Raw genomic sequence first — 72,089 nt, 5'->3', positions numbered from 1 at the left:
AAATTATGAAATATGAAAATTGAAAGGTTGAAATGCGAAATAAATGAAAGTTTTGGGTTGCTAGGGACATATATGTAATTTGGCCAAGCTTGGGTTTATTAAAAATATGTGAATTTTGAGTATTTGTGAAATAGGGACAAAATTGTTAAAAGTATAAAAGTTTAGGGGCTAAAGTGCAAATAGGCCTAAATGTATGTTTTGGAATAAATTGAATGAGTGGTTGATTAAAGAAGTTAATTTTGAATAAATTTAGATCAAGAAACGAGGAATTGGGAATTAGATTAGAGGAAAGGCGAGATTATCGACTAATTGACTCATTTCGTCATTTTTATACTCGAGGTGAGTTCGTATGTGGTAATTTCATTATAAAAGTATGTTAAAAGCTTTGATAATGCATAAACTGTGATGATGAGATTATGGATTATGTTTGAATTATGAAGACGACTATACGAATGCATTCGATGATAGAAACAGAAAGTGTGAAGTCTCGATTGAGCTTTAGAAATAGATTTGGATGCTAGTGTCTTGTTATTAGAGGATAAGTTGATTTGGCTTCAAGCCATGATATTAGCACTTTGGGTGCGAGTTATACAAATTTGGCTTCAAGCCATGCATATCGGATGATTTGGCTTTGGGCTATGATAATTGTTCTTCGGATAAGTTACCTTGATTTAGCTACGGGCCATGGTATAGGTACTTATCGTATAAGACTATTGAGTATCAAATTTCTATTCTAAATGGTTCAACGAGTAAACAAATGATGTGGTTGAGAAAGAGGTTAGTACGAGGCGATATAGGTATGTACAGAATCTATTCAAGTATTAGATAGAGAGAGTTCAATGAGATGGTATTTAATCATGTTTCAGACATGAGAAAGGTTTGTAGTTAATGTGAAATTGGTTGATTTACATTTATTTGATGAATTAAGTTATTTACATATGAGCTTACTAAGGTATGAAGCTTACTTCTTGTTATTTTTCTATGTTTTATAGTGAATCAAGGCTAGCTCGAATCCAGAAGTCGTGTGGAACATCATCGCACTATCAGACATCTATTTGGTACTTTTAAGTTGTATATATATGGTATATGGCATGTATAGGGTAGATGCAATATTTTGGTTGTGATTATAGCCATTTGAGTTGGCTTATGAATATCTATGTTTGGTTTGTATATAGCCAAGGAAGTTGACATATTTTGGTTGATTGGGTTGCATTGATATTTGTGCAAATGGCTTATATTATGAAGTGATGAATGAAATTATGTTGCTTGTAAATGATAGGTATTATGGATATCAAGTAGTAGAGTTTTGAGTGTTGATTTGTTAGTGAATTCAGGTAAATAATGCATATTTGATGGTGACCACATTGACGAATTATGATGATGAGTTTTCGGTATGAATTTTGAATGGCCTAATTTGGTATTTGGATACTTGGATTGTTGATATTGAGAAAGCATGTTTTGATCTTGAATTGGTTGCTTGAAATGCCCAATTATGCTATTATTATGTGCCATGTGAGCTGTGTAGGTGGATGATAATTTGGGGTGGCAAAATGGCTTAGTAAATAGCCTATTTTTGTCCATACGGGCAGAGACACGGGCGTGTGTCTCAGCAGTGAGTGACACACGGTCATGCTGCACGGCCATGTGTCCTCTGGTGTTGTTATTAAAATGAAGTCAGTATGCTCCACATGGTCTCACACACGGGCATGTGACTGGCCGTGTGGTACAAGTCAGTATACCCTTTAATTGGCACACGGCCTAGAACATGGGCGTGTGACTTGGCTGTGTTGCATAAGTCAATATACCCAAGTGTTTTGGCACGGCCTAGTACACGGCCTGGCACACAGGTGTGTGTGGCCTCTTCGAAGAGCAGACAGGCTGAACACACAGGCGTGTAGTTAACTATGTGACCCAAGTCAGTATGTATGCCCTATTTTCACATGGCCTGAGACACGGGCGTGTCTGGAGCTGTGTGAGGTACACGGCCTGTTTACACGGGCATGTGACCCTTATATTGTTGAAATTTTACTAAATTTCCAAAACTTTCATATGATATCGGTTTAGTACCGAACCACTTCTAAAGCATGTTTAAGGCATCGTAGGCCCTTATAAGGGATAATGTGATTGTGTTGAATGATTTATGAGAATGAATGATATGCTATACATTGTGAATTGATCGGTAATACCTCGTAACCCTATTTTGGTGATGGATACGGGTTGGGGTGTTAAATTTTATTGGTATCAGAGCTGCAGGTTAGTAGATTTTATGACTAACGTAGCGTGTGTGAGAGTCTAGCTATACATGCCATATATACTCTGTAATAGTGTGATGATTCTTGACAGGCTAAATTGTGTTTTTGTATAGTAATTGATCCCAAAAGAGCTATAGCCGATGATGTAGAGAGTAATGCGCCCACTCCCGCTTAAGGGGCATCGCCATTAGATTCTAGGCCTGTAACAAACAGCCACGAGGGAGAGGCTAAACAAGCCTTTTTCCAAATGATGAATGAGTGGTTCATGGTGTTCGTTCAAATGAATCTGGCTGCTCAATAACCTCTACCCCCACCTATTCCTCAATAAATCCCTGTTGTTCCTCAAGCTATAGACTCGATATAGTTGAACAAGCAGCCAGCAGATAAGATTTGTAAACATGGGGCTGAAGAATTTTGAGCTACTGTTGATGATGGTGCTGAGAGAGCTGAGTTCTAGCTCAAAAATACGATTCGAGTATTTGATGAATTGTCTTATCCTCCTGATGAATGTATCAAATGTGTTGTATCTTTGCTAAGAGGCACCGCTTATCAATGGTGGAACACGTTGATATCTGTGGTTGCGAGAGAACGGGTTACCTGGGAATTCTTTCAGACGGAATTTCGAAAGAAATATATAAGTTAGCGATTCCTTGATCAAAAGCATAATGAGTTTCTAGAGTTAAAACAAGATAGAATGACTGTTACTGAGTATGAAAGAGAATTCATACGATTAAGCAAGTATGCTCGAGAGTATGGTCTACTGAAGAAAGAATGTACAAAGCAGTTTGTTGATGGGCTGATCGGAGATATAAAACTTCTAGTCGAAATTCTAGAGTTGAAAAATTTTTTCGTTCTGGTTGAAAGGGCTTGTAAAGCCAACAATCTTAGTAAAGGAAAGAGAAAAGTAGATTCAAAAGCTAGGGATTTGAGAAAAAGATCGATGAGTAAGCCATATCAATCTTTCTTAAAGAAATTCAAAGATTCTAGTGCTCTCCAAATTGATTCAAACGAATATTTGAACAGAGACCGTAGAAAACAAAACTCAAGCCACATCAGTAGCAAGTGTTGGCAGTGTGAGAGACTACAAACCCTTGTGTCAGCAGTGTGGGAGGCGACATTATGGTGAATGCTAGAATAAAAATAATAAAGCTTGTTATAAATGTGGTTCACTAGATCACTTAATTCGAAATTGTCCTGAGCTAGATGAGAAGGATAAAGTTCAGAATATGAGACCAAGTAACATGTCGAACAGAGGTAGACCACCTAGAGTTGCCGAAAACGTAAATGGTAGTAGAGGGGTGACAAAGGATTTAGTTATGAGGTCTGAGGCCAGAGCATCTACTAGAGCCTATACTATTCGCGCTCGTGAAGAAGCGTCATCTTCAGATGTTATCACCGGTACTTTCACTTTCTATGATACTAATGTGATTGCATTGGTAGATCCAGGACGAACTCATTCTTATATATGCATGAATTTAGTATCTAGTAAGACTTTGCCTGTAGAGTCTACTGAATTTGTGATTAGAGTATTGAACCTCTTAGGCAAATGTGTTTTGGTTGACAAAGTCTACAAGAATTGTCTGTTAATGCATCAGGATTTCTATTTTCCAGCTAATCTGATGTTGTTTCCATTCGATGAATTTGATGTGATTTTGGATATGAATTGGCTAACGATGCATAATGCTATAGTGAATTGTAGATGAAAGATGATTGAATTGAAATGTCCTAATAATGAGACTATTAGAATTGAATCTGATAATCTGAATAGTTTACCAGTTGTAATCTCTTCTATGTTAGCTCAGAGATTTGTAAGAAAGGGGTATGAAGCTTATCTTACTTATGTACTTGATACAAAATTGATAGAAAGAAATTTGAATTAATACCAATTGTATGCTAGTGTCTAGATGTATTTCCTGAAGAATTACTGAGTTTATCACTTATCAGAGAGGTTGAGTTTGGTATTGAATTAGTACATGAACAACACCGATATCGATAGCTCCGTACAAAATGGCTCCGACAGAGTTAAAAGAATTGAAAGCTCAATTACTAGAATTGACAGATTGAGGTTTTGCTAGACCGAGTTTCTCTCCTTAGGGTGCACCGGTATTATTTGTGAAAAAGAAAGATGGCACGATAAGAGTGTGTATAGACTATCGACAGCTCAACAAAGTGACAATCAAGAATAAATACCCTTTGCCACAAATAGATGATATGTTTGATCAGTTAAAAGGGGTAACAGTGTCTTAAAAAGTTGATTTGAGATCGGGTTATTACCAATTGCAAGTTAAAGACTCAGATGTGCCAAAGGCTGCATTTAGAACAAGGTACGGACACTACAAATTTCTTGTTACGCCTTTCGGACTAACAAATGCACCTACTGTTTTTATGGATTTGATGAACCAGATTTTCAGGCCGTACTTAGACAGATTTGTAGTTTTTTTTATTGATGATATTTTGATTTACTCTCGTGATGAATCTGAGCATGCTGAGCATTTAAGAATCATGTTACAAACTTTGAGAGATATGTAGTTGTTTGTAAAGTTCAACAAATGTGAGTTTTGGCTACGAGAGGTTAGTTTTCCAGGACATATAGTTTCAATCGCGGGTATTAGAGTTGACCCGAGCAAAATTCCTGCGATTATAGATTGGAAGCCTTAAGATATGTATCCGAAGTCTGTAGTTTTCTGGGACTAGCTGACTATTATAGATGATTTGTGAAAGACTTCTCGATGATTGCGACTTCGATGACAAGATTGCTTCAAAAAAATGTTAAATTTGAGTGGTCAGAAAAGTGTTAGCAGAGCTTCGAACTGTTGAAAGCATTATTTATAAAGGCACCAGTGTGAGTTCAACCTGAGTTAGGTAAAGAATTTGTAGTTTTTAGTGATGCATCGTTAAATGGCCTGGGTTGTGTTTTGTTGCAGAAAGGTGAAGTTGTAGCTTATGCCTCGAGACAATTGAAGCCATACAAAAAGATTTATCCAACGCATGATCTAGAGTTAGCCGCGATAGTGTTCGCATTAAAAATTTAGCATTATTTGTTTGGTGAGAAATGCCATATTTATACCGACAACAAAAGCTTGAAATATCTGATGACTCAGAAGGATTTGAATTTGCGACAGTGGAGATGGTTAGAATTGTTAAAAGACTATGAATTAATGATTGACTATGATCTGGGGAAGCGAACGTAGTTGTTGATGCTTTGAGTCGAAAGTCTTTATTTGTTTTACGTGCTTTGAACACACAGTTAGCTTTGTCTGATGACAGTTCGATAGTAGCCGAGTTGAAAGTGAGACTGTTATTTCTACAGCAGATTGTTAAGGCTCAAAAATTTGATAATGAATTGCAAGCAAAACGAGCTCAGTGTAAGTCGACTTCTGATTCAGAGTTTCAAATAGTGCCTGATCTATTTGATGTTTCGTGATAGAATATGCATACTAAGAAATTCTGGGCTCATTCCAAAGATTCTAAATGAAGTACATAGTAGTTGTTTATGAGTACATCCGGGAAGTACAAAAATGTATAACAATTTGAAACAACATTATTGGTGGCATGGCATGAAACGAGATATCTTAGAATTTGTTTCAAAATGTATGATTTGTCAGTAAGTCAAAGCTGAACATCAGGTACCATTGGGTTTGTTACATCCTATTTGATTCTCGAGTGGAGGTGGGACAGAGTACCAATGGAATTTGTATCTGGTTTGCCTTTATTTCTAAAAAAGAAAGATGCGATCTGGGTTGTTATTGACAGATTGACAAAGTCAACTCATTTCATTCTGGTATGTACAGATTTCTTATATCTCAAAAATAGTTCGATTGCATGGAGTAACACTATCTATTATTTCAGATAGAGATCCGAGATTCACTTCGTGATTTTGGAAGAAATTGCTAGAAGCTTTAGGTACAAAGCTACATTTTAGCACTACGTTTCACCCACAATAGATGGTCAATCTGAATGAGTTATTCAGATACTTGAGGATATGTTGCTTTGTTGCATTCTTGAGTTTGAAGGTAGCTGGGAGAAATATCTACCACTGATTGTGTAACGCCCCAAAAATTTAGGTATTTACCTTTGTTGTTGTATTGCATAAATGTATGCTTGCCTGAGTGGTTGAGTTTCCTGAGGAGTGTTGGAGAGGTCCTGAGTTCAAGCTTTGGCTTATGCGAAATTTTGATTTTTTCTTGTGTAAACCTTATCTCCTGTTAGTGGGATTCTTAAATAAATATGGGAAAGATGAGTCATAGAAACCGTGCTGGTTCAGGGGATAGAGGCGAGCGGCTTCTACTCAGAGACCTGGGTTCTAATCCTGTTGCAGACAAAGGGTATTCATTTTGCTGTTTTGCTGTGTTAGTGATTGTATGACAGTAGGACTCTGGAGTTGGTGGGCGGTTGGAGTATTTGTGGGGGAGTGGAGTGTATAGCTAGACCTTAGGAGGAGATTATGGGGGTTTTGATGAGAGGATTACGGGGAGTTGAGGTAAGAGAGGGAAGAGTGCTGAATTTGGAATCTAGGCACTCAAGGGGAATCGGTTTGTGTAGGGGAGAAATCGTCTTGGGGTAAGTTTTGAGACTATTCAGTTTTAGTTTTGTTCCTCTCCGTTCTTTTCTCTTATCATTACTTTTCTTTGTGTCTCGAATTATTAAGGTCATTTTAGCATATTTCTTTAGCCGATTCTTTCTTGGGGTTCTCTGAGGCATTACCTTTTACCTATTCTAGTTTTTGTCCATCTACCACTACTTTTTCACAACCCTTTTCCCTCTTTTATTCTTGTAGCTGAATACTTCTCTTTTTCTCTGTAACCCATTAGGTTTTGGTTGCCGAACCTCTCCTTTCTCTTTTCCCCAATCGGTTTGGTAGTGATCAATTGCTCCTCTCCCTCTCTATGCCGATTCTATTCTACTTTTTGTCGATTTAGGTGGAGGGTAGTGGTGTTTTTGTCACTTGTATCAAAGGGGCGCTTTTGGATTTTCTTTTACGTGTTGACCAACTAGTCTTCCCTTTGAATTGGTTCTGTATTTTCAGAGATTTGAGTGAGCAATATTATTTGGCAACTTAAATGGTTTTGCTTGAAGGCTTCTAACATTTTTCACTCGGTGTCGCAAGCAGGTGTGTAATCACACTATAATGTTGTTAATCGGCAAAAGGCAGAATGCAGGTTCATACGCATTACACGAGCGTGCGCTTGCTCGTATGGTGAATCGAATGCATAAACAGACACGTGTGACAGTAGAGGCCACTATGAGCGATCTCATGGGTTTAGGCTGTTTTGGGCTGCGTAGGGCCAAAATGGGCTGGTGGGCCCATGGGCTCATGGGCCCATGGGCTCATGGGCCTCACACGAGCAAATCGCACAGATGTATGGATATTATCAGGTCGGCTGTGTTATTTAGACGACCAAGGCCATTGTTAGGCTTATTGGGCCACACGAGCATGTGGGCCCACATGGGCCGTATTAGGGGTTTAGGCCCATTTTCGCTGTTTAACTGTTAAGGTTGCACGGGTCACCTGAGATGACTGTGGACCTACTGTCAGGTCGGTAAGTATACCTAGACCCTGATCTATGAAATGACTGTTATGCCCCTATGAGTTAAATGATGGATATACCCCTATATGTTGTGTGATTGTTGAGCATGTCATCTTTATTGTATGAACATTTATATTATGTTGCATTGCATGGGGTGGGATACATGATATTGGAGGAAGTGTACTGAAAGGCTATAAGCCTATACTGGCAGCTCGACTGCAAATACTGTTAGTGCCAAGACCGGTGCTATATTCTAGAGTGTAGGGATAGGTGGGTCGATTTTATCCCTACATGGAGTGTAGAGCTGGACGGAGTAGAGTGTAGAGGATGGTTGGGTAGGATCTCTGTATACATCTTTGGTACTGTACTAAATTGGGCTAAGGCCCACACTGATATTGCTACTGATAAGGGATTAGGCCTAGGCTGATCAACACTGTATGTTTGACTGCTTGGTAATTAGGGATTACACACTGAGTTTTCATAAACTCACCTTTTCTGCTTATCTGTGTAGTTAACCCGTAGGCGAGTTGGTACTACGAGGGACTCGAAGATGGCCACACTACTGTTAATGTTTTTTGTTTTGATTGTAGTAAAAGTAATTTTATTTGGGTAAATTTTATGTAATAAGGCCATTTTAATTTTTATTTTGCTATTCAGGGATTTACTAAAATTGACTTATATTTGTTAGTAGTAGGATCCAGGTTTCAAAAGGTAAATGATTTTCAACTATCATCACATGTAACTTGTTTTAAAAGCTTTCACGATGAACAATGTTTTAAAGTATAATAACGACTTAGTATAAGACATATTTTGCTAAACGAACCGATAATTTAGCAATAAAATAAGTAAACTTTTCATAAAGATCACAAGCAAGGTTTTAATACAAACAAACTTTTCTGATAGAACTATGTTTTTTAAAACTCACTCCATGTGACATCACAGATGCTGCCATAATGTCTAGGCTGGGTTTGGAGTGTTACATTTAGTGGTATCAGAGCTAGGTTACAAAACTCGGCTATAGATTTGGATTTTTCTAAAAATGTTAGTTTTCAAAAGAACTGTTTCAAATAGTAGAAAAGAATTTTTGAAGTGATACTTCTGAATGTGTGGTCTATCGTGTCTCCAGCGCCGATCTTGTAAGTTCTCTAAAACTGCTGTTTGATTTAATTGCAAAACTTGAGATTACTGTAGATAATAGACTGAACTAAAATCTTTGTTAGGGTAACCTAAATTGTAGAAAGACTACAATCTGTGAAAACAAAACAACTCTGAATTATTAATGCTATTTTTCATAAAACATCCCTTAATAAACACTTGAACTGTAAAACTAATGCATAAAACTGTTAATATAGATAATACGCAACTCGATTATGAGCACCAGATGTACTTGTGGAAGGGGTACTAGAGGCTGCGGTAGAGGCCGTGGAAGTGCTCGGGCTGGATCTTCAGCATTGGGTCATATGCCTAATGTTGAGGGAAGAGAGGCACCAACTTCACCTGTGACTGAGACTGGGTCACATGATCGGGCAGCTGGGATGATGTACTGCCCCAAGCTATGCTGTAAATTTTGGAAAGGGTCACTGGGCCCAATACTGGTACTGTGGGTCGTGGGTCGATAACGGAATGACTCAGGTCTAATGGGGCTGAGATCTTTAGGGGTATCGCTGGAGTTGCTCGTATTGTGGCTGAATATTGGATAGAGGCTACGGAGAGGATCATGGATGACCTCGACTGCACCGCCGAGCAGAAACTAAAAGGTGCAGTATCATTGCTACGAGATGAAGCCTATCAGTGGTTGCTTACTGTGAAAGAGGGTACTCAGTCGGACCGGTTGACTTGGGAGTTCTTCAAGAATGCCTTCCAAGGGAAATATATAGGTACTAGTTATGTGGATGCCCGGAGAAGGGAGTTTTTGAATCTGACTCAAGGGGATAAGTCCGTAGCTGAATATGAGTATGAGTTTTTCCGACTTAGCCGCTACGCACGTGGGATAGTGGTAAAAAAATATAAGCGCTGTGTTCATTTTGAGGATGGCCTCAGAGATAATTTGCAGGTTCTAATAGCTCCACAGAGAGAGCGATATTTTGCTGTACTAGTAGAAAAAGCGAAGATCACTGAGGATGTGAAGTGTGCTGAGCGCCAGAACTATGAGAAGGATAAAGGAAGGAACATGAGGGTTTGGAAGCCCTTAGGTTCAGCTATGAGGCTTAAGAAGAAGGCCAGATTTCATGGGCCAGTTAGAGTTGGGGCTCCTGTTGCTGCTATTGGACCACAGCCTTGTGTTGATTGTGGAAAACGCCATCAGGACGAGTGCTGGAAGAGGTTAGGGGCATGTTTGAGGTGCGGATCTATCGAGCACCGTATCAAAGATTATCCATGGAGGCCTGATCAGATGCAAGCTATTGGTATGGGTACTGTTCAGCCGCAGAGGGGTTTTCAGCAGCCACCGAGAGGCCATGGTCAGACCAGAGGTGGAAATGGTATGGGCTGTGGTCGTGGAGCACCGGGTAGAGGTGCTGGTCATACTGAGGTAAGGCAGCCGGCACTGGTTTATACTGTACATCACTGAGAGGACGAAGATGCCCCAGATGTTATTACGGGTACGTTCTTTATTCATCATGTACCTTACACTGCATTGATTGATGTTGGGTCTACGCACTCTTATATAGCATGCACCATGTCTAAGACTTTGGGTGTGATGTGTGAAAACACTGCGAGTGAGGTTACTATGTTAATTCCATTACGACAGTCTGTGGGAGTGAATACACTATTTAAGGAGGTACCTTTGGAAGTTCAAGGAAGAATTGTTTTGGCAGATTTAATGAAACTCTCTTTTGGGGACTTTGACTTGATACTGGGCATGGATTGGCTGGTTAAGCACCTGGCAAATTTGGATTGTGCTACTAAGCGGGTATTACTAAAAACTATAAAGGGCGACGAGGTAGTTGTGATTGGAGAGCGTCAGAATTATCTCTCAAATTCTACCCTTAGAGCGGAGAAGCTGGTTCATAAGGGTTGTGAGGCGTATCTAGCCTACGTCAATGCTTTTGGTTCTGAAGTTTTAATTGTTAAAGATATCAGAATAGTTAAGGATTTTTTGGATGTTTTTCCTGATAAGCTACCGGGGTTACCTCCTCATCGTGAAGTTGAGTTTAGTATAAAACTCTTGCCTGACATAGCTCCGGTGTCTATCACTCCTTATAGAATGGCACCGAAGGAGCTTATGGATCTTAAGGATCAGATTTAAGAGTTACTGGATCGAGGGTTCACCTGCCCTAGTGTGTCTCTGTGGGGAGCACCAGTTTTGTTTGTGAAGAAGAAGGACGAAACCATGTGAATGTGCATCGACTATTGGAAACTGAACAAATTGACTATTAAGAATAACTACCCCTTACCGAGGATTGACGATATAATTTGTGACAGCCCTAATTTGACCCTAGTCAAAAAGTGGTTTCGGGACCACAAAACCGAGTCACAAAATTATTTAAATGCTCTTTTCTATGTTTATTATATGTGAAGTTTCATGTGTGAAAGTATCGTGTCTTAATTTTGTCATTCGAATGTGGAATTGTTAAAAAGGACTTATGTGAGAAACTTGAAAATGTGATAGGTTAATTTGTAGTGGCCAAATATTGTATGGTTTAAAATATGGGGACTTGCATGTCAAATACCCCTTCCTTAAGTTAGTGGGCGGCAAGGTTAGTGGATGATTGACATTTTATGTCTTTTATATTAATTAATTAAATGTTTAATGGATTAATAATATGAAATATGAATTTTTATTAAAAGAAAAGGGTGATAAAAACAAAGGTGGTTCATCTTTTTCTTCTTCCATTGCCATACCTAAATAAAGAAAAGAAGAAATTGAAGTTAAGGCATTCGGTCACCTTTAAGTTGATTAAGGTATGTTTAATGCTCTTTTATTGAAAATCTTTGTATATTTGGAGTGGTCATCAAGTATAGAAGCTAGCTCATGGCAAAATTTTTTGTAAATTGATGAAGACGACATTCGGTCATGGATGTTTGTATTTCTTTGATGTTGTTTTTGATGCTTTTGTGTATTGAGGGTTGATAATAGATGAGTTGAGCTTGGTAAAATTGAATAATTGTGGCTTAATTGTTTAATGGCAACTGGCTATTATGGTGAAATGCAAAGTTAATATTTAGTTGCTAGTATTTATATGTGTGTTAGCTGAATTTGGACTTGAATAATGATTTGAACAAATGTTGAGTATTAAAATGTTAGAAAAAGAATATTTTTCATTTGAGTGATTTGAGAAAAGTATGTTTGAATGTCTAAAGGTTTGACTTTATGCATTAATGATATGATTTTGAATAATGTAAGCTTAATGGAATGTGAGTTATGTTTATGCATAGGTGAAATTGTATATCCGGCCAACCTAGGTTTCTATGATATTGAAAATGGAAATTAATCATGTTAAGTGACAAATGGTTGTTGACTAAGGTTTAATATGTATCTTACATATGCATGTTTGGATGATGATTGTTAGGTGGGAAATAAGTATAGTTATGAGGTATAAATATATTAAGATGAATGAATTATGCGTTTGGTCTTAAGGGTGTGTACAAAGGAAATGTTAAATTGTTTGTATTTTAAGGCCGAATGTGTTTAAGGTTAAAGGATGAGTTAATTAATTGTATTTGGGATGAATAGACATAAAAAAAATGCCGAATGTAATATTTGGTCAAGGAATGGTTCAAATTGATAAAAATAGAAAGGTCAAAGTTGACCTATAATGTATATGTCTTTTGTTTACTATGATCTCTATGTGTGAAAGTTGAATATATATATTATATTTTTGAAGTAATGATTGAATAGTCGAATAATGACTAGTTTAAAATTGTTGAATTTAAGCTCAAGAGCATAGAGGGGCAAATTTGGATAAGGGGAAAGCTAAAGTAGTTGAATAGCCGACCCGTAGTTGTTCGAAAATACTCGAGGTAAGTTTTAAGTATTTAAACATAAGTTATTTGTGAATGAATCATGATATGTCACGATAATTTAGCCATACCTTCAGTATATATACGTATATATACATGCATAAAACCGAATGGTATGCATGAAGGTGAAATAAGGAAATTGTTATGATCATATTGTTGTAAGTTATATTCATGAGATGGAAAATATGTAATGGTAAATTAAGAAGCAATAGTGTGATAGTTATTAAGTGATTATATGTGAATGAAGTCTAAGTGGACTAATGTGATTAACTTGTGTGAAATAAATATATACAAGAAGTGCATATGTTATGATTTTGTGAAATTTATATTTGAATTATTATTCGAGCCTATGGCTCAGCAAACTTTTAGCTGGTGAAATTGTTTCGGGCCATGAGCCTAGCAGGCATAATGCCGGTGAATGAGTTTCGGACTTAATGTCTAGCAGGCCTCGTGCCGGTGATACGTTCAGGTTTATACCTAGTAGGCATAATGCCGGTGAATGAGTTTCAGACTTAATGTCTAGCAGGCCTCGTGCCGGTGATAAGTTCATGTTTATACCTAGCAGGCTAATTGCCGGTGAAATAATAAAAGTCTATGAATATGAGATTTATGCTATACGGCATCTAGATTCATTCGATAGATTAAATTGTCCAGGTACGTATAAATTGTTTATGCATATGAGGATCATGTGAATTAAATTACAAAGTGAAATGAGAAGTATATGAAATGTGGTTGTGTATATTTATATTCAGCCATTTTTAATTTAGTACATGAAAGTATATGTTATATATGTGATTATGATCATTGAAAATATATGTGAATGTAGTGCTCTAAATTAACTCTATAAAGTCGAATCAAAGAATTACTTCGAGTCATTTAGATGGTGTGATTATGTAATTTGATCTTTGAAGAAATGATAAGTCAATGAAATGGATTTAATATGGCTATGCATATTCGGCTAATTAGTGTTGCATGTCGAATATGTTATATGTGAATAATGTGCATAAATAAGTTTTGTTGTTTAAAATACTTAAGACTTACTAAGCTTAATTGCTTATTATGAATGTTTTTGTGTTTGTCCTATTTTATAGATCTTGTTTGAAAGCTATGAGCTCAGGGATTGAAGTCCAAAGTCATCCACACTATCATCACTGTTTTGGTACTTTTTGATAGTTTATATTTTGAAAGATGGCATGTATAGGCTTAGCTCTCTTTTGAAACAAGTTATATTTTGAATTTCTAAATATTCTAGCCATGCAAAAATGGCTTGCTTAATTCCTAAACATGAGTATATGGTTCAATGGACTTATGTGTCGATTATTTTGAAATTTATTAGTTATTTTAATTTGGTTAAAATTCGTTCATGGTTGAAAGATCAAAGAAACTATATTTTATGCATGATTGATTATGAATGGCTAGTCTGATTTGTCTTCTGATAGGTAATACCTTGTGAATCTATTCCGGTGACGGATGAGGGTCATAGGGTGTTACATTTTATTGGATCAGAGCCACGGTTTAGACGATTCTAGGATTAAAGTAGTGTGTGTGAGTCTAGCTATACATGCCATAAAGTGTTAATATGATAGTGTGATGATTTCTGACAGTTGAAATGTGTTTGTTGTATAGTAATGAATTATGATCCAGATCGAGTGGTAGCTGATGATGTAGAGAGCGTAGCGCCTGCTCCCGCGCACGGGACAGCACCGATTGACTCTCAATCGAATGCAAGTAATCAAAATGATGAGGTTAAACAAGCCTTCTATGCTATGATGAACGATTGGTTTACCCAATATGTTCGAACTAATCCGGCTGTTACACAACCCCCACCCCTGACTAATACAAACCCTGCGCCTGTGGTACTTCTGGTAGTCGACCCGTTGAGATTGAGCAAGCCCCCGATTGATAGAATTTGAAAGCACGGGGCTACTGAGTTTAAGGCTACTGATAGTTATGATGTCGAGTAGGCTGAGTTTTGGGTCGATAATACCATTCACGTGTTTGATAAATTATCGTGCACACTCGATGAGTGCTTAAAGTGTGCTATATCTCTGTTACGTGATTCTGCCTACTATTGGTATAATACCTTGATTTCAGTTGTGCCGAGAGAACGAGTTACTTGGGAATTCTTTCAAACCGAGTTTCGCAAGAAATATATCAATCAAACATTCATCGATCAAAAATAGAAAGAATTTCTCGAGCTGAAACAGGGTTCTATGACAGTTACCGATTACGAACGAAAGTTTGTCAGACTTAGTAGATATGCCCAGGAATGTGTTTCGTCTGAAGCTATCATGTGTAAACACTTTGACGATGGGTTGAATGAAGGTATCAAACTATTAGTAGGTATTCTGGAAATCAAAGAGTTTGTAGTTCTTGTCAAGCAAGCTTGTAAAGTCGAAGAGCTCGGTAGAGAGAAAAGAAAAGTTAATGATGGAACTAGAGAGTTCCGTAAAAGATCTTCGGGAAAATCATTTCATCAGTCATCGAAGAAATTTCGAGATGATTTAGGTCGATCCAATAATACTTTGGGTTTTTCCAGATGAGACCGCGATCGACCTCCTATGAGTACACGAGCCACCTCTGTTGCCAGTGTTGGAAATGATCGTCAAGACAGATCTGAGTGCAAACATTGTGGCAAATGGCATTCAGGAAGCTGTAGATTTCGTGACCGCTCCTATTTCAAGTGTGGATCAACTGATCATTTTATCCGAGACTATCCGAAATTAGCTGAACAAAATACTGATCCGAGTGGGAGACCTAGTAACACTGCAACACGAGGTAGACCACCTAGACATGCAGGTAATTCTAGTGGAAATCAAAGAGGGACCAAAGATACTGCTGTACGTTCTGAGGCACGTGCCCCTGCCAGGGCCTATGCTATACGAGAGCGCGAGGATGCTTCTTCGGCAGATGTTATTATCGGTACTTTCACTCTTTTTGATACTGATGTTATTGCTTTGATTGACCCCAGTTCTACTAATTCTTATATGTGTGAAACTTTGGCATCCAGTAAGACTCTACCTGTTGAGTCTACTGAGTTTGTGAGTCGAGTGTCGAATCTTTTGGGCCGTTATGTGCTAGTTGATAAAGTGTGTAAGAAATGTCCCCTGATGATCCAAGATTCTTGCTTTTCGGTTGATCTAATGCTATTACCATTTGACGAGTTTGATATCATTCTCGGTATAGATTGTTTAACTATGCATGGTGCGGTAGTGAATTGCATGCGAAAGACAATTGACTTGAGATGTTCGAATGATGAGATAATTCGAGTTGAGTCTACTGATTTAAATGGATTACTGGCAGTAATATCTTCGATGTTAGCTCAGAAATATGTGAAAAAGGGGTGTCAAGCTTATCTTGCGTATGTACTGGATAGTAAAGAGTCAGAAAAGAAACTTGAGACAGTGCTAGTGGTTTGTGAGTTTCTGGATGTATTCCCTGAGGAATTACCCGGATTACCACCTGTTCGAGAGGTAGAGTTTGGTATTGAACTAGTACCAGGGGCTACACCTATTTCGATAGCTCCGTATCGTATGGCACCAACTGAACTAAAAGAATTGAAATCTCAGTTGCAAGAGTTGACAGATAGAGGTTTTGCTCGATCGAGTTTTTCTCCCTAGGGTGCGCCAGTGTTGTTTGTGAAAAAGAAAGATGGAACCATGAGAATGTGCATTGATTATTGTCAGCTTAATAAGGTAATGATAAAGAATAAATATCTGCTGCCGCGAATCGATGATTTGTTTGATCAATTGAAAGGAGCCTCAGTATTTTTGAAGACAGACTTAAGATCCGGTTATTATCAGTTGCGAGTTAGAGACACTGACGTGCCTAAAACTGCTTTCAAAACGATACGGACATTATGAGTTCCTAGTGATGCCGTTTGGGCTCACTAATGCCCCTGCGATTTTCATGGATTTAATGAATCGGATTTTTAGACTGTATTTGGATCAATTTGTAGTCGTGTTTATAGATGACATCCTGATCTATTCACGAGGCGAAATCAAGCATACCGAACACTTGAGATTGGTATTGTAAAGCAGTTATATGCAAAATTCAGTAAATGTGAATTTTGGTTGAGGGAAGTTAGCTTTTTGGGGCATGTTGTATCCGTATCGGGTATCCGAGTTGATCCGAGTAAAATTTCAGCTATACTCAATTGGAAGCCTCCGAGAAATGTTTCGGAAGTTTGAAGTTTTTTGGGACTTGCCGGGTACTACAGACAGTTTGTGAAAGGTTTCTCGATGATAGCAAAATCGATGACAAAGTTGCTTCAGAAAGACATCAAATTTGAGTTGTCAGAAAAGTTCCAGAAAATTTTTGATCAATTGAAAACTCTTTTGACCGAAGCTCCAGTGTTAGTTGAGCCAGAATCTGGCAAAGAATTTGTGATCTACAGTGATGCGTCTCTGAATGGTTTGGGCTATGTGTTGATGCAAGAGGGTAGAGTTGTAGCGTACGCTTCGAGACAGTTGAAGCCACACGAGAAAAACTATCCGACTCATGATCTCGAGTTAGCTGCTATCGTTTTCACTTTGAAAATTTGGCGCCATTACTTATTCGGGGAAAAATGTCACGTTTATTCCGATCACAAAAGTATCAAGTACTTGATGTCTCAGAGAGATTTGAATTTGAGACAAAGATGTTGGCTAGAATTATTGAAAGATTGCGAGCTTGTCATTGATTACCATCCGGGAAATGCTAACGTGGTTGCTAATGCTTTAAGCCGTAAATCACTGTTTATTTTGCGAGCAATGAATGTGCACCTGTCTGTGTCTGCTGATGATGTGTTAGTAGCGGAGTTAAAAGCAAAACTGTTATTGATGCAACAAATCAGTGAAGCTCAAAAAGTTGATGATGAATTAGTTGCAAAATGAGCACTATGTGTTTCGAAAGAGGATTCAGAATTTTTGATTGATAGCAATGATTGTTTGAGGTTCAGAAATCGATTATGTGTTCCAAGAAATTCAGAGCTTATTCCGATGATTTTGGTCGAGGCTCATAGTAGCCGAATGTTAGTTCACCCAGGTAGTATGAAAATGTACAACGATCTGAAACAACAATACTGGTGGCACGGTATGAAACGAGACATTTCTGACTTTGTTTCGAAGTGTTTGATATGTCAACAAGTGAAAGCAGAACATCAAGTGCCTTCAGGATTACTTCAGCCGATCATGATACCTGAATGGAAGTGGGATTGAGTCATGATGGATTTTGTATCTAGGTTGCCATTGTTACCGAGCAAGAAAAATGCGATCTGGGTTGTAGTTGATAGATTGACAAAGTCGGCTCAATTTATTCCTGGTCGTTTGGATTAGTCACTTGATAAGTTAGCCGAATTGTATGTTTCTCAGATTGTAAGATTACACGGGGTACCTACTTTTATTGTGTCGGATAGAGATCCAAGATTCACATCGCGATTTTGGAAGAAATTACAAGATGCGTTGGGTACCAAGTTGCATTTTAGCACCGCTTTTCATCCCCAGACTGATGGTCAATCGGAGCGGGTAATTCAGATACTCAAGGATATGTTAAGATGTTGCATCCTTGAGTTTAACGGTTCATGGGAAAAGTTCTTACCTTTGATTGAATTCGCATACAACAATAGTTTTCAATCGAGCATCAAGATGGCACCTTACGAGGCTTTGTACGGTCGTAAATCTCGCACATTGTTGTTTTGGACCAAGCTCTGTGAAAGTAAGATTTACGGAGTTGATTTGATTAAAGAAGCTGAACAGAAAGTTAAAGTGATTCGCGAAAGTTTAAAAGCAATGTCAGACCGTCAGAAATCGTATGTGGATTTGAAATGTAAAAATATTGAGTATCAGGTTAGAGACAAAGTGTTTCTTAAAGTTTCACCATGGAAAAAGGTACTCAGATTTGGCCGTAAAGGCAAATTGAGCCCGAGATTTATCGGACCATATGAAATTATAGAACGGATTGGGCCGCTTGCTTATAAACTACTTTTTCCACCTGAACATGAAAAGATTCATAATGTTTTTCATGTTTCGATGCTTCGGCGATATAGATCTGATCCCTCGCATGTGATTAACCCGTCAGAAGTGGAAATCCAATCTGACTTGAGTTACAAAGAGGAACCGATTCATATTGTGGCTCACGAGATGAAAGAACTGCGGAAAAAGAAAATTTCGTTAGTAAAAGTATTGTGGGTCAAACAGGGGGTTGAAGAAGCCACTTAGGAGCTAGAAGACTCCATGAAAGAATAATACCCTAATTTATTCACTGGTAAGATTTTTGGGGACGAAAATTCCTAAGGGGGGAGAGTTGTGACAGCCCTAATTTGACCGTAGTCGGAAAGTGGTTTCAGGACCACAAAACCGAGTCACAAAATTATTTAAATGCTCTTTTCTATGTTTATTATATGTGAAGTTTCATGTGTGAAAGTATCGTGTCTTAATTTTGTCATTTGAATGTGGAATTATTAAAAAGGAATTATGTGAGAAACTTGAAAATGTGATAGCTTAATTTGTAGTGGCCAAATATTGTATGGTTTAAAATATGGGGACTTGCATGTCAAATACCCCTTCCTTAAGTTAGTGAACGGCAAGGTTAGTGGATGATTGACATTTTATGTCTTTTATATTAATTAATTAAATGTTTAATGGATTAATAATATGAAATATGAATTTTTATTAAAAGAAAAGGGTGATAAAAACAAAGTTGGTTCATCTTTTTCTTTTTCCATTGCCGTAGCTAAAGAAAGAAAAGAAGAAATTGAAGTTAAGGCATTCAGTCACCTTTAAGGTATGTTTAATGCTCTTTCATTGAAAATATTTGTATATTTGGAGTGGTCATCAAGTATAGAAGCTAGCTCATGGAATTTTTTTTTTGTAAACTGATGAAGATGACATTCGGTCATGGATGTTTTTATTTCTTTGATGTTGTTTTTGATGCTTTTGTGTATTGAGGGTTGATGATAGATGAGTTGAGCTTGGTAAATTTGAATAATTGTGGCTTAATTGTTTAATGGCAATTGGCTATTATGGTGAAATGCAAAGTTAATATTTAGTTGCTAGTATTTATATGTGTGTTAGCCGAATTTGAACTTGAATAATGATTTGAGCAAATGTTAAGTATTAAAATGTTAGAAAAAGAATATTTGTCATTTGAGTGATTTGAGAAAAGGATGTTTGAATGTCTAAAGGTTCAGCTTTATGCATTAATGATATGATTTTGAATAATGTAAGCTTAATGGAATGTGAGTTATGTCTATGCATAGGTGAAGTTGTATATTCGGCCAACCTAGGTCTCTATGATATTGAAAATGGAAATTAATCATGTTAAGTGACAAATGGTAGTTGACTAAGGATTAATATGTATCTTACATATACATGTTCGGATGATGATTGTTAGGTGGGAAATAAGTGTAGTTATGAGGTATAAATATGTTAAGATGAATGAATTATGCATTTGGTCTTAAGGGTGTGTACAAAGGAAATGTTAAATTGTTTGTATTTTAAGGCCAAATGTGTTTAAGGTTAAAGGATGAATTAGTTAATTCTATTTGGGATGAATAGACATAAAAAAATTGCCGAATGTAATATTTGGTCAAGGAATGGTTCAAATTGATGAAAATAGAAAGGTCAAAGATGACCTATAATGTATATGACTTTTGTTTACTATGATCTATATGTGTGAAAGTCGAATATATATATATTATATTTTTGAAGTAATGATTCAAAAGTTGAATAATGGCTAGTTTAAAATTGTTGAATTTAAGCTTAAGAGCATAGAGGGGCAAATTCGGATATGGGGAAAGCTAAAGTAGTTGAATAGCCGACCCGTAGTTGTTCGAAAATACTCGAGGTAAGTTTTAAGTATTTAAACATAAGTTATTTGTGAATGAATCATGATATGTCATGATAATTTAGCCATACCTTCAGTATATATACATATATATACATGCATAAAACCGAATGGTATGCATGAAAGTGAAATAAGGAAATTGTTATGATCATATTGCCGTAAGTTATATTCATGAGATGGAAAATATGTAATGGTAAATTAAGAAGCAATAGTGTGATAGTTATTAAGTGATTATATGTGAATGAAGTCTAAGTGGACTAATGTGATTAACTTGTGTGAAATGCATATATACAAGAAGTGCATATGTTATGATTTTGTGAAATTTATATTTGAATTATTTTCGAGCCTATGGCTCAGCAAACTTTTAGCTGGTGAAATTGTTTCGGGCCATGAGCCTAGCAGGCATAATGCCGGTGAATGAGTTTCGGACTTAATGTCTAGCAGGCCTCGTGCCGGTGATAAGTTCAGGTTTATACCTAGCAGGCATAATGCCGGTGAATGAGTTTCAGACTTAATGTCTAGCAGGCCTCGTGCCGGTGATAAGTTCATGTTTATACCTAGCAGGCTAATTGCCGGTGAAATAATAAAAGTCTATGAATATGATATTTATGATATACGGTATCTAGATTCATTCGATAGATTAAATTGTCCAGGTACGTATAAATTGTTTATGCATATGAGGATAATGTGAATTAAATTACAAAGTGAAATGAGAAGTATATGAAATGTGGTTGTGTATATTTATATCCAGCCATTTTTAATTTAGTACATGAAAGTATATGTTATATATGTGATTATGATCATTGAAAATATATGTGAATGTAGTGCTCTAAATTAACTCTATAAAGTCGAATCAAAGAATTACTTCGAGTCATTTAGATGGTGTGATTATGTAATTTGATCTTTGAAGAAATGATAAGTCAATGAAATGGATTTAATATGGCTATGCATATTCGGCTAATTAGTGTTGCATGTCGAATATGTTATATGTGAATAATGTGCATAAATAAGTTTTGTTGTTTAAAATACTTAAGACTTACTAAGCTTAATTGCTTATTATGAATGTTTTTGTGTTTGTCCTATTTTATAGATCTTGTTTGAAAGCTACGAGCTCGGGGATTCAAGTCCAAAGTCATCCACACTATCGTCATTGTTTTGGTACTTTTTGATAGTTTATATTTTGAAAGATGGCATGTATAGGCTTAGCTCTCTTTTGAAACAAGTTATATTTTGAATTTGTAAATATTCTAGCCATGCGAAAATGGCTTGCTTAATTCCTAAACATGAGTATATGGTTCAATGGACTTATGTGTCAATTATTTTGAAATTTATTAGTTATTTTAATTTGGTTAAAATTTGTTCATGGTTGAAAGATCAAAGAAACTATATTTTATGAATGATTGATTATGAATGGCTAGTCTGATTTGTCTTCTGATAGGTAATACCTTGTGAATTTATTCCGGTGACGGATGAGGGTCATAGGGTGTTACATATTTGACCAGTTTCAAGGAGCTTCGGTTTTCTCTAAGATTGATCTCTAATCGGGGCACCATCAATTGAAGGTCAAGGAGACTGATGTATACTGTAACACCCCGTACCCAAGACCGTTGCCGGAGTCGGACACGAGGGGTTCACAGTCTAAATTCGCTTACTATCGCAGTCCATTTTAAAATTTTCCAGGCAGTTGGCTAACTGTGACACTGTCACCTTAAAAATCATATCTTCAGTTTCACAACTCAAAAATCAGTTTCGTAATTTTTCCCTGAAACTAGACTCATATTCCCATCTACAGTTTATTAGTCAAAGTCTCCCATGTTATAGGGATTGACTACACTGACCTTTGCACATTACGACTTAGATATCTCCCTGCACAGAGCTTCAATACTGATGCCGTTTGTTTCTATAGAAATTACACTCAGAGAGGAATCTATACATGTATGGCATGACTCCTAATTATCTCTGGTTAATTTATAATGAATTTCCAAAGTCGGAACAGGGAATCCAGAAACCGTTCTGGCCCTGTCACACGAGAACCTGGATATCTCTTAACATACTATCCATATGATCGTTTCGTTACTTTCCTATGAAAATATATTCATCAAGGTTCGTTTACATAATTTATTTATTATTTAATTCCAATCCTACTATTTTTAGTGATTTTCCAAATCTACATCACTGCTGCTGCCAGCATCTGCCTTTAAGGTAGACTTTACCTATTTCATAGTTTCCATGATTCAACTAGCCCTTTTAGCATAAATAGCACAAATTATGATAGTGATTAACCATTCCATACCAAATGATTATAACATTATGCTCAAAAATATATAAGCCATTTTCGCATGGCTATATACATTAACCAAAATATTCTTCCGCCACGAGTCTATTTTATACATGCCATAAGATAATCCAAAACATAGCAGTACCAAACAGTGGATAGTGATAGTGTGACTAGTTGCTGACGATCCCCGAGCCTGTAGCTTCGCAATGAGATCTATAAAACAGAGGAAACAGAGTAAACGGAGTAAGCATTACAATGCTTAGTAAGTTTTAAGCAGTGTCAACAGATAACAATCAAATTATAACATAGTTGTTCGTATTTTTATTTCACTCTTCCTTCGGGCATACCATCCCTTTACCGAATATGCACATCTCATCATATACAATAGGCAGATAAACTTTCACATAAAAGTGAGCTCATGTGACATAGATATATCGTATGATTTCACATCACCTCTCACACTGATCCGATGTCACATAATCATAGGAATAGTCTCATAGATTGCTCTCGTATGCATCACATAACTACCTTATGATTTAGTGCAAATCAAGCTCACATATAAACTTGGAGTACATACCTGTTTAACCTTTCGCATTGAATATATTTATAAGCAATTCTTATTACGAAGTCTTACCCGGACATAATCTCCACACGAAGTTATCGGGTCTTACCCGGACAAAATTCCCACACGTAGTCATCGGGTCTTTAGAGCTCGGACATAGTACGAGCACAAAGCTTACGGACATTAATCAATGATAATATTCTCGCATAAAGCCTGCGGGGTTTTAACCCGGATATAGTACTGACACAAATGCCCTTCGGGACTTATCACATTTATACACTTTCACATCCATCACATTGGCCACTCGGCCCTGTCACATATATACACTTTCACATTCATCACATCGGCCATTAGGCCTTATCACATATATACGCTTTCACATTCATCACATCGGCCATTAGGCCTTATCACATATATACGCTTTCACATTCATCACATCGGCCATTAGGCGTTATCACATATATACGCTTTCACATTCATCACATCGGCCATTAGGCCTTATCACATATATACGCTTTCACATTCATCACATCGGCCATTAGGCCTTATCACATATATACACTCTCACATTCATCACGTCGGCCATTAGGCCTTATCACATATATATATACACTTTCACATTCATTCAAATATACTTCACATACCACATATACTATCATGTACAGACTTGGTCTTGGCCGAATCTACATCCATCACTTTCCAATGAATAATTCAATTTTTACGCCATACTATCATTTCATATTAGAATACTCATAAGCTTACAATATCACAATTTAGAATTCAAGTATGGGTTTAATCACTAGCTTATGAGCAACTAAAACAAGTTTTATCCATGTTTACAACAAAATCACATATTCACTACGAGCTGTTTTCCTGAGCAATGGTCACTGAATTATTTATAACCGGAGCTACAAAACTCCAAATCACTTTCCGTTAATTTTTCCTGAATATAGACTCGTATATATTCCATCCATAAAATTTCCAGAATTTTAGGTTTGGCCAATCAATACCAGATTTTTCTTAAAGTTTCCCCTGTTTCACTGTTTGACTAATCTGACCACTCTTCACTACGAATCAAATTTCTCATTTTACAGAATTCAAAATGTGTTGTATTTGATTCATTTGAAACTAGGCTCATTAAGGAGTCTCAGCATATAAATTTTATCTTATAACCATTTTTGTACAATTTATAATGATTTTCTAAAAACAGAATAGAGGATTACAGTGTCATTCTGCGCTGTCTCACACAACTTTAAGTATCTCATTATCGGAAATTCCTTTGCTTACACGGTTTATTTTATAAAAAACTAGACTCATTAAGCTTTAATTACATAATTTATCCAGCTTTTAACTCAACTCCCACAATTTATGGTAATTTTTCCAAAACACGCTACTGCTGCTGTCCCTAGCAGATTTATACAATTTACTCTGTAAAGTTCTCATTCACATATTTAAAACATAATATCATATTCATCCCGTTTTAAAACTTAAGACTTACAAGGGAATCAAACTCAAATACTTAAGAACTTACCTTAAATGTCGTCGGACAACTACAAATCGACTATTCCATTTGTTTCGCTTTTCCCTTTTCCGAGTTAAGTTCCTTTCGCTCTTGAGCTAGGTAAAATAAATTAGTTTGTTTAATTACTTAACTAATTTATTTAGATTCAAACATTAATAATTTTTCTTAATAAGAAACATACGACAACTCATTAACATCCATTCATTCACATCTTTATTCTTGATTACAATCGGCCATTATAACATATACAAATGCATATTAACCACTTTGACCGATTGTCCATTAACCACTAACCAAAACTCATCAAATTAATGGACTATTTATTTAAATAATCCTTTATTATAATCTCACTTTGAAATTTAATACTAATTACTAATTTATCTCCCACTTAAGTTACTCATTGTACTTAATTATACACTAATAATTAAAAATTATCAAACTATCATTCTACTCGTTTCTAAAATGACTATGTAAATATTAATCTCAATTTCATATACCATTTAATTCAAAACATTTAGCTACTTATTTACACTTTTACACATTTTCCCCAAAACATTTACATCCTATACAATTTAATCCGTCATATCCACCAAGTTAATTCCACAATTAACACATAACCCACTATTGCCAAATACTTAACCCTTAATATACAGCGTATATATGTATATCTTTAATTTATAATAAAATCCTTCTCATTTATAATTTACTCAATTAAATCCTTAATTTTTAAATGTAGTAAAAATTTACTCTATAAAATAACACAAATTCAACATCAAGCACCCAAACAAAACTCCTTCAAATAAAAGACTTCAAATTATGTCAATGACGTATTTTTTTTTATACATTGATAATTTCACATAAATAAACAATTTAATCCACCATATTTTTAAAATTTTCCATAATAATCCTCAATGTGAAATTTCATGAATTGACTTTGCAAATCATCTCACTTCACTTCCAACTTTAAAAATCTACCATAATAATATTAAGAACTTAGATTTTCTACCGTAGTAATTTCTATTAACTACAATCATTCCACAAATTTCAACATGGGTATGCTAGTTCATGATCCTAAGGTTCCAAAAATATAAATTATAAGCAAAAAGGATCATTAACATACCAACTAATTTGAGCTTCAAACTAAAACAACAATGGCCGAATATGCTTTCTCCTTTCCCCCAAATCAACATGCACAGAAAAATGAAACTTAAAACTCATTCCCTCTCTCCACTGAGCTATTTGTTTCTTCTTTTTTTTTAATTCCTTAACAATATAAAATTATACACCCATCATAAGTAATTATTTATGTCTATATTTTAATATAAATTCCTCATCATGGCCGGCCACTATAAACAAAAAGGAATATTTGACATGCAAATCCCTCATGTTAACATTTCATGCATTATTTGACACTTTACAAATTTACCTATCACACTTTCAAGTTTTATCACATGAGTCCTATCTTATAAATTTTACATACAAATGACAAAATCAAAGCATGAAACTTTCACACATGCATTTACACATATAATAAACATAGATTTTAACAGTTAATTATTTTTATGACTCAGTTTTGTGGTCCCAAAACCACTTTCCGACTAGGGTCAAATTAGGGATGTCACAACTCTCCCCCTCTTTAGGGATTTTCGTCCCTGAAAATCTTACTAGTGACTACGTTAGGATAATGTCCTCTTGTTTTAAAACAATTACATAACATCAACTCAGATATTCATAACCCACATTTTCATTCATATATATATAAGCCGTAACATGGCCGAAAGTATACATGTTCTTAAACATCCTAATGAATATCCTTTATAACATTATCATATCTAAATTTTCAACTTAACTTATTTCCAAAAGAAGATCAACTTCCACGTACCTGAACATTTAGTTCATTCAATACATCCAGTCATAGTTAACGTTACCCGTATACAGTCGAATAGGCATAAAGCATAATATAATACACTGGCATGAGATTTATTCTAGCGCATAACTCGTATATCCAAAATTATCAACATTCATCAAAAATTCTTTCAAACTTTCGAATGTCGAAACTTAATCAAAATAATTTCTTGAACAAGATTAACAAAATAGTGTCCATTCAGCAATAGTACATATAGCTCTTACAATGCCATATCCTAGATATGGTCTTACATATTCTCACATATCGAGCCGATGCCATGTCCCAGACATGGTCTTACACACTATCTCAAATCAATGCCTTCGTCCTAGACGAGGTCTTACATGAATTCCACTTCACACACTTAGTGCCCACTGACTGATCTCGCACTCATAGTGCTCGGTTAAAGGAATTCGCACACACACAGTGCCTCTAATCATTCACACACATAGTGCTCTTATTCATTCGTTATTACACATTGAAATGACTTAACCAAGCCTATAAACATCATGTATGTACACTTGTAAACATATCATCTCATTTAAATTTGAATTCGTACAGTAATGAACACTTAAACTTTGCTCAAATTACCGGCACGAAGCCTACTAGGCACGAAGGCCCGAATACACGTCACCAGCATGATTGCTCTTCGGGACCTAGCCCAGATATAACACCAGCACGAATGCTCTTCGGGGTTTAGCACGGATATATCACTAGCACGAATGCTCTTCGGAACTTAGTCCGGATACATCACTAGCACGAATGCTCTTCGGAACTTAGTCCGGATATGGTCACTTAGCACAAAGCCTTCGGGACTTAGCCCGGACATCATTCAAATAACCATGCACATTTAACAACAAATCATGGCACATTCGTATTTCATTTTCGTTAGCAAAACTCAAACACAAGACACTTATCATTCTTGCAATTTCGGCTCAATAGCCACACACAAAGAGCATGATTTTGATTTGCTTAAAACATGATCTAATCAAATCATAATTTAAGCTCTATTACTCAAGAACTTACCCCTTTCCGCTATCCGAAATCGACTCGGTAAGGTCGTACCCTTAATATAAATAATTGATAGAAAATATATGTATAGTGGGTTCGCACACATAGTGCTTAATAATCAACCACGCACACTTAGTGCCATGTACTTTAAACTCGCACACTTAGTGCCATGCATTTCAAGCCCGCACACTTAGTGCCAATCTCACAACCGTGAACACTTATTGCCCGCACACTTAGTGCCAATCTCACAACCGTGAACACTTATTGCCCGCACACTTAGTGCTGAAAACCAACCACTCTATACGCTTCACTGCCTTTTTACATTCGACAATTTCGTCTCTACATACATATACACATATAGCAATACACATTAGTATATCATTTACATTACTTGAATACAAACACAACATACTTATCGACCGTTCAACTTCCAGTTCCATAGCCACATACAAAAATCACATTTATAGTCATAACACTCCTTCAAAATTGCATCACTTATACCCTTATAATTCAATCCAAATCGAAATTCAAATACGAGTACATGATACGTACCTGATCAACTTAATAATTTAGGCATATCTAAATGAAGTTATATCGCAAATTCTCATAGTCAGAAGCTTGCTACAGCTCGATCGGGATCAAGATTCATTACAATACAGCAAACACATTTTAATAGCCAAAAATCATCACACTATCATTTTATCACTTTATGGCATGTATAAATAGACTCACGCGTGCTACGTTAGTCCTAGAATCGACTAAACCGTAGCTCTGATACCAATAAAATTGTAACACCCCGTACCCGAGACCGTTGCCGGAGTCGGACACGAGGGGTTCACAGACTAAATTCGCTTACTATCGCAGTCCCTTTTAAAATTTTCCAGGCAGTTGGCTAACTGTGACACTGTCACCTTAAAAATCATATCTTCAGTTTCACAACTTGAAAATAAGTTTCGTAATTTTTCCCTGAAACTAGACTCATATTCCCATCTACATATTTTTTTCTAGAATTTTTGGTCGGGCCAATTAGTACAGTTTATTATTCAAAGTCTCCCATGTTACAGGGATCGACTACACTGACCTTTGCACATTACGACTTAGATATCTCCCTGCACAGAGCTTCAATACTGATGCCGTTTGTTTTGATAGAAACTAGACTCAGAGAGGAATCTATACATGTATGGCATGACTCCTAATTATCTCCGGTTAATTTATAATGAATTTCCAAAGTCGGAACAGGGAATCTAGAAACTGTTCTGGCCCTGTCTCACGAGAACCTGAATATCTCTTAACATACTGTCCATATGATCGTTTCGTTACTTTCCTATGAAAATAGATTCATCAAGGTTCGTTTACATAATTTATTCATTATTTAATTCCAAGCCTACTATTTTTAGTGATTTTCCAAATCTACATCACTGCTGCTGCCAGCATCTGCCTTTAAGGTAGACTTTACCTATTTCATAGTTTCCATGATTCAACTAGCCCTTTTAGCATAAATAGCACAAATTATGATAGTGATTAACCATTCCATACCAAATGATTATAACATTATGCTCAAACATATATAAGCCATTTTCGCATGGCTATATACATTAACCAAAATATTCTTCCGCCACGAGTCTATTTTATACATGCCATAAGATAATCCAAAACATAGCAGTACCAAACAGTGGATAGTGATAGTGTGACTAGTTGCTGACGATCCCCGAGCCTGTAGCTTCGCAATGAGATCTATAAAACAGAGGAAACAGAGTAAACGGAGTAAGCATTACAATGCTTAGTAAGTTTTAAGCAGTGTCAACAGATAACAATCAAATTATAACATAGTTGTTCGTATTTTTATTTCACTCTTCCTTCGGGCATACCATCCCTTTACCGAATATGCACGTCTCATCATATACAATAGGCAGATAAACTTTCACATAAAAGTGAGCTCATGTGACATAGATATATCGTATGATTTCACATCACCTCTCACACTGATCCGATGTCACATAATCATAGGAATAGTCTCATAGATTGCTCTCATATGCATCACATAACTACCTTATGATTTAGTGCAAATCAAGCTCACATATAAACTTGGAGTACATACCTGTTTAACCTTTCGCATTGAATATATTTATAAGCAATTCTTATTACGAAGTCTTACCCGGACATAATCTCCACACGAAGTTATCGGGTCTTACCCGGACAAAATTCCTACACGTAGTCATCGGGTCTTTAGAGCTCGGATATAGTACGAGCACGAAGCTTACGGACATTAATCAATGATAATATTCTCGCATAAAGCCTGCGGGGTTTTAACCCGGATATAGTACTGACACAAATGCCCTTCGGGACTTATCACATTTATACACTTTCACATCCATCACGTTGGCCACTCGGCCCTGTCACATATATACACTTTCACATTCATCACATCGGCCATTAGGCCTTATCACATATATACGCTTTCACATTCCTCACATCGGCCATTAGGCCTTATCACATATATACACTTTCACATTCATCACATCGGCCATTAGGCCTTATCACATATATACGCTTTCACATTCATCACATCGGCCATTAGGCCTTATCACATATATACACTCTCACATTCATCACGTCGGCCATTAGGCCTTATCACATATATATATACACTTTCACATTCATTCAAATATACTTCACATACCACATATACTATCATGTACAGACTTGGTCTTGGCCGAATCTACATCCATCACTTTCCAATGAATAATTCAATTTTTACGCCATACTATCATTTCATATTAGAATACTCATAAGCTTACAATATCACGATTTAGAATTCAAGTATGGGTTTAATCACTAGCTTATGAGCAACTAAAACAAGTTTTATCCATGTTTACAACAAAATCACATATTCACTACGAGCTGTTTTCCTGAGCAATGGTCACTGAATTATTTATAACCGGAGCTACAAAACTCCAAATCACTTTCCGTTAATTTTTCCTGAATATAGACTCGTATATCTTCCATCCATAAAATTTCCAGAATTTTAGGTTTGGCCAATCAATACCAGATTTTTCTTAAAGTTTCCCCTGTTTCACTATTTGACTAATCTGACCACTCTTCACTACGAATCAAATTTCTCATTTTACAGAATTCAAAATGTGTTGTATTTGATTCATTTGAAACTAGGCTCATTAAGGAGTCTCAGCATATAAATTTTATCTTATAACCATTTTTGTACAATTTATAATGATTTTCTAAAAACAGAAGAGAGGATTACAGTGTCATTCTACGCTGTCTCACACAACTTTAAGTATCTCATTATCGGAAATTCCTTTGCTTACACGGTTTATTTTATAAGAAACTAGACTCATTAAGCTTTAATTACATAATTTATCCAGCTTTTAACTCAACTCCCACAATTTATGGTAATTTTTCCAAAACACGCTACTGCTGCTATCCCTAGCAGATTTATACAATTTACTCTGTAAAGTTCTCATTCACATATTTAAAACATAATATCATATTCATCCCGTTTTAAAACTTAAGACTTACAAGGGAATCAAACTCAAATACTTAAGAACTTACCTTAAATGTCGTCGGACAACTACAAATCGACTATTCCATTTGTTTCGCTTTTCCCTTTTCCGAGTTAAGTTCCTTTCGCTCTTGAGCTAGGTAAAATAAATTAGTTTGTTTAATTACTTAACTAATTTATTTAGATTCAAACATTAATAATTTTTCTTAATAAGAAACATACGACAACTCATTAACATCCATTCATTCACATCTTTATTCTTGATTACAATCGGCCATTATAACATATACAAATGCATATTAACCACTTTGACCGATTGTCCATTAACCACTAGCCAAAACTCATCAAATTAATGGACTATTTATTTAAATAATCCTTTATTATAATCTCACTTTGAAATTTAATACTAATTACTAATTTATCTCCCACTTAAGTTACTCATTGTACTTAATTATACACTAATAATTAAAAATTATCAAACTATCATTCTACTCGTTTCTAAAATGACTATGTAAATATTAATCTCAATTTCATATACCATTTAATTCAAAACATTTAGCTACTTATTTACACTTTTACACATTTTCCCCAAAACATTTACATCCTATACAATTTAATCCGTCATATCCACCAAGTTAATTCCACAATTAACACATAACCCACTATTGCCAAATACTTAACCCTTAATATACAGTGTATATATGTATATCTTTAATTTATAATAAAATCCTTCTCATTTATAATTTACTCAATTAAATCCTTAATTTTTAAATGTAGTAAAAATTTACTCTATAAAATAACACAAATTCAACATCAAGCACCCAAACAAAACTCCTTCAAATAAAAGACTTCAAATTATGTCAATGACGTATTTTTTTTTATACATTGATAATTTCACATAAATAAACTATTTAATCCACCATATTTTTAAAATTTTCCATAATAATCCTCAATGTGAAATTTCATGAATTGACTTTGCAAATCATCTCACTTCACTTCCAACTTTAAAAATCTACCATAATAATATTAAGAACTTAGATTTTCTACCGTAGTAATTTCTATTAACTACAATCATTCCACAAATTTCAACATGGGTATGCTAGTTCATGATCCTAAGGTTCCAAAAATATAAATTATAAGCAAAAAGGATCATTAACATACCAACTAATTTGAGCTTCAAACTAAAACAACAATGGCCGAATATGCTTTCTCCTTTCCCCCAAATCAACATGCACAGAAAAATGAAACTTAAAACTCATTCCCTCTCTCCACTGAGCTATTTGTTTCTTCTTTTTTTTTTATTCCTTAACAATATAAAATTATACACCCATCATAAGTAATTATTTATGTCTATATTTTAATATAAATTCCTCATCATGGCCGACCACTATAAACAAAAAGGAATATTTGACATGCAAATCCCTCATGTTAACATTTCATGCATTATTTGACACTTTACAAATTTACCTATCACACTTTCAAGTTTTATCACATGAGTCCTATCTTATAAATTTTACATACAAATGACAAAATCAAAGCATGAAACTTTCACACATGCATTTACACATATAATAAACATAGAATTTAACAGTTAATTATTTTTATGACTCAGTTTTGTGGTCCCAAAACCACTTTCCGACTAGGGTCAAATTAGGGATGTCACATTTACAAGACAGGCTTTAGGACTCGCTACGGTCATTACGAGTTTCTAGTTATGCTATTTGGATTGACGAATGCACCAGCAAATTTTATAGATCTAATGAACCGAGTGTTCCAACCTTATCTGGTTGGTTCGTAGTAGTGTTTATAGATGACATTCTGGTGTATTCGAGAACTGAGGATGAACATGATGCTCATCTTCGGGTTGTTCTACAGATTTTTTGGGAAAAGCAATTGTATGCTAAATTTAGCAAGTGTGAATTCTGGCTATGTGAGGTAACTTTTCCGAGTCATGTGGTATCTGTTGAAGGGATTAGGGTGGATCCTTGAAAAATTGAAGCGGTTCTGGATTGGAAGCAACCCAAGTCGGTATCTGAGATCGTAGTTTTCTAGGATTGGTCGGGTATTATAAGTGGTTTGTTGAGGGGTTTTCGTTGATTGCTACACCTCTAACTAAGTTGTTGCGTAAATGGGTACCGTTTAACTGGACTGATAAGCAGTAGGAAAGTTTTGAGAAACTTAAGAAAGTTCTGACTGAGGCCCCTGTCCTAATACAACCAGAATCTGGAAAGGAATTCACTGTCTATAGTGATGCATCACATGTTGGCTTGGGATGTGTGCTGATGCAAGGCATATGCGTCTCGTTAGCTTAAAACGCATGAAGCGAACTACCCAACTCATGACTTGGAGTTGGCAGCGGTGGTATTCGTACTGAAGATTTGGAGGCATTACTTGTATGGTGAGAAGCATATCATTTACACGGATCACAAGAGCCTCAAGTATCTCCTCACTCAGAAGGAGTTAAATCTTAGGCAGCGTAGATGGATCAAGTTTCTTATGGATTATGACTGTTCGATTGAATACCATCCTTGTAAGGCTAATGTGCGAGGTAAATTGAGCAGATTAAGGATAAATAATTAGATGACGAGTCGTTGGGTACTCGATTTTGACAAATAGAGAGTAGGGAAAAGTCAGATTTCATATTGAATAACAAAGGGGTATTTTGTTTTCGTGGAAGAGTCTGTGTACTGAAAGATACTTATTTGAGGTAGTCTATATTGCAAAAGGTGCATAGTAGTCCTTACGCTATGCATCCTGGCGGGAATAAGATGTACTGAGACCTTTGAGAGTTATATTGGTGGCCAGGACTTAAGCGTGAAGTTACTGAGTTTGTGAGTAAGTGCCTGACTTACCAGCAGGTTAAGGCAGAGCATCAGTTGCCTTCAGGGTTGCTTCAGCCAATTAAGATTCTGCTTTGGAAGTGGGAGAAAATAACTATGGACTTTGTTAGTCGGTTACCTCTAACGCCTTCTAAGAAGGATTCGGTATGGGTCATCATGGATCGGTTGACCAAGTCTACCCATTTTATACCTGTTCGTACTGATTACTCTTTGCAAAAGTTGGCTAAGCTGTATGTGTCTGAAATTGTGAGACTACATAGGGTACCAGTTTTCGTCATATCCGATAGAGATCCTCGCTTTACGTCTCAATTCTGAAAGAAGTTACATGAAGCATTGGGTATTAGGTTAGACTTCAGTACTGCGTTCCATCCTCAGACAGACAGACAGACAGTCAGATAGGGCAATTTAGGTACTGAAGGTTATGTTAAGGAGTTGTGTGATTGACTTCCAGGGCAGTTAGGAGGATTACTTACCATTGGCAGAGTTTGCATACAATAATAGCTACCAGTCTAGCATACAGATGGCACCTTACGAGGCATTATATGGTCGTAGGTGTCATACCCCTTCTTATTAGACTAAGTTGGGTGAGCCTCATGTTCTGGGCCCTGAGTTAATTTCTGATACCGAGGATAAAGTGAGGTTGATTTGGGATCGACTGAAGGCGGCATCCGACAGGAAGAAGTCATATACAGATCTGAAGCGTAAGGAGATTGAGTATTAGTGGGGGACTTGGTGTTTTTTAAGGTCTCACCTTGGAAGAAGATACTGAGGTTTGGTCGAAAGGGAAAATTAAGCCCTAGGTTCATTAGGCCATATCGTATACTGAAAAATGTAGGACCAGTTGCTTATCAGCTTAAGTTACCCTCAAAGTTGGACCAGATTCATGTTGTATTTCACATCTCTATGTTGAGGCAATATCGCTCTGATCCTGCGCATATTGTCTCGACTGAGGAGATTGAGGTTAGGCCAGATCTAACCTTTGAGGAAGAGCCAATTCAGATTTTAGATCGTGATGTGAAGGTTTTGAGGAGGAAGTCAGTTCCACTAGTTAAGGTGCTTTGGCATAATCACAATTCTGAGGAAGGCATGTGGGAACCGAGGAGACGATGTGACAACAATATCCTCATCTGTTTTGATCAAGTAAATTTCGAGGTCGAAATTTTCTTTTAGGGGGTAAAGTTGTAACGTCCCAAAAATAAAGGTATTTACCTTTGTTATTGTGTTGCATAAATGTATGCTTGCTTCAGTGGTTGAGTGTCTTGAGGAGTGTTGGAGAGGTCCTGAATTCAAGCCTTGGCTTTTGCAAAAAAAAAAATTTACTTGTGTAAACCCTGTCTCCTGTTAGTGGGATTCTTAAATAAATGTGGGAAGGATGAGTCATAGAAAGCATGCTGGTTGAGGGGATAAGGGTGTGCGGGTTCTACTAGGAGACCTGGGTTCGAACCCTGTTGCACATAAAGGGTATTCATTTTGTTGTTTTGCCGTGTTAGTGATTGTATGGTAGTGGGACTCTGTACTTGGTGGGTGGTTAGAGTCTTTGTGGGGGAGTGGAGTGTGTAGCCAAATCTTATGAGAAGATTGTGGAGGGTTTGGAGGAGAGGATTAGGGGGAGTTGAGGTGAGAGAGGGAAGAGTGCCGAATTTGGACTCTAGGCACTCAAGGGGAATCAGTTTGTGTAGGGGAGAAATCGACTTGGGTTAAGTTTTGAGACTGTGTACTTTTAGTTTTGTTCCTATCTGTTCTTTTCGCTTCTCATTACTTTTCTTTGGATCTCAATTCGTTGAGGTCTTTCTGCATATTTCTTTAGCCGATTCTTGCTTGGGGTTCTCTGAGGCATTATCTTTTACCTATTCCGATTTTTGTCCATCTACCTCTACTTTTCACAACCCTTTTCCCTTTTTGTTCTTGTACCGAATACTTCTCTTTTTCTCTGTAACCTATTCGATTTTTGTTGCCGAACCTCTCCTTTCTCTTTTCCCCAATCGGTTTGGTAGTGATCAATTGCTCCTCTCTCTCTCTATGTTGATTCTATTCTACTTGCTTTCGGTTTAGGTAGAGGGTAGTGGTGCTTTTGTCGTTTGTATCAAGGAGGCGCTTTCGGATTTTCTTTTGGGTGTTGACCGACTGCTCTTCCCTTCAAATTGGTTCTATATTTTAAGAGATTTGAGTGAGCAATATTATTCGACAGCTTAAGTGGTTTAAGCCAATAGTGTTGTTTCAAGGATTGTTGCTTAGAGGCTTCTAACATTTTCCGCTAGGTGTCGCAAGTAGGTGTGTAATCACACTGCAATGTTGTTAATCGACAAAAGCCAGAAAGTAGGTTCATATGCATTACACGAGTGTGCACTTGCTCGTATGGTGAATCGAATGCATAAACACACGCGTTTGACAGTAGAGGCCATTATGAGCGATCTCATATGTTTAGGCCGTTTTGGGCCGCGTTGGACCGAAATGGGCCATGTAGGCTCGCAGGCTCGGCCTCGCACACGGATGTGTGGAGATTATTGGGCTGGCTGTGTTGTTTACACGACCAAGGCTATTATTGGGCCACACGAGCGTGTGGGCCCACATGGGCGTTATTAGAGGCTTAGGCTCATTTTCGCTATTTAACTATTAAGGTTGCACGGGTCACCCGAGACTGCTGTGGACCTACTTTCAGGTAGGTAAGTATACCTAGATCCTAATCTATGAAATGACTGTTGTACCCCCTATGAGGTAAATGACGGACATATCCCTATATGTTGTATGATTGTTGAGCATGTCATCTTTTTGTATGAACACTTATATTATGTTGCATTGCATGGGGTGGGATACATGATATTGGAGGAAGTGTACTGAAAGGCTATAAGCCTATATTGGCAGCTCGGCTGCAAATACTATTAGTGCCAAGACCGATGCTATATTCTGGAGTGTAGGGATGGGTGGGTCGATTTTATCCCCACATAGTGTGTAGGGCTGGACGGAGTGGAGTGTAGAGAATGGTTGGGTAGGATCTCTGTATGCATCTCTGGTACTATACTGAATTGAGCTAAGACCCACACTGATATTGCTACTGATAAGGGCTTAGGCCCAAACTGATCAACACAGTATGTTTGACTGCTTGGTAATTAAGGATTACACACTGAGTTTTCATAAACTCACCTTTTCTGCTTATCTGTGCAGGTAATCCGTAGGCAGATTGGTGCTGTGAGGGACTCAAAGATGGCCACACTACTGTTAATGTTTTTTGTTTTGGTTTTAGTAAAAGTAGTTTTATTTGGGTAAATTTTATGTAATAAGGCCATTTTAATTTTTATTTTGCTATTCGGGGATTTACTAAAATTGACTTATATCTGTTAGTAGTAGGACCCAGGTTTTCAAAAGGTAAATGATTTTCAACTATCATCAAACGTAACTTGTTTTAAAAGCTTCCGCAATGAACAATGTTTTAAAGTATAATAACGACTTAGTATAAGACATAATTTGCTAAATGAACTGGTAATTTAGCAACAAATAAAATAAGTTAACTTTTCATAAAGATCACAAGCAAGGTTTTAACACAAATGGGCTTTTCTGATAGAACTACGTTTTTTAAAACTCACTCCAATGTAACATCATAGATACGGCCATAACGTCTAGGCCGAGTTTGGGGTGTTGCAGATTGAATTTGCTTATAATAATAGCTTCTAATCGAGTATAAAGATTGCACCGTACGAAGCTTTATATGGTCATAAATGTCAAACACCGTTGTATTGGATTGAGCTCAATGAAAATAAGACTCACGGGGTTGATCTGATCAGAGAGATTGAAGAAAAAGTGAAATTAACTCGCGACAGTTTGAATGTGGCTTCAGATCGATAGAAATCTTACGCAGACTTGAAACGGAAAGATATTGAGTTTCAGATTAGGGATAAAGTGTTTTTGAAAGTGTAGCCGTGGAGAAAGATATTGCGGTTAGGTCGGAAAGGGAAATTGAGTCTGCGATTCATCAGACCGTATGAGATTTTTGAGCGAGTTGGGCTAGTGGCATATCGACTATCTTTGTTGTCTGAGTTAGAAAAGATACATAATGTTTTTCATGTATCAATGCTTCAATGATACCGATCCGACCCTTCACATGTTATTTCTCCAATTGAAGTTGAGATGCAGTCAGATTTATCATACAGTGAAGAACCGATTTGAATTTTTGCTCATGAGATCAAAGAGTTAAGAAATAAGAAAATAGCATTAGTGAAAGTATTATGGTTGTGACACGGGGTTGAAGAAGCTACATGGAACTCGAGGATGCTATGAGAAAACAATACTCGAACCTATTCACTGGTAAGTTTTTCGGGGATGAAAATTCAATAGGGGGAGAGTTGTAACAGCCCAGTTTTAGCTAAATCGAAATAGTGGTTTTGAAACCACAAATACGATGTTGGAAAATTATTTTAATATTATTTTATGTGTTTATAGTATGATAGTATGTATGTGTGAAAGTTTCGAGAAGAAATTTTATTGTTTGAATAGTTAATTTGATAAAAAGGACTAAATCACGTAAAGTGTAAAATGCATGTTCTAATAGCTAAAAGTATATAATAGCCATGGTTTATTAAATTAGAAGTCCTTATGTTGTAATTTGACCATAATTAAATTGAATGGACATTAATGGGCATAATATCATGAAATTTGGTGGTTTTTATTTAAGGTAAATATTGATATTTGATTAATAATGTTAGTATTAATAAAACAAATTGAAACCATTATCTAATATAATAATCTTCAACCGTGAATAGAAAAGGAGAAAACTATTTTAGTGTTTGTGATATTCAACCATTTCATAATTCAATTGTAAGTCTATTTTAGCTTGATTTTTGATGATTTTTATGTTTTTGTAATAGTTGCAGCTCAATCTAGCAAGCCCGTACCTTTAATTTCGAAACTGTTAAAGATTTTAAGAGTTTCCATTGATGAGTTTAAGTGTTCTTTGGTGTTTGAAGATGAAATATGAATTTTTGACGATAGATTTTCATGTTTTGTACAGTGATTTTTGATGAAATTGCATAATATGGATTAAATTGTGAAATCTACAAATTGAGAGGTTGAAATGGGAAATAAATGAAAGTTTTGGGCTGCTAGGGACTTATATGTAATTTGGCCAAGCATGGGTTTATTAAAAATATGTGAATTTTGTGTATTTGTGAAATAGGAACTAAATTGTTAGAAGTTTAAAAGTTTAGGGGCTAAAGTGCAAATAGGCCTATGTAACACCCCTTACCCGAGATCATCGCCGGAGTCAAGCATGAGACGTTACCAGACTTATCTTACCTGTTCGGGGCTAAAAAAAATTACTTTTTTTAAAAAAGTATTAATTTGCTCACATTCATCCAATAAATCCCTAAAAAGGGCCCTTGAGGCCCTAAAATGTGCAATTGGAACGGTTCGGGACCAAACCGGGAACATTAAAAATTTTCTGATTACTTACACAAATTAAAACAATTTATTTCACTATTGATAATAAAACTATCCATCTGCATAACAGTAACTAAATTAATTATAACTCGAGTTACGAAACTCAAAATTTAAATCCGTAAATTTTCCCTGAAACTAGACTCACATATCTTCTTACCATAAGTTTTTCAGAATTTTTGGTTTGGCCAATTAGTACAGTTTATTCATTAAAGTTTCCCCTATTTTTTAGTTCAACAGACCTCACCTCTCTTCACTAAAAAATGATTAACTCATTATACAGAAATCATATAACATTTCCATTTGTTTCTAATGAAAATAGACTCACTAAGAAATATATAAATATAAGCTTTGACTTCTAATTATTTTTCTTACAATTTCCAGTAATTTTCCAAAGTTGGAACAGGGGATCACGAAGTCACTCTGGACTAGTCTTACAGAAATTTAAATATCTCAGAATATACACTTCCTTTGCTTGCTCTGTTTTTTCCTATGAAAATAGACTCAATAAGATTTAATTTTATATTTAATTCACCATTTAATTCCATTTCTACAATTTTGAATGATTTTTCAAATCCATGTCACTACTGCTGTTTCCTAACTATTCCATGGCCAACTCTTACTCTTTCATAGTTTCTTTGCATCAAACCTCATTTAGGCATACATAATACCAAAACATGTTCTTATTTAGCTATATCATAAGCTAATCATTACCGAGTATTCACATGCCATTCTTTAATCATATCATAAGGACATACACACAAAATAGCCAAGTCCCTATACATACCATAACTTAAAGTATTTCTAGTCATAAAATACCAAGATAACTCGTTGATAGTGTGAGGCGATCTCTGACGTCTTTACAATTTTCCGAGTTGGCTTTGCAATACTATAAAAAAGAGAGAAAATAAAGGGAGTAAGGATAAAGCTTAGTAATTTTGCATGTAAATAAATAACAACATTCTAAATGGATCATCAAGATAACCTGAACCTTTCGAACATGGACTTATTTTACCTTCCCTTTGGTACACTTTTTGAATTTTCTGTTGAACCATTTTGAATACTAAGGATACATGGGTACCTTTCCTTTTTAAGTTACCATTGCCATGTCTTGACATGGTCTTACGTGGTATCCTTGCCTTATGAACTCACCATTGCCATGCCTTGTCATGGTCTTACATTGTGACAACCCTAATTAGAACCTAGTCAGAATGTGGTTTCGGGACCACATTACCGAGTCAGAAATTTATTTTTGTGTTTTAATTACATAAATTTATGTGTGATAGAGAATATATGAAAAATTAAATGCTTAATATTAGCTTTAGGAATGTGAATTAATTCGAAAGGACCTAGTTGATGAAGTTAGAAAAGATGATAGATGAATTATAAGGAGTAAATAATAATAGAGAGAGGAAGCATCGGTTTGCATGTCAAAATGCCCATTTTTGACTTAATGGCCGGCCAAGTAGTGATGCATTCCACTAATTTAAATTAGATTAGTATATTTAATTGGTAAGAAAATAAAATACTCATAACATAAAGATTAATAAAATAATAAAATGAACAAGAGAAAAAAAAGAAAGAAAGGGGTGTTCATCTTTGCTATCCTTTAGCCGAAAAACCAAGTAAAAGAAAGAAAGAAAGGTTTGAAGAAGTTCGGCCATGCTTGTAACTAGGTTGAGGTATGTTTGATGTTATTCCTTGAAATTCATGCATATTTTTAGTTGTTAGTTTGAATTCTACCTAGCCCATGGTTTAAATTTTTGCTATTTGATGGAGATGATATTCGGCCACGGATGTTGTCTTTCTTGGTTGGTGTTTTGATGTTGTTGTGATGAGGCATGAAGATGATTGAGTTTGAGTGTTTAATAAAAAGGATTGGATGTGAGTGTGTGTGAGAATTAGAAAATGATGGGTCTTAGCAACTTCATGAAGTGTTCGGCCATGGTGCTAAAATGTTGTACTTGTGTTTAAACTTAGAATTATTTAGTTATATGGTTAGTATAGGTATGGATGACCGAATATGAGAGCATGAATAGATAAAGAGTTTTGTAATTATAAAAAAAATGGTTAATTGATATATGGTAAATGTTAAGTGTTAAATGAAATGGAAATGATATTATATTGGAATATGTATATTCGACCACATGAATGAATACATAGATTGATGTTGCATATATTCAGCCTTTAATTAAGTATATAGGTGATAGTGATAGATTGATGTTGCACATTTGACTATAGGTAAGCATATTGATGATTTTATCTTGACTTAGATAATCGGCTAAAGGAGAATATTGGCTAATATGCTGAATTTGATTCATGATTTCATATATATGACTGGATGTAAATATATTGAGAAGATGATATGATGGGAAGTGATGTTGCATTCGACATTGGAGAAATTGAAATATTAATTAGACTATTGATAGTAAGGTGATATTAATTGGCTATAAGCCGAATAGCTTAAGAGCATAAGGTAGAAAGATAAAAATTTTACCATGTTGTTCCGTATGTTATAAAATCATTAAAATGTGGATACAAATATATGTAGCAAAGCGGTTAAATGAGTTAATTTATTTGTTTAAGCTCAAGATCCTAAAGGAGAGGAGTCCAACAAGGGAAAATCGAAGGTCATCGAGTAGCCGACTTGGAACTATTTTACCCAACACAAGGTAAGTTCATAAGCAATCATAAGGTTAATTTAAATTATACATAAATGACTTTAACATGTCATGAAAGAATCTCTTTATTAAGTATTTCCTTGGAGAAATTATATATGTTTATTGTTGTGGCCGTATATGCCAAATGAATTAATTAAATTGTTTTATCATAGAAAGTGTACATTGGCACTATGTGTGCGGTGTAGTATGGCACTATGTGTGCGGAGTTGAATAGCACTATGTGTGCTGATTTGAATGTCAACATATGAGATAAACTTTCAAGGCACTATGTGTGCGGGATAGTACGGCACTAAGTGTGCAAATTTGTTTAGCACTAAGTGTGCAAAAGCGGTTGATGATACGAAGAGCATAAGTAAAGAATTAAGGTGCTAAAATGATAAACTGAAAAGTATGTGTATATACATCTAGTTCATAATTATTTCTTACCTTGAGAATAGTTTTAAAACGGTTGGTTGTTTAATAATTGATTCGATATCGAAAACTTGGGTTCGAGGTTGGATAAATAAACTAGGTAGTTGTAGCCTAGTTTGGTGTGATTGAATTAGCCGAACTTGCAAGGCTTTTATTTCAATTTCTTATAAACAACCTGTATTATTTTGCTTATGGAATACTGAGTTGAATACTCATTTGGTGTGTTTGTTTGTTTCTTATTTAGATATCTCTGACCATTTTGCGTACTTGGGACCATCATCGAAGTCATCACACCGGCTTGCAACTTTTTGGTACCCTCTTCTTAGTTGGCCTAAGAGAACATTTCGGCATGTATAGGCTATTATGTTTTGTTTGAACCCCAATATGTAAACTTTTAGCCATGCGAATATGGCTTAAATGCTAAGTTTGAATTTAGCCTTATGGGTGCTTAGTTATAAGGTTCAGTAGATTTGGCCTTGATAATTTGGTTTTGATGGAGTAGTAGTCTAAGTCTATTTGATTATTATGCCGTATGCCATGGCTGATCATATTTGGTGTTATGTATGTCAAATTACTAGCTAATCCATGGAAACCATAAAATAGATTTAGACAGCAGTAGTGGTGTGAATTTGAAAAATCACTAAAAATAGTAGAAATGGAATTAAATAATGAATAAATTATGGAATCGAATCTTGATGAGTCTATTTTCATATGGAAGAAGTAAAATAGATATATGAGCTATATTGTATGAGATATTTAAAATTTTGTGAAACAGGACCAGAACGATTTCTGGATCCCCTGTTATGACTTTGGAAATTCACCATTAATTTTACAAATATAATTAGAAGTCATACTTTATATGTAAAGATTCCTCATCGAGTATAGTTTTATTAGAGATAAACGGCATAGTCATTGAATCTCTTTACAGGGAGATATCTGATTCGTAATACACAGAGGTCAGAGTAGTCGAACCCTGAAATAGGGGAGACTTTAACTAATAAACTGTACTAATTGGACTGACCAAAAATTTTGGAAAAATTTTAGTAGATAGATATATGAGTCTAGTTTCAGGAAAAATTTACGGAATTGGAGTTCAAGTTTTATAACTCGAGATATGATTTTTAAAGCAACTGTGATGCAGTTCGCCAACTTGTCTAGAAAATTTTAAAATGAATTGCATGAGCTGTTTAAGTAATAAATTAAACCCGTTTACACCTTGTGTTCGACTCCGGCAACAGTCTCGGGTACGGGGTGTTACATACATGGGATCTTTGCCTTATAGTAGTTTATCAATGCCATGTCTTGACATGGTCTTACATGATTTCCTTGACTTATAGAACTTACCAATGCCATGCCTTGGCATGGTCTTACTTGGTATCCTTAAACCCTAATGTCATGACATTTGTATTCTACACATTCCTAAGGTTCAACAGGGACTTTTAAGTATCATTTCTCTGTCAATTCTTGCTTGAATCATCAAGGAATAAATTTACACAATAAATATATAAATGCTGAAAAATAACATCATTAATTATAAATAATAAAACATTGCATTTATTTACCGCAAACTTACCTCGATACAAAACATGATCAAATATTTTGATTTAGTCCTCAACCTTTTTTTTTCCTTAATCTAACCCCGAATTTTGTTCTTCTTGATCTATAATAGCAAATTTTACTTATTTAATATTCACATTTATCAAAACAGCCATTAACTCTAACTTTGGAAAAATTATGATTTTGCCCCTAAAGTTTTACATATTTACACTTTACCCCAAGACTCAGAAATGAAACTTTATCCCTGATTCTTATGTTTTATGACATGATGATCATTTATTTACCACGGCAACATCAAATTCCCACTCTAACATGTACTTATGACCATTAGGTATTTTTACCGATTATGTCGTTTTACTTGTTTTCGCTTAAAATCGCTTAGCTCAAGTCGTTTAACATAATTTCAAGCTTCATATTCTACCATAAAACATCAAAATAAACACATTTCACCTATGGGTATTTTTCCAAATATGAACTCTAGGTTAAATTATTGCTAGAATAAGCTAAATCAAGTTACCGGGACTTCAAAAACGTAAAGAACATTAAAAACGGGACTTGGAATCACTTACTATGAAGCTTGGAAGCTTGACAAAACCCTAGCTATGAAGAACGCTTGAAATTTCAGCCTAATGAAGAAGATGGGCACATTTTACCATCTTTTTTCCTTTTTTAATCTTTTAATTACCAGATGACTAAAATACCTTTCATTAAAACTTTAGTTATTTTTATCTATGTATGTCCATTTTTGTCCATGAAAACCTAATGGTCTAATTACCATTTAAGGACTCTACTTCATTTATACTCTTTAATTTAATCCTTTAGCATCTAAAACTCATATTTATCAACTTTTGCAATTAAGCCCTCATAGGCAAATTAAGCATGCTATCTATAAAATTTTCCATCGATACTCTAACACATGCATCTAATCACTCAGTAAATTATAAAAATTAATCGGAATAAACTTTTCCATCTCGAATTTGTGATTTTGCAACCACTGTTCCATTTAGGCCTTATTTTGGGATGTTACATTTCTCCCCCCTTTAGGGATTTTCGTCCTGAAAATCTTACTTGTGAAAAGATTTGGATACTGTTTTCGTATAACCTCTTCAGGCTCTCATGTAGCTTCCTCTACCCCATCCCTATTCCATAATACTTTCACAAGTGCAATACTTTTGTTCCTTAGTTTCTTGACCTCTCGAGCTAAAATCTTTATCAGTTCTTCACCATAAGTCATATCTTGCTGAATCTCAACCTCTATCTGTGAAATCACATGTGAAGGATCAAAATGGTAACGACGTAACATGGACACATGGAACATATCATGAATCTTCTCTAACTCTGGCGGCAAAGCTAACCGATATGCTAATGGTCCAACTCTTTCAGTCACCTCAAATGGTCTAATAAAACGTGGACTTAGTTTGCCTTTCTTGCCAAATCTAAAGACTTTGTTCCACGAGGATACTTTCAAGAATACTTTGTCACCAACTTGATACTTAATCTTTTTTCCTCTCAAGTCTGTATAAGACTTCTATCCATTTGAAGCTGCTTGCAAGAAATCTCTAATAACTTTCACTTTCTCTTTAGTTTCTTTAACTAAATCAACCTCGTAAATCTGATTTTCTTTAAGCGTTGTCCAATACAAAGGTGTGTGACATTTATGTCCATACAAAGCTTCATAAGGTGCCCTTTTCAAAATCGATTGGTAACTATTATTATAAGCAAACTCTATCAATGGAAAATATTTTTCCCAACTATCTTGAAATTCTAAGACACAACATTTGAGCATATCCTCAAGTATCTGAATAACTCTTTCTGACTGACCATCGGTCTGAGGATGGAAAGCTCAACTTTGTGCCCAAAACTTCCTATAACTTCTTCAAAAATCGCAAAGTGAATCTCGGGTCTCTATCTGAAATAACCAGTAATGGTACTCATGTAGTCTGACTATCTCTGAAATATATAACTTGGCCAACTTGTCAATTGAATAATTCATACGAACTGGAATAAAATCAGCCGACTTCGTTAGCTTATCAATCACAACCCATACTGCATCTTTCTTTCTCTATGTCAACGACAATCTTGTCACAAAATCCATGGCAACTCGGTCCCATTTCCACTCAGGAACTAACACAGGCTACAATAAACCTGAAGGTACTTGATGTTTGGCTTTTACCTACAGACAGATCAAGCTTCTAAAAACAAACTTTGAGATATCTCTCTTCATTCCTACCCACCAATACATTTTCTTCAAATCATTATACATCTTTGTACTACCTGGATGAATAGACAAAGAACTGCTATGTGCTTCCTCTAAAATCTTTGGAATAAGCTCATCATTCTTTGGTACACATATCTGATTTCTGAACATTAAACAACCATCAGAACTGATCTAATAATCTGACTCTATACCCAACTCACATTGAGCTCTTTTGGCTTGCAATTCACTATCATCTTTCTGAACTTCAAAAATTTCTTCAAGAAACATTGACTTAGCTCTTAATTTGGCTAAGATAGAACCATCATCCGATAAGGTTAAACTAGTGTTCAAAGGTCTTAATGCAAATAAATATTTTCTACTCAAAGCATCAACAACTATGTTTGCCTTACTCGGGTGATAATCGATCACTAGTTCATAATCTTTAATCAACTCTAGCCATCTTCTTTGCCTCAAGTTCAAATATTTTTGTGTCATCAAGTATTTCAAACTTTTATGATCAGTAAATATTCGGTACTTCTCACCATACAAGTGATGTCTCCAGATTTTCAATGCAAATACAATGGCAGCTAGTTCTAAATCATGTATCAGATAATTTTTCTCGTGTGGCTTTAGCTATCTAGAAGCGTAAGCAATTACCCTTCCTTCCTACATAAGTACATAGCCTAGTCCATTCAAGGACGCATCACTGTAAACCATAAACTCTTTACCCGATTCTGGTTGTACTAAGGCAGGAGCTTCAGTCAACAATGCCTTTAACTTGTCAAAACTCTACTGACACTTTTCAGTCCATTCAAACTTGACATCTTTCTATAGCAATCTTGTCAATGGAGTAGCAATCTTGTCAATGGAGTAGCAATCATGGAAAATCCCTCTACAAATCGTCTATAATAACCGGCAAGACCAAGAAAACTTCTGACCTCTGATACATTCCTGTGAGGCTTCCAATCAACAATGGTTGAAATCTTGCTCGGATCAACTCTAATACCTTCACCTGAGGCTAAATGTCCAAGAAAACCAACTTTTCGTAACTAGAAATCACTTTTGCTAAACTTGGCATAAAGTTGATTATCTCTTAAAGTATGTAAAACTGTTCTCAAATACTCTGAATGCTCAGTCTTATCATGAGAATAAATCAAGATATCATCAATGAACACAACTAAAAATTTATCTAAGTAAGGTTTGACAATTCGATTTATTAAGTCCATGAAAATGGCAGGAGCATTAGTCAAGCCAAATGGCATCACAAGGAACTCATAATGGCCATACCTTGTCCGAAAAGTAGTCTTCGGAACATTTGACTTTTTAACTTGCAACTGATAATGTTCGGATATCAAATCTATCTTGGAGAACACAGTAGCTCCCTTCAATTGATCAAACAATTCGTCAATTCTAGGCAGTGGATCCTTGTTCTTAATAGTCACCTTGTTAAGCTGCCGATAATCTATTCACAATCTCATCGAACCATCTTTCTTTTTCACAAAGAGCACTGGTGCACCCCATGGTGAACAATTAGGTCTTGCAAAGCCTTTCTCTGTTAGTTCCTATAAATGAACTCTCAATTCTTTCAATTCCATTAGAGTCATTCTATAAGGAGCAATACAAATAGGTGTTGTACCCAGAACCAATTCAATACCAAACTCAACTTCTCTGATAGGAGGCAAACCTGGTAGTTCTTCCGGAAACACATCAGGAAACTCACATACCACAGGCACTGATTCAATTTTCAACTCTGGATCTTTTGTATTTAACACAAAAGTAAGATAAGATTCATATCCTTTTCTCAAGCATTTCTGAGCAGACATAATAGAAATCATGGCAATTGAACTATCTAACTCATCTGAATTAACCCGAAGAATTCCACCATTTTTGCATTTCAACTCAATAAATTTCTTTCCACAATTCACTATCATGTCATGCACAGTCAAACCAATCCATACCAAGAATCATATCAAACTCATCAAATGGCAATAGCATGAGATCGACCAGAAAACAGTAACCTCTAATCATCAACGGGCAATTTTTACATACTTTGTCTACTAATACATACTGACCCAATGGATTCGATACTTTAATCACAAATCCTGTAGACTCTATGGACATGTTCATACTAGGCATCAATTGTAACACCCCTAACCTATAACTGACATTAGATTAGGGTTACGAGGCATTACCAGACAGACAGAACATTTCGGACCAATTCAGAATCGCAGATATTATTTAGCATCATTTCATAAGCAATCATATCTAAATATAGTCTACGAGACCTAAAACATACATTTAAGTAAAGGTTAGAAATTAACCTAACCTATTCAGAATTTTCAGAATTTAACCAATTCTTTCAAATTGTTAAAGTCACATGCTCGTGCGACTAGGCCATGTGTCACATACGGGCACTAGACACGCCCATGTTAACCAGCCGTGCCAAAAATAGGTCCAATACTGACTTTTTCACATGACCAATGGGCACGCCCGTATGCTAAAGTTGTGTGATACTTAGCTAGCTACTGACTTTAGCCCACGGCTATATCACACACCCATGTGTCAAGACCGTGTGGCACCATGCAGGCTTGGTTTAAGGCAATTTGCCACCCTTTTATGGGTTATCCTACAAGCCAAATTAAACAACATTTATACAAAATATTCAGCCAATTTCATGCTCAAAACATGCTTCATTACAACTATTTCATCATCATTCAACATCTCATTCAAACCATACCAAAACCTAACACAAACATACCATTTGATAGCCAACTTTCATTACATAACCTATATTTACAATTCAAAACTTAATATATAAACATTCTAGCCTATACATGCCATACTTTAAAATATGTACACTTTCAAAAGTACCAACATGAGATTGATAGTGTGGTGACGATCCTCAACGATCCCCGAGCCTTTAGTAGCTACGATAATTGTAAAACAGACAGTAAACACACAGAGTAAGCTACAAGGAGCTTAGTAAGCCAAATAAAATTGGTCTAACTACTAAAGCATATAAGTACAATTCAACCATAAAGATTCATAACCACCTCATAGAATAATTCATAAACTTAACCATGCTCCTTTGTTTGCATATATGTCATACTTCATTTCCATACATATTTCATTGAGACAGAGATTTTCATATTCAGAAATTTAGTAGGATACAAACGTACCTGCATAGGTTATACATTTCATATACTCAATCTCAGATTTCGTATGCTATCATTAGACGGGTCAGAAATGATACAGATGCTCATAAATAAGTACAATGACAACGTCCCGGACATGGTCTTACAGGTAATTCAATATGGATGCCTCTGTCCCAAACAGGGTCTTACAAGAAATCAGATACGATGTCGATGTCCCAGACATGGTCTTATACGTAAATCTCAATCGAGGCCTGTGTCCCAGACACGGTCTTACACGATGTCTCAGACATGTGTCAACTTTTCTTAGAAACATACAGAGCTTTTCAGATACTAACATATTATCATACTTTACTCCAAATATATTTATCCAACACTCAAGGCCATCCAATACAGATTACAGTTTATATGTGTAGAATTTATTTCAATTAACACATAATTGTAATTTGACTTACCTTGGACGGATTTCGAACAGAACGAGTTGACTATTCGACTAATTTGGACTTCCCCCGATCTAAGTCCAATTTTCTTTGTTCTTGATCTAATACAATACAATTTCAACCATTCAATCATTTATTACTTTCAATTTAATCCATATACACATATTTAGGGCACTTTACATTTTAGCCCTTATATTTTCGCACTTTGACAATTTAGTCCATTTTTCACAAAATCACAAATATGCAAAATTCACCAAGACTATAGCTTGGCCGAATATACATGGATTTTATAAAAGCCGAAATAATATATTTAATTCGTAATTTATTCCTTCAAAACCCTATTTTAACAATTTAGTCCAAATGACTCTATTACATCAAAATTCAAAAACAATGCTTAATAATTTCACACATATCTTTCATAATCCATATAAAAAAACATCACAAAGCTCATATAATCAACAGTGGCATCTCATGAAATCTTTAACAGAAACAGAAATTCAGACATGGGCTTTGAAGAACATGAAGTAACGATCAAGAAACGTAGAAATTATAAAAAAAAGGACAAAAATCCATACCTTAATCAAGGATCAAAGTGCCAAAACCTAGCTTGTTCTTTTCCTCTCTTTTTCTTTTGTATTTTCAGTAAGGATATGCATGAATGAACAAATTTTCATGCATTTGTTTTATTTAATAACATATATTACCTAATTACCTAACCATCCTTTAAGAATTTATCTATTTACTATATTGTCAAACCATGTCTCCCGCTATCATATAACGGTCTTATTGACATGCAAGGGCCTCAACTTTAACAAACCATAGCACTTAGGCACTTTAGCAACTAGAAGGCAACCTTTACAACTTACGCGATTTGGTCCTTTTTGCAAATCAAACATAAAAGCAGAAAAATTAAATTACAAAAATTTTACAGATGTAAATTCACATATCACAGACACAGAAAATAATATTAAAATATTTTTTGGACTCAGATTTGTGGTCCCGAAACCACTTTTCTAACTAGGGTCAAAACTGGACTATTACATTAATTTCATGCAAACATAGGAATGGGTCGAACCCGGATCGATCAAAGCAATAACATTAACATCATGAAGAGAAAATGTACCCGTAATTATATTGGGGGAGGATGCCTCTTCACGAGCATGGATAGCATAGGTCCTTGCAGGTGCTCTAACATCGGGTCTCATTGCTGAATCTCTAGATACACCTCTACTTACCCCTATTCCCGGACTTCTCTGAGGTCTGCCTCTAACAGGGGCATTGCCTGATCATACACTCTGTATTACTTCTCTTTTAACCATCTCAGGACACTCCCGAATGAAATGATCTGATGCACCATATCGAAAAAAACCAGTCTTATTTGCTCAGCATTGACCTGGATGACGTCCATCACATTGAGGCCACTCGGGTCTATCAGGCTGAATATTGCCAACACTCGCAATTGAAGTGGCCTGAGCTTTTTGACCCATAAATTTTCTACCTCTGTTTCAGCTAGAATATCAGGCTAAAAAATTAGATCTTGTAGAGAACTCTCTAGGCCTCTTGGATGTAGACTAAAACGACTTGCTCATCTGACTTCTCTTTGTGTCTTGCATCTCAATTTCAGCTTTACCTTTTCCTTTCAGTAATTCCTCTGCCTTACAAGCTCTTTCAACTAAAATGGCAAACTCTTTTATTTCTAAAACATCGACTGACAGTCGAATATCATCATTGAGTCCACTTCAAATCTCTTGCCCATAATAGCTTTAGTAGACACACACTCTCGAGCATAATTATTGAGTTTGACAAATTCATGTTCATATTCAGTCACTGTCATCTTACCCTGCTTTAGTTCAAGGAATTCTTTTCTTTTCTGGTCAATTAACCTCTGACTAATGTATTTCTTACGAAACTCCTCTTGAAAGAGATCCCAAGTAATTCTCTCTTTCGGTACTACTGACACAAATGTCTTCCACCAATGGTAGGCCAAGTCTCGTAAAAGTGATACAACACACTTCATGCACTCTTCAGGTGTGCAGGGTAACTCATCAATGACCCTAATAGTATTCTCGGGCCAAAATTTAGCTTTCTCTGCATCTTCATCTTTAGTAGCCCTAAACTCTTCGGCCCCTTGTTTTCTAATTTTATCAACTGATGGCTTCTCTCTTCTGACTGTATCTGTGACTGGGGAAGCTACATGGGTAGTCCGAGGATCATGAGGGGGTGGAGGTCTAACAGGTGGATCCGTACGAACGAACTCGGCAAACCATTCATTCATAGCTTGGAAGAAGGCTTCTCGAGCCCCTCTTCCCTGACTAACTGTAACGGGCCTTTCACTACTATCTAGTGGCACCGTCCCTTCTGCGGGAGTGGGCGCATTACTTTCTACATCATCTGCACGAACTAGTTCGGGATCCATGACTATAAAAGAAAAACATTTCAAAATCGTTAAGAGTCTTCACACTATCAAAATATAAGTATGACATGTATAGCTAGACTCTTACTCATATTGAATATTCTGAGAACCAACTAAACTCTTACTCTGATACCAATAAATGTAACAGCCCTTACCCGTGACCGTCGCTGGAGTCGAGCACGAGGCATTACTAGACTTATCTGACCTATTCGGGGCATAAAAAATTACTTTTTTAAAATAAATATTAATTCGCTCACATTCATCCAATAAATCCCTAAAAAGGGGCTTCGAGGCCCTAAAACGTGCAATTGGAACGGTTCAGGACCAAATCGGGAACATTAAAAATTTTTCGATTACTTACACAAATCAAAACAATTTATTTCACTATTCATAATAAAACTGTCCATCTGCGTAACAGTCACTAAATTAATTATAACTCAAGTTACAAAACTCAAAATTTAAATCTGTAAATTTTACCTGAAACTAGACTCATATATCTTCTTACCATAAGTTTTCCAAAATTTTTGGTTTGGCCAATTAGTACAGTTCATTCATTAAAATTTCCCCTATTTTGCAGTTCAGTGGACCTAAACTCGCTCCACTAAAAATTGATTATCTCATTATACAGAAATCGAATAATGTTTTTGTTTGTTTGTAATGAAAATAGACTCACTAAGAAATCTATTAATATAAACTTTGACTTATATTTTGTTTTGTAACATTTCTAGTGATTTTCCAAAGTTGGAATAGGGGATCACGAAGTCACTCTAAATTAGTCTTACAGAAATTTAAATATCTCAGAATATAGACTTCCTTTGCTTACTCTATTCTTTTCCTATGAAAATAGACTCAATAAGGTTTAATTATATATTTCATTCACCATTTAATTCTAGTTCTACAATTTTTAGTAATCTTTCAAAACCACATCACTGCTGCTGTTTCCTAACTGTTCCATGGCCAACTCTTACTCTTTCATAGTTTCTTTGCATCAAACCTCATTTAGGCATACATAATACCAAAACATGTTCTTATTTAGCTATATCATAAGCTAATCATTACCAAATATTCACATTTCATTCTTTAATCATATCATAAGGATATACACACAAAATAGCCAAGTCACTATACATGCCATAACTTAAAGTATTTGTAGTCACAAAATATCAAGATAACTCATTGATAGTGTGAGGCGATCTCTGACGTCCTTCTGAATTTCTGAGTTGGCTTTGTGATGCTATTAAAAGAGAGAAAAGAAAGGGAGTAAGCATAAAGCTTAGTAAGTTTGCATGTAAATAAATAACAACATGAACTTATCTTACCTTCCCTTTAGAACATGAACTTATCTTACCTTCCGTTTGGTACACTCTTTGAATTTTTCGTTGAACCATTTGGAATACTAAGGATACACGGGTACCGTTCCTTTTTAAGTTACCATTGCCATGTCTTGACATGGTCTTACGTGGTATCCTTGCCTTATGAACTCACCATTACCATGTCTTGGCTTGGTCTTACATGGGATCTTTGCCTTATAGTAGTTTATCAATGCCATATCTTGACATGGTCTTACATGATTTCCTTGCCTTATAGAACTTTCCAATGCCATTCCTTGGCATGGTCTTACTTGGTATCCTTAAACCCTAATGTCATGACATTTGTATCCTACACATTCCTAAGGTTCAACTGGGACTTTTAAGTATCATTTCTTCGTCAATTCTTGTTTGAATCATCAAGGAATAAATTTACAAAATAAATATATAGATGCTGAAAAATAACATCATTAATTGTAAATAATAAAACATTGCATTTATTTACCGCAAACTTACCTCGATACAAAATACGATCAAATATTTTAATTTAGTCCTCAACCTTTTCCTTTCCTCGGTCTAACCCTGGATTTCATTCTTCTTGATCTATAATAGCAAATTTAACTTATTTAATATTCACATTTATAGAAACAGTCCTTAACTCTAACTTTGGAAAAATTATGATTTTTCCCTTAAACTTTTGCATATTTACACTTTTGCCCCAAGGCTCAGAAATGAAAATTTCTCCCTAATTCTTATGTTTTATGACATGTCGATCATTTATTTACCTGCGGCAACATTAAATTTCCACTCTAACATGTACTTATGACCATTAGGTATTTTTACCGATTATGTCGTTTTACTCGTTTTCGCTTAAAATCGCTTAGCTCAAGTCGTTTAACATAATTTCAAGCTTCATATTCTACCATAAAACATCAAAATAAACACATTTCACCTATGGGTATTTTTCCAAAATATGAACCCTAGGTCAAATTATTGCTAGAATAAGCTAAATCAAGTTATTGGGACTTCAAAAACATAAAGAACATTAAATATGGGGCTTGGAATCACTTACTATGAATCTTGGAAGCTTGACAAAACCCTAGCTATGAAGAACCCTTGAAATTTTAGCCTAATGAAAAAGATGGGCACATTTTGCCATCTTTTTCCTTTTTTAATCTTTTAATTACCAAATGACTAAAATACCCTTCATTAAAACTTTAGTTTTTTTTATCTATGTATGTCCATTTTTGTCCATGAAAACCTAATGGTCTAATTACCATTTAAGGACCTCTACTTTATTTATACTTTTCAATTTAATACTTTAGCATCTAAAACTCATATTTATCAACTTTTGCAATTAAGCCCTAGTAGGCAAATTAAGCATTCTATCTATAAAATTTTCCATCGATACTCTAACACATGCATCTAATCACTTGAAAAATTATAAAAATTAGTCGGAATAAAATTTTCTACCTCGAATTCGTGGTTTTGGAACCACTGTTCCATTTAAGCCCTATTTTGGGATGTTACAGCCTAAATGTATGTTTTAGACTAAATTGATTGAGTGGTTGATTAAAGAAGTTAATTTTGAATATATTTAGATCAAGAAAAGAGGAATCTGGAATTAGATCCGGGGAAAGGCAAGATTATCGAGTAATTGACTCATTTCACCGTTTTCATACTCGAGGTAAGTTCGTATGTGGTAATTTCATTATAAAAGTATGTTAAAAGCTTTGATAATGTAAAACTATGATTATGAGATTATGGATTATGTTTGAATTGTGAAAATGACTCAACGAACGCATTCAATGATAGAAAGGGAAAGTTGTCCCGGTTGAACTTTAGGAATAGATTTGGATACTAGTGTCTTGTTATTAGATGATAAGTTGATTTGGCTTTGAGCCATGATATTAGCACTTCAGGTGCGAGTTTTATAGATTTGGTTTTAGGCCATGCATATCAGATGATTTGGCTTCAGGCCATGATAATTGTTCTTCGAATAAGTTACATTGATTTGGCTACGGACCATGGTATAGGTACTTATCGTATAAGACTATTGAGTATCTAATTTCTATTTTGAATGGTTTAACATGTAAATGAATGATGTGGTTGAGAAGTGGCTAATACGAGGCGATATAGGTATTTACAGAACCTATTCGAGTATTAAATAGAGAAAATTCAATGAGATGGTATTTAATCATGTTTAAGACGTGAGAAAGGTTTATAGTTAATGTGAAATTGGTTTATTTACATTTATTTGATGAATTAAGTTATTTACATATGAGCTTACTAAGCTATGAAGCTTACTTCGTGTTATTTTTCTATATTTTATAATGAATCAAGGCTAGCTCAAATTCGGAAGTCGTGGGGAACATCATCGTACTATCAGACATATATTTGGTATATGGCATGTATAGGCAGTTGTGATTATAGCCATTTGAGTTGGCTTATGAATATTTATGTTTGGTTTGTATATAGCCAAGGAAGTTGGCATATTTTGGTTGATTGGGTTGTGTTTATATTAGTGCAAATGGCTTAAATTATGAAGTGATTAATGAAATTATGTTGCTTGTTAATGATGGGTATTATGGATATCAGGTAGTAGAATTTTGAGTATTGATATGTTAGTGAATTAAGGTAAATAATGCGTACTTATGGTGACCACATTAATGAATTATGATGATGAGTTTTCAGTATGAATTTGAATGGCCTAATTTGGTATTTGGATACTTGAATTGTTGATATTGGGAAGCATGTTTTGATCTTGTATGCCCAATTATGCTATTATTATGTGCCATGTGAGTTGTGTAGGCTGATGGTAATTTGAGGTGTAAAATGGCTTGGTAAATAGCCTATTTTTGTCCACACGGGCAGACACATGGGTGTGTGTCTTAATAGTGTGTGACACACAGTAATGTTGCATGGCCATGTGTCCCCTAGTGTTGTTATTAAAATGAAGTCAGTATGCTCCACACGATCTCACACACGGGCGTGTGACTGGCTGTGTGGTACAAGTTAGTACACCCCCTAATTGGCACACGGGCTGAACACACGGGCATGTGGTTGGCTGTGTGACCCAAGTCAGTATGTTTGCCTTTTTTTTACACAGCCTGAGACGCAGGCGTGTCTAGAGCCGTGTGAGGCACACAACCTGTTCACACGGGCGTGTGAGCCCTTTATGGTTAAAATTTTACTAAATTTCCATAATTTTCCTATGATATCGGTTTAGTCCCGAACCACTTCTAAAGCATGTTTAAGGCCTCTTAAGCCCTTATAAGGGACAATGTGATTGTGTTGAATGATTTATGAGAATGAATGCTTTGTAGTTGATAAAGATATGCTAAAACTGAATTTTAGTACGACATTTCACCCGCAAACCGATGGTCAATCAGAAAGAGTGATTCAGATCTTAGAAGACATGTTGCAGTGTTGTGATCTCGAATTTGAAGGTAGTTGGGAAAAGTACATACCGTTAGTTAAATTCATCTACAATAATAGTTATTAGTCAAGTCTAAAAATGGCACCTTATGAGGCTTTATGTGGACGCAAGTGCCAGACGCCCTTATATTGGACCGAACTTAAAGAAAATCAGACTCATAGGGTTGACTTAGTCAAGGAAACTGAAGAGAAAGAAAAAGTGATTCGCGACTGTTTGAAGGTCGCTTCAGATAGATAAATGTCCTACACAGATTTGAAATGAAAAGAGATTGAGTTTCAAGTTGGTGATAGGGTGTTTTTGAAAGTATCCCCGTGGAGGAAAGTCCTCAGATTCGGTAAAAGTGGAAAGTTAAGTCCTCGTTTCATAGGACCTTATGAGAATATCGAGAGAGTAGGGCCTTTTTCTTACCGATTGGCTTTATCCTCAAAGTTGGAAAATATTTATGACGTGCTCTATATGTCCATGTTACGTCGATATAGATCAGATCCTTCGCATATGATCGCACCAACTGAGGTTGAGATTCAACTGGACATGACTTATAGCAAAGAGCCTATTAAGATTTTGGCTTTGGATGTCAAACAATTGAGGAATAAAAGTATAGCACTCGTGAAAGTTTTGTGCCATAGACATGGAGTCGAGGAAGCCACGTGGGAACTCGAGGAAACCATGAGAGACCAATACTCGAATCTATTCATCGGTAAGATTTTCAGGGATGAAAATCCCTAAGGGGGAGAGTTGTAATAGCCCAATTTTGGGCTTAGACAAAACAGTGGTTTCGAGACCATGAATCCAAAGTTAGAGAATTATTTTTATTATTATTTTGATGTTATACATGATTATATTAGTGAATGAAAAATTTGGTGAGGTAATTTTAGCATTTGTGAGCTTAATTTTGAAAAGGGACTAAATCGCATAAGGGGTAAAAGTTCCATTTTACTTGATAGATGTACCAGACAGCTATAGAACCATAATTGGAGATCTTTAAAGAGAAATTAAACCCTTTAGAGAGGCATGACCGGCCATAGGAGACAAGGGAGGTCAGATTGTCAAATATTAGGTGAGTAGGTAGCTAAATTGATTAAAATTGAAATAAAATAAAGGGAAAATGATATCACCTTCTCATCTTCTTCACCACCACTGAAATTTTCAACAAAGGGAATGGTTTTGAAGCTTTAAAATTTTAGCTAGGTTATCCTCTTACAAGTAAGTGATTAAGATGCTTATTTTTTATAATTTTTTTTTACTTTTAGAACCCTTATGGCATGAGCTAGCTAATGGGGGGACCATTTTGCAAAATGGTTGATAGTCTAGGGATTTTACATGAAAGAATTTACGATGTTTTTTGAGTTTTTATGGAAGAAAATGAATCTTAGTTGTGAAATAAACAACTTTTGTGAAAGAACTTCTCATGAAAACCCTAGTATGACCATTTTGTAAAAATTGTAAAATAGATAGTAATGTGGTGAAATAATGGGAATTTTGGGTCACTATAAGAGTAAAAAAGGTTTGGCTAGGCTTAATACTTGAATAAATTCGATAAAAATCAATTTACGAGCCCAAGGGTGAAATCGTAATTTTTGTGAAAGCCTAAAGGCAAAATGGTCAATTTTGCCAAATTATATATTTTCGATGATTTTATTAATATGGTGATTAAATGAGTGAATTTTTATCATATTAGACCAAGAACGACGAAAACCAGACTTGGATCGGGGGAAAGCCAAGCAAGTAGAGTAAATCGTCTAATCGCTTACATTTTGTAATCTGAGGTAAGTTGTGTGTTAATAATGCAACTATATTGCTATGAAATGTTATGAGCATATTTTTGTATGATAAATAGTTGATGTTTATTTACATGCAACTTACTAAGCTTTATGCTTACCCCTTTTCCTTTCCATTTTCTTATAGTGCCACTAAGGTAGCTCGTGGATCATCGCCTACGTCGGAGAATTCAGTCACACTATCATTTGAAGCACTTGGTATAGTTAGTTCTTTTATTTTGATTATGGCACGTATAAGATCTTTTAATCTTGCTTCAGTGTCACAATGTTTTGGGGCAGAGTGTTGGCTTACTTTAGTATTTGACTCATTTTGTATAAGGAGTGTTACATTCACCCCCGTGTAATCCTCCACAAGTCCCTATCATGCCACAAGTTAATCTGATTCAGTTGAATAAGTCCCTGTTTGATAAAATTAGAAAATATGGGGCTAAAGAGTTTCGTGCTACTACAGATGATGATGCTGAGAGAGCTGAGTTTTGGCTAGAGAATACAATGCGTGTGTTTGATGAATTGTTGTGTACTCCTGATGAATGTCTTAAATGTGCCATTTCACTTTTGGAAGATACGGCGTACCATTGGAAGAAAACATTGATATTAGTGATTCTAAAAGAACGAGTCACATGGGAGTTCTTTCAGACTGAGTTTAGAAAAAAGTACATCAGTCAAAGATTCATCGATCAGAAACGCAAAGAGTTTCTTGAGTTCAAATAGGGTCGTATGTCGGTTAAGGAATATGAGCGACAATTCGTGAGATTGAGCCAATATGCACGAGAATGTATCTTGACTAAAGTAATTATGAGCAAGAGATTCGAAAATGGCTTGAATGAAGACATCAAGTTGTTAGTCGAGATTTTGGAAATAAAAGAATTTGTAGTGCTTGTTGAACGAGAGTGTAAAGTTGAAGAGCATGGGAAAGAGAAAAGAAAAGCTGGCTCAGAAGCTAGTGATACGAGAAAGAGATCCACAAGTAAATCATTTTAGCCTGCGTCAAAGAAATTTTGAGATGATTATAATCATTCAAAGGCTAATGTGGGACATTCGAGTAGAGATCGTGCTAGATCATATTTGAACTTCAAAGCTCCAGCTACTTCAGTTGCCAGTGTTGGAAATGTCTGATCTGATCGACCTGAGTACAAACACTATGGTAAAAGACATCCGTGGAGTCGTAGATTGAATGATCGAGCTTGCTTTAAATGTGGATCTTTAGATCACTTTATCTGAGACTATTTCGAGTCTGTTGAATAAGAGATTGCACAAAATTTGAGACCGAGTAACACGGAAGCTTGAATTAGACCAGCCAGAAACATGGGTAATATAAGTGTTAACTAGAGAATAACTAAAGACACAGCTATTAGATCTGAGGCTCGTGCACCTGCTAGAGCTTATGCTATTTGCGCTGGCGAAGAAGCTTCGTCTCCAGATGTTATTACTGGTATTTTCACTCTCTATAATACTAGTGTTGTTGCATTGATTGATCCCAGATCAACTCATTCTTATGTATGTGAGACTTTAGCATCCAGTAAGACTTTTTCTGTAGAGTCCACTTAATTCGTAATTAGAGTATCGAATCCTTTAGGCAGATGTGTCTTGGTTGATAAAGTGTGCAAGAACTGTCCAATTGATAATTCAAGATTTTTTCTTTCCGGCTGATTTGATATTATTACCCTTTGACGAGTTTGATATAATTCTGGGTATGGATTGGCTAACTTTGCTTGATGCTACTGTAAATTGCCAATGAAAGACAATTGATCTGAGATGCAAGAATGACGAAGTAATTTGAATTGAGTCTAGTGATTTGAATAGGTTACTAGCTGTGATATCTACAACGAAAGCTTTGAAATATGTGAAAAAGGGTTGTGAAGCCTACTTTGCCTATGTGATTGATACGAAAGTGACAAAAAGAAAAATAGAATCAGTGCCTGTTGTTTATAAGTTTCCTAACGTGTTTCCTGAAGAATTACCAAGATTACCTTCGATACGAGAAGTTGAGTTTGGTATTGAGTTAGTGCCAGTGACTACTCCATATTAATAGCTTCGTATACAATGGCACTGATCAAATTAAAAGAACTATAAGCTCAGTTGCAAGAGTTGACTGATAGAGGATTCGCAAAACCGAGTTTCTCACCTTGTGGTGCTCCCGTTTTGTTTGTTAAAAAGAAAGATGGCACGATGAGAATGTGCATTGATTATCATCAGTTAAATAAAGTGACTATTAAGAGCAAGTATCCTCTACCACGAATTGATGATTTTTTCGATCAGTTGAAAGGAGCTTCTATATTTTCAAAGATAGATTTGAGATCGGGAAACTATCAGTTACGAGTAAAAGATTCAGACATTCCAAAATCTGCTTTTCGAACGAGGTACGGGCATTATGAGTTTTAATTATGCCTTTCTAATTGACGGATGCTTATGCTATTTTTATGGATTTAATAAACATAATTTTTAGAACGTATTTATATCAATTTGTTGTCGTATTCATTGATGACATTTTGATTTATTCGTGTGATGAAATTGAACATGCCGAGCATTTGAGAATAGTGTTACAAACTTTACGTGATAAGCAGTTGTATGCGAAGTTTAGTAAATGTAAATTCTGGTTGTGTGAAGTTAGTTTACTAAGACATATTGTGTCAGCATCAGGTATCTGAGTCAATCCGAGTGAAATTTCAGCTATATTAGATTAGAAGCCTCCGAGAAACGTATCTGAAGTTCGCGATTTTCTGGGACTTGCTGGTTATTACCGACAGTTCATAAAAGGCTTTTCTATGATCGGAATCCGTTGACAAAATTGCTTCAAAAAGATGTGAAATTTGAATGGTCTGGAAAGTGTCAGAAAAGTTTTGATCAGTTGAAAGCCTTATTGACTCAAGCTCTAGTGTTTAAGACAGCCATAATCGGGCAAAGAATTTGTGATTTATAGTGATGCATCGTTGAACGGTCTAGGTTGTGTTTTGATGTAGGAAGGCAAAGTTATAGCCTATGCCTCAAGACAATTAAAGCCGCATGAAAAGAATTATCCGACGCACGACCTTGAATTAATTGTTATTGTATTTGCTTTAAAAATCTGTCGATACTATCTATTTGTTGAGAAATGTCATGTATATTCCGATCACAAAAGCTTAAAATATTTTATGACTTAGAAAGATCTGAATTTACAATAGCGGAGACGGCTAGAATTGCTAAAAAACTATGAGCTAGTGATTGATTATCATCCGAGAAAAACAAATATTGTTGTTGATGCTTTGAGTCGAAAATCATTATTTTCTTTACGTGTGATGAATTCCCATTTGGTTCTGTCTGATGATGGATCAGTTTTAGAAGAATTGAAAGCAAGATCGTTGTTTTTACAGCAAATTTGTGATACCTAGAGAGTTGATAATGAGATAGTAGCAAAACAAGCTCATTGTGAATTGAATTCTGATTCAGAATTTAGAGTTGATGATAATGATTGTCTGAGATTCCGAGATCAGATTTATGTTTTGAGACATCCAAAGTTGATACAGATGATTCTGAAAGAATCACATCACAGTTACCTATCAATACATTCGGGTAGTAGGAAAATGTATAATGTAACGCCCTAAATTTGGGCCTAGAAGTATTAGGTCTTGAGCGAGGGAGCAGTTGAGAAGCTGCTCATAAATATTTAATTGTGCAAGGAAGTGACGCAATTTTGTTTTTGGCTTAATGGTTGTGTGCTCTGGAAGTGTCTGGGAAGCCATGGTTTCAAGCCCTGGCTTCCACAAAATTTTGGTTTTTAAGGATAAAACCCCTATCTTTGGCCAGTAGGGTTATAAGTTTATTTTGGTAAAGTATGACATAAAGAGCCTGTTGGTCTAGTGGATAGTGGCGTGTTGAGTGTGCTAGTGGTCTAAGGTTCGAATCCTTGCTTGTGCAAATGGAGATTATTTTTACTGTTGGCTATGGGAGGTAGTAGTGTTTGACTAAAACACTGCAAAGTGGAGTGGAGTTTGAATTGGTCATGAAGGGATTGTAGGAGGAAGCTGAGGAGAGATATGTGGAGGGATTTTAGGAGGAAATCAAGGGGATTTGAAGTGGAAGGGAGTTGGTGCAGAATTTGAATGTTGGCATAAGAAGAATTCAGTTTTGGTACCCCCTCTCCTTATTTTTTTTTGTTCCTATCAATTGTTTGGGGGTTCCTTTTACTCTGGGCTTTGGATGGCCAAATATTAGTTTTCTTTCCCTCTCTATCTTACGGTTTTGGGCATTTCCTTTTGTGTCTTTGCTTATTCTCTGCTCCTCTCTCTTTTCTTCTGGCACTTTTGTTTTTTTACCCTACCCTCCGGTCAAGCACCTTTTTATTGTTTGTTGTTCTCCTTGGCCGAATGTTCCCTCTACTCCCCTTTTTCATATTCTTCGGCTTTTAACTCCTAGTGCTTGACCGATTCTCTTCTTATCTTCTCTCTCTCTCTCAATCATAATACATGGCCGAATAATCCTGCCCCTCTTATCTCCACTGTGTCAACTTTCCCTTTGTTGCTATCCGCCGTTTTTGTGGTCATTCTTTTCACTGGTTTTGCATGGGTAAGTCTAGCTCTTGTTTTAAGTGCACATCGTTATTCTTTCCTTTTTGTTTATCTGCCGTGTTGATAGTCCCCATCTAATGTATTCTTTGCTACCGATACTTGCTAGGGATGGTTTGTGCTAAGCCTCAGCCTCTGTCGCATGAAGTGGTTTACGGTTGGTTCAAACGGTTCTACGAACAGTATGATCAAGGTTAATAGATTTGGTTGGTATGAAGATAATAACTGAAGAAGGGGGAAATATAATTCTTGATCAACGGTTTAGGTATGTAGAGGCTTGGGGTTCGAAACAAGGTATGTGACAATTGATCTTTTGGATTAGCATTATGGAAAGCAGTAGTATTAATTTGTTTACCTTGAGACTAATGGAATGCTTGTGGTTTGGAGCATTTAGAATGCTCAAGGGGCTACATGCGTGTTTTTATAAACAAGTGTGTAAAACACTGCCATTACCATAAATCGACAAAATCCGGAAAATAGGACCGTTGACGCCACATGGGCGTGCGATTGCTCGTGTGGTAACCCCAAATGCATAAACGTGGGTACTGAATTTCGAGAGGCCACCATGGGCGATACCATGGACTTAGGCTGTTTTGGGCCATGTTGGGCCGAAATGGGCCTTGTAGGCCCCACGGGCTCGTGGGCCCACACGGGTAAATCACAAGAACGCATGGAGATTTTTGGGCCAGATTGTGTAGTTCACACAGTCAAGGCCATTTTTGGGCTTCGTGGGCTACACGCGCGTGTGGGCCCACATGGGCCCGCATTACGGGCTTTAGGCCCATTTTCACAGTTTGATTGTTAAGGTTGCACAAGTCGCCCGAGATGACTATGACCTTCTATTGGGTTAGTAAGCGTACCTGAACCCTCATGTGATAAAATGACGATTTTACCCTCATGTGATAAAATGACGATTTTACCTTTATGTGATAAAATGACGATTTTACCCTCATGTGATAAAATGATGATTTTGCCCTCATGTGATAAAATGACGATTTTACCATTGTGTGATAAAATGACCGAAATACGCTCATAGGGTAAAATGATCGAAATACCCCCATAGGGTAGAATGACCAAAATACCCCTGTAGGGTAAAATAACTGTAATACCCTGTTAAGGTAAAATGACAGATTTGCTTTACGATGTGTATGACTGTATTTGAGAATGCCATGTTATATGTATGTTGCATCCATGTATAATGTTATGTTGCATTGCATGGGGTGGGATATATGATTTTGGAGGAATTGTACTGTACTGATATGGTCGCACGGGTCGCCCAAGACAGCTGTGGACCTACTGATGGTTTTAAGCCTATTACTGGAAGCTCTACTGCAATTGTTGATTAGTGTCGCAATCGGTGCTATATTTGGAGTGTAGGGATGGTGGGTTGATTCTATCCCCACATAGAGTGTAGGGCTAGACGGAGTGGAGTGTAGAGGATGGATGGGTAGGATTTTTTGTTTGCATTCTGTACTGATTACTACTACTGCATTGATCATGGTTACTGCACTGATTACTGCCACTGTTACTGTTACAGAATGGGCCAAGGCCCTAACTGATATTGAACTGTTACTGATATGGGCTTAGGCCCAGACTGTGTTGTTCACTGTTTGTTTATCATTGGGATTACACACTGAGTTTCCGTAAACTCACCCAACTATTTTAACTGTACAGGTAATCCTTAGGCGGATTGGTGCTGCGAGGGAGTTGGAGGTGGACACACCACAGCTTACGCTACTAAATTTATCTTTTAACTTATAAGTAGTTTTATTTGGGTATTCTTATGTAAAAGGCCTCTTTAAGTTTTATTCTTTAATTTGGGCTTTTATTATTTTATTATGATTTAGACCTGCTAGTGGTAGGATGCGGGTTTTCAAAAGATATGCATGATTTACCAAAATACCAGGAATACGCAAAACCATTTCAAAAGCTTTTATGATAAACGAGATTTTGGAATTAATAACTTTTTAAAGTAAATACTTTTTGATAGTGACGCAAGTTTTAAAATTATTTTCTAGATCACACAAAGAGGCTAAATAAACATTGGGCTTTTCAAACGTTATCAGGTTTTATGAAAAACATTTCAATGTGACAGTTCCAGATTTGACCATAACGTCTAGGCCAGGCATGGGGTGTTACATATAATGATTTGAAACAGCATTACTGGTGGTCTGGAATGAAAAGAGATATCTCCAACTTTGTTTCAAAATGTTTGATCTGTCAGCAAGTTAAAGCTGAACATCAGGTGCCATCTGATTTGTTACAACTGATTATGATTCCTGAGTGGAAATGGGATAAAGTGACGATGGATTTTGTTTTGGGTTTACCCCTATCTCTGAGAAAGAAGGATGCAATTTGGGTTGTAGTTGATAGATTAATGAAATGAACTCATTTCGTTCCAATTCAAACATATTACTTGCTTGATAAGTTAGTTGAATTATACATTTTTGAAATTGTGAGATTGCTCGGGGTGCCACGGTCTATTGTGTCAAATAGAGATCTGAGATTTACTTCGAGGTTTTGAAGAAACTACAAGATGTTTAGGTATGAAATAGTATTTTAGTACTGCTTTTCACCCACAAACGGATGGTCAATCAGAGCAGATTATTCAGATACTCGAGGATATGTTGAGATGTTGCATTGTTGAGTTTGAAGGTTCATGGGAACAATATTTGTCATTGATTGAATTCGCGTATAATAATAGTTTTCAATCGAGCATTAAAATGGCACTGTACGAAGCTTTATACGGTCATAAATGCCGAACACCAGTATATTGGTCTGAGCTTGCTAAGAATAATATTCACGGGGTTGATTTGATTAAAGAGACTGAACAGAAACTGAAAGTGATTCATGAAAGACTGAAAGCAGCGTCAGATCGTCAAAAAAATAGTATGCAAACTTGAAACAAAAAGATATTGAGTTTGAAATCGGGGATAAAGTGTTTTTGAAAGTATCTCCATGGAATAAAATACTTTTGTAACGCCCCCACGCCCGAAACCGTCGCCGGAGTCGAGCTTGAGGAGTTACCGAACATAATTTATCAAATTAAGAACTTCAAATCTTTTGTTTCTACATTCACAGCTTTCTAGCTACTCGCGTCACAGTTACAAGAAAAATCATATCTCGAGTTACGAAACTCGAAATCAAGATCCGTAAATTTTTCCTAAATCTAGAGTCATATATCTATTTAATAATTTTTTTTCTAGAATTTTTAGTTGGGCCAATTAGTACAGTTTATTAGTTAAAGTCTCCCCTGTTTTAGGGTTCGACTGCTCTGACATCTATGTATTACAAATCAGATATCTCTCTATACAGAATTTAAATGACTACAAAGTTTGTTTCTATTAAAACTAGACTTAATAAGGAATCTGTACATATAAAAAATGACTTATAATTATTTGTTTACAATTTATTATGAATTTTTAAAGTCAGAACAGAGGATTCAGAAATCACTCTGGCCCTGTTTCACAAGGTTTTAAATATCTCATAAAGTATAATTTATATGCCTCTTTTTTTTATCCATATGAAAATAGACTAATTAAGCTTCAATTTAATAACTTTCTCATCATTTAATTCCATTTATACTATTTTTAGTGATTTTTCAAATTCATGTCATTACTGCAGCAATATTCTGTTTTAAGGCAAATTTCATCTTTTCATGAGTTGTTATGAACTAGATAACCTATTAAACTTCCATAATATCAAACATGATCTAAATTTAACCATCACCATGACTTATCAATATCAAACATTTTCTCAACCAATCATGGCCATATCATAAAATTATTTACACAAAATAAATATATTGCTATACATGCCATACTTAAGTTTTACAAGCCATTTACCCAGATAAAAGTCCTTTGGATAGTGTGATCGAACCTTCGGCCCGTCCCGATTCCTGAGCTGGCTTATTCAAAACTACAGTAAATAAAGAGGAGGGAGCAAGCATAAATGCTTAGTAAGCTCACATGAAAATAGTAAGTAACACAACTATATAAGCAAACATAAAACATCATTTGCATAATCATCACCGAGACATTCATATCACATTTTCATTTATCATCTTACCATATTGTTGTTATATCGAGTTTTCAACCCGAGGGTTAAGTACATACCTGTTCAAGGTATCCATTTCACAACACTTACCAATACGTCCCTTTCATCTTGAGTATTCTTCCATTTGAGTAGAACTTTACCCGTTGAACACATCGGAATATAATTCGGATACACGGAAAGTTTGCATATAAGTGCCACATATGTAGCCAAGCTACTATGTAACCCGCCCATAAGCGAACTCGGACTCAACTCAATGAGCTCGAGCGTTCGCATCTATGAGTGAACTCGGACTCAACTCAACGAGTTCGGATGCCTAGTTACATCTCACGAACTCGGACTCAACTCAACGAGTTCGGACATTTGCATCCATAAGTGAACTCAGACTCAACTCAACGAGTTCGGATGCTCAACCATCCTAGTGACATGTCACTTGTATCCTAATCTATTCCTAAGGTTCAAACGGGATTTTCCTCGAACACATCTCCATGCCATCTTCCGTAAAATACCGAAACCAATACTCGGTAGCACTTTATATTTAACAAATAATTCACATAATTTGCATTTTATTCGAAAATAACCACAAAGCATATATTTCATGATAAAAATCAGCATATCATATAATTAACATCAATAACTTAAAAATAACAATTATACTACATTATTTACACATGAACTTACCTCGTATGCGAAAATGGCTACTTTTACCATTTCGTCCACAACTTGGTATTTTTCTATTTTAGCCCGAATTTTAGTTTTCCTCGCTCTATCATTTAAAATATAGTCTAATTAGGACTCACATTATTCAAATTGACCCAAATCGTATTTTGGAAAAATTATAGTTTTGCCCCTAAACTTTTCATATTTACACTTTTGCCCCAAAGCTCGTAAATTAAACTTTAGCCTATTTTCTTATGTTTTATGACATGCTGATCATTTTCCCCTTCTATGGAAACATCAAATTCTCACTCTAACATGTACTTATGACTATTAGGTATTTTTACCGATTAAGCCCTTTTGCTAGTTTTCGCTTAAAACCGAGTAGCACAAGTTGTCTAACATAATTTAAAACCTCATATTCTATCATAAAACACCAAAATACACAAATTTCACCTATGGGTAATTTTCCAAATATGAACCCTAGGTTGAATTATTGCTAGCATAAGCTTAATCGAGCTACCGGGACTCTAAAAACGTAAAAATCATTAAAAACGAGGCTAGAACGGACTTATAATCGAGCTTGGAAGCTTGAAAAACCCTAGCCATGGTATCTCCTTGCTATATTCCGCCATGGGGTTGGAGATGAGCAAAATTGGCTTTTAATTTTGTATTTTAATTCATTTTACCCCTAAATGACCAAAATGCCCTTACTACTAAACTTTCCAAAAATTCCATCCATGTTCAATTTTTGTCCATAGACTTAGAAATTGGTAAAATTTCTATTTAAGACCTCCTAATTAATATTTCAAAACAATTTCATACTAGAAACTTCTAGAATGCAAGTTTTACAAATTATTCGATTTAGTCCCTAATTTCAATTTAAGCACTTTATGCATAAAATTTCTTCACGAAATTTTCACACAATCATGAAATCATATCATAGAACTCAAAATAATCATAAAATAATTATTTCTATCTCAGATTTTGTGGTCACGAAACCACTATTCCAACTAGGCCCAAAATCAGGATATCACAACTTTGTTTCTGTAACGCCCCAAAAATCTTAGTATTTATTTATGATATGACACAAATGTGTATCTGTTTCAGTGGTTAAGTGTTCTGGGAAGTGTCTGAGAAGTTTTGGGTTCAAGCATTGGCTTGTGCAAAATTTTTGTTTTAAATGAATTAACCCTTGTCTTTAGTCAGTAGGTTTATAAATAAATATGGGTAAAACATGTCAGAAAGGGCTCGCTAGTCTAGTGGTTAAGTGGAGTGCAAATGAGCAGGAGGTTTGGAGTTCGAGTACTAACGCAAACATAGACTTTATTTTTACTTCTGGCACCATGGGAGTGTTGTTGTGTGACCAAAATTCTGTAGAGTTTGGATGGGATTTGAATTCGGTAGTTGAGGGGATAGTGTTGGAGTGATATGAGGAGAGAAATGTAGAGGGAAGAGTTGTGATAGAACCGAATTAGGTAAAGGCAAATTCGGCCACTCTTCATCTTTCTCTAAATTTTCTGTTCTGTTGAATATTTCCCCTTCGTTGTTTCTTTGCCGAATTGGTTTTTGTTGCCCAAACTCTTCCAGTGGCTGCTAAGTTATTTTTTCCAACTATTCTCTTCTTTTCTTTTTATCTTTCTGCTACTGTTATCCAGACACTTTGGTTCCCTTTTCTGCCCTCAAATTGTTCTGACGCTAGGTTCTCTTTTCCTCTAGTACGCTGTGCATCATCTTGCACATTTCTTTGGCCGAATATTGCTAGGTAATTCTCTGCTTTACTTTATGTCCCCTTTCGACTTTTCACTTTCCTTGGCATCATTTTCTTTTTTTTCCTCTTCTTGTCGTTACCACTCTATTTTTTTTAAGTTTAATTCTCCTTTTCGGTTCTTTGTTTGCTGTATTGCCGAATTGGACTCTGCTCTATCATTTTTTCGTAAGTGATTTAGGTGTTTCTTGTAACGTGTTATAAGTTGCTGAATGAATGGTGGCATTGAGTGGTAAGTGTGGTTTAAATGAGATTGTAGTGTAATTCAATAGGTTTAATGAAAAGGTTTGGTGACTTTCGTGTTAGGTGGAGACCAAAGTTTATTGATGATTCTTCAAGGAACTAAGGGTACGATTTTGATTGATTTTAGTAAGGAGGTTGCGATTGTGATCGATTTTGAATTTCGTTAGGTTCCATTTGAATAATGAGTTAGGTGATTGATTAAATCACATTTTGGTTAAATCCAGGTGTAGGAGTACTCGGAGAACGATTAACTTAAAATCACATTAGGTGTGTGTAAACACAACATCACAAGCTGAAATCAGCGAAAAGCCAGAAATATGAATTGTTGATGCCACACGGGTGTGCGATTACTAATGTGGTAGGCTGTGTGTTCGAACACGGGCGTGTGATCGATGAGGCAGGCCATGTGCAATTCATAAGCCGGGCTGAATTGGGCTGAGTGGGCCCCATAGGCATGTGGCCCTGCACGGGTGAACCATTCGGGCGTGTGGGATTATTGGGCCATGCCGTGTGATCCACATGGGCCTTGTGGCCACACAGGCGTGTGGGCCCACATGGGCAAATGACATGGGCTTATGGGCCCATTTTCACTATTGAACTTCTAAGGTTGCACGGGTCATTCAAGATGACTAGAACCTACTGTAGGGTCGGTAAGTGTACTTAGACCTCTGATTGACTGAAATGATTGTTATACCCTTATGTGACGTAAACATTCGTATGACTGTATATGAGGCATGTTGCTAAAACTGTTCTGAATGCATGTATAGTACTACAATTTGGTATGACATGTTGTATATTGCACTACATTGAGTTAGGGGTTATATTATGTGGAGGAAGTGCACTAATAGGCCGCGAGCCAGATTTACTGGCAGCTCAGCTGCATATTACTGTATGGTGTCACATTCGGCATTACTTGGAGTGTAGTGTTGGGTGGGTTGATCATATCCCCACATGGAGTGTAAGGTTGGACGGAGATGGTGTGTAGAGACTGGTTGGTTAGGAATCTTGTGATTGCATATATGTGACTGTTACTGTACTGAGATGGGCTAAGGCCCAAACTGGACTAACACTGTTACTGAAAAAGGGCTTATGCCAGATTGTGATCATCTGTATACTATCTGTTTTTCTGCATGGGATTACACACTGAGTTTATGTAAACTCACCCCTTTTGTTTCACTGCGCAGGTAATCCCCAAACATAGGTGGATCAAGTTGCGAGGGACTCAAAGGTGGCCACTCAACCACATATATTTTCATATTTGATTTTGATTATAAGTATCATTATTTTTTGGGGTATTTTTACTGTAATATGGATTTTTACTTTAATTTGGGATTTGTTTAGTGTTTCTTATAATACATAATCACTAGTGGTAGGGAAACATGAGTTTTCAAAAGTTACAAATGTTTTCTTTCAAAACACTCACCACAATGTAAATTGTTTTAAAAAGCTTCCGCAATTTATAACAATGTGTAATTAAGTGGATAATGTTTCAAAAAAAATAACTAAATCTAAGGATTGCATAAGATAACCAAAAAGGATTTATCAACGAATTAGTTTTCGAAAGCACTATTATATGACATCACCAGATTAGGCCATAACGTATAGAATGGGTTTGAGGTGTTATAGATTCAGCAAAAAAGGCAAGTTAAGACAGTGATTCATCGGGCCGTATGAGATTATTGACCGTATCAGGCTGGCTGCTTATAGATTGTTATTACCACCTGAGTTAGAAAAGATTCATAATGTGTTTCACGTATCAATGCTTCAACGTTATCAATCTGATCCCTCGCATGTGATTACTTCGTCTGAAATAAAAAATAAGTCTG

Source organism: Gossypium hirsutum, chromosome A09 (assembly GCF_007990345.1).
Source record: "Gossypium hirsutum isolate 1008001.06 chromosome A09, Gossypium_hirsutum_v2.1, whole genome shotgun sequence".
NCBI classification, from domain to species: domain Eukaryota; kingdom Viridiplantae; phylum Streptophyta; class Magnoliopsida; order Malvales; family Malvaceae; genus Gossypium; species Gossypium hirsutum.
The sequence above is the reverse complement of the archived record's forward strand: the minus strand, read 5'-3'. Positions refer to the sequence as shown.